Below are 72,089 nucleotides of genomic sequence, written 5' to 3' on the forward strand. Positions count from 1 at the left end.
GGAGACGATCTGAATGAAACCAACAATGCTTACTTCTAAGTAGGCATGCACTGAACCTAAAGCCAAGCAAGTCTTTAAACATTACAATATACAGCCTGGTAGGCAGGCAGTGATTTACATCAAAAGCAAACTATCCTCTCAACTGCAGGACAGAGATCCCCTGCTGATAAAAAAACATAGGCAATATTCCTCAGGGGATTACTGTACTTGTGAAAGTGAAACCCTCCCAGCCAGCATCCTGTTATACCTCTCTTAATCCAATTCCAGCATTTGAGCAGAATAGTGACTGCACATTTTGCTAGGGGTGTGCAATTCGGGATTTCGGGTGATTCGGCTCGGACCCGAACCGAATCACCCCTGTTCTGTTTTGTGCCTGAATCTGGGTCACCCGAATCACCCCTGATTCGGTTCGGATTCGGATTTAACCCGAATCCGAATCGATTCGGGGGGGTAAAAAGGGGCCCAGGGGCAAAATTTTGGGGTGGGGTGGTAGTGCCCAATGGGTAGAGTCTACCACCCCAATTTCAGGGGGATTGGGCAAAATCCTGATTTTTGGTGAATTTTTAAAGTTTTAGTGACTTTGGGGCAGTTCGGGGGCATAGCATGGGATCTGGGCAAAAGGAGTGGGGTGGAGTGGTAGTGCCTAATGGGTGCAGACTACCACCCCAATTTCAGGGGGATTGGGCAAAGGGCTGATTTTTGGTAAATTTCTGAAAATTTCATGTCTTTGGGGCAGATTGGGGCATATTGGGGCAGAAAGTGGGGCCTGGGGCAGAATAGTGGGGTGGGGTGGTAGTGCCTAATGGGTGGAGGCTACCACCCCGATTTCAGGGGGTTTGGACAAAGGGCTGATTTTTTGAGAATTTTTGAAGTTTTAGTGACTTTGGGGCAGTTTGGGGGCAGAAAGTGGATCTGCCCCAAAGGAGTGGGGTGGGGTGGTAGATAGTGCCTAATGGGTGGAGGCTACCACCCATCCCCAATTTAAGAGTGATTGGGCAGAGGGGTGAATTATGATGAATTTATTTGTATGAGGTTTGTCTTCATAAGGTGAAGTGTGCTAAACTGATTACTTCCTCATATTATTCATAGTAAAGGAAAGTGTGAAAAAGTGAAAGTCGGGTCATGAGAGTTGTTTAATTGAAAAAAATCTCATTTGCTATGATAGAATGAGAATTCACACCTCAGAAAAAACTGTAGTACCAACAGGTGGTTAGAAGGGTAGCGTAGCCTTCTGGTTTTAAAAAACAATTCTATATTTTTTCCCATTCCAAAGATATTTTTTTTGCATTTTTAAAAAACAGAAGCCTGTCCTCCAGCCCTCTGTGGCCATAATATATCAGTATTAATATTCTCTGCCAAGCAGCCTACAGGCTCTGAGTGGGCGGGAAGGCACAGACTCTAGCCTCCTCCCTGCACCCATTTACCCCCCACCCCCAACTGCAGCATTCTGAGGCCATGGCAAAAATTAACCCTAAACCCACTAACCCTTCCGCAGAGCACACACACACAGGTATACTATGCTTCCCCCATACATAATCTCAAGACTAGCAGTATATATATTATGCAGTTTAAATGCCTTGGATAACTTATTGTTGTGCCTGTATTTTGGGGACCTCATGGATGGACACAGGACAGGTTCTCTCTCTCTCTCTGGACTTCTTTGCAATGAAGATTGGGTCATATTGTGACTTCTAGCATCATTTTTATTCAGACTAGATTGCTTGCATCTACAATAGGTTGTGCTGGTGCCACAGGCTCCGATCTGTTGCAGAAAAGTTAAAAAATGCACCAAAAATTGTGTGCCATTGTTGTTACCATCACTCTTTTACTTGTGTAGGTGGGGGGGGGGGCAAACCTCGCTGTTCCACTGGCAGAATGTTGTTTTGCACCCTTCCTTACTTAACCCACTTTTATGGCCGGGTGCCACAGATGTTGCTGTGCCTGTTGCCTGTGGATGAAAAATGCTTGGGGGAGGAAGGACAGGGCACATTTGATGCTATTGTTGGCCCTAGTCTGCTGCATCTGTGATATCACATTCGCTTGCTTGCTTGCTTGCTTGTTGCTGGCTGCTGCTGTTACCCTGCATTGGGACAGGGTGCATGGGGCAGTGCATTTCATTGTTGTTGTTTCACCCTGTTGTGTGTAGATCAATTGCATTAGATGAATTGCATTTCAGGGGGGACACAACGGATGTGGTGAATGACACAGTGGATGTGTGTGACTTTTGGAAACCTTGTTCTTTGCAAAGCTCTGCTGTTGTTGATGATGTGTGCTACATCCACCCTATGGGACAATGGGGACAGATAGTGCCCATTTCTTCCTGTGGGCACCTCCTAGGAATGCCACAGTGGATTGGGTGGTAGTGCCCCAATGGGTACCTGCTACCATCCAGATTCCAAAGGAATTGGGCAAAGGGCTGATTTTTAAAATTTTTTGAAGTTTGTGCATCTTTGGGGCAGAAAAAGGGCTTTGGGGGCAAAGAGTGGATCAGGTGGTAGTGCCCCAATGGTTGCCTGCTACCACCCAGATTCCAAAGGAATTGGGTAAAGGGGTGAATTTAAAAGAATTTCTGAAGTTTGGGGCAGATTCGGGGCAGAAAAGTGGCTTTGGGGGCAGAAGAGTGGGTCAGGCGGTAGTGCCCCAATGAGAGTGGATTCATTGTTTGTCAGTGAAAATGAATCCACTCTCATTTGCTACCAGAGAAGATTCCACCCCCCCCCCCGCCACTGTGGAGCTATAACATTCTGGAATCCTCAAATCTTAAAAGACTCATCAATTCCAAAAATTCTTTAAAACTTCCCCACACTATTCCTCTGTGTGGACCTTTAAGCACCCAGAGGGCATCTAGATGCCCCTGTTCCCCCTCACCTTGGTGCGTGCGTGTTGTTGGAAGAGGGCTGGACACAGGCAAGGACCTTTCCATCCATTCAGAACTTCTGCTCCCCAGTCCACCCTCCTGCCATACGCAGATCTGCAGGTGTGAGGATGGATGGGAGATGCACACTCCCCCCTCCCCACTCTCCAGACAACGCCGGCACTCTAAAAAAAAGCAGGCGCATTGGGCTGCAGTGTTCCTGCTTGCAGCCCCAAGCAGTGTCGCTATGCTCATGGCCGACGTGCGTGTGCGTGGTTGGCTATGAGCCGACCATTTAACATTTAGAGTGTTGAAATATGTTGTATCACATTTATCTATGTTATGATATACTAGTAATACAAAGAGTGAAACAGGGTGGCTGCTTCGCCCGTTTGGGGCCACGGGTAGGGGTGCACATCTCCATATTGGTGGATGGGTTGGCAGGGGGCAGGGGATACAGTGGCTTGGCGGCAGTCGCTGAGACCAGGACTGCACTTGCCCAAGTGCCCATCCCTGCAGCTCTCCTGCATGGAGCATCCTCCTGTGCTCTCCCGAGTCTGCCACTCTTGTGACAGAGCTGACCATGGGGTAATGGGCAATTCTGTCATACTCCAAACCATCAGTGCTGCTGCAGGGGTTTCACCTGGGTACTGCCCTGCTCCTGAGTAAGATTTGTTTGTTTGTTTGTTGAATTTCTATACCTTCTACTACAGAAATCTCTAGGCAGTGTACAGATTAAAACATAATATAAAATATAAAACATTCAGGGAGCAAACATCCCCCCTCCTGGAGAATTGGCTGGGCCCCTCTTCCCCACCCTTTGTGTGTGAAGAATAGAACCGGGCTGCTCCAGCTTCCCTGCTTGAGTCTTCCTTTGGGCTCCCCCTTCCCAGCTCCGTGAAGGGGTGCCCTGCTTGTACTGCCATTTGGGGTGTTTGTGCTGCCCCCGAGAAGCTGAGTGGTTTGAGAGGCTGGCCAGTCCGGGATGGGGCATGGCAGCATCCCTGTAGCCTGGCAACTCCATAGTTAACAGGAGGGCTGTGGCTGAATTTCTGAGCGACTGCCAGCAAGAAGTGCAGAAAGCATGGAGCAGCCACGTCCTCAAGAGGGTCTGCACCACCGCCTCTATGACTGGAGTTTGGAAATTGGTGTTTAACTGCGGTTATGGGTGAGACTGCCTTCAGGCATAATAGTTAGGTGGCAAAACCGTGGTTGTTGGCAGCAAACCTTAGGGAAAACCTCAGGTTCCAATTGGAGCTTGTCGGGGCAAATTGGAGTTAACTTTAGACCCTTAACAGTGGTTCTGCGCACTTGGGCATACTACAGTTGCAAATTCTGGCAGCTTTAACTGCAGTTAAAGTGTATGTGTGAACTGGGCCAATCAATATCTGTGTGCTATACGGGTTTGGGAGCTGTGTGTGCTCCCAGTTTTTGATTGTGTGGAAGCAAGGTAAGAAAACCTGGGCAGAAGTGATTGTGTGGAAGCAAGGTATAGTAGGAGGAAAAGCTACAGGTTTTTCTCCTACCTTGCTTCCACAAGTAATTGTGTGAATGACCTCAATCTGTTATATCATGCTGGCTCTCACTAAACCACACTAGTTGATATCCAGATTAACTTTGTATATCCTGCATGGGGGGTGGGGGCAATTTTTCTTGCTCCCCATTTCCTTCTGTGGGCCTCTGTGCCCCCCCCATATATATATATATATATTCCTGAGAGACCCTCAGGGAAAGGCACAATTTATGTTTAAAGCAAGGTTGTACATTATTATTGTCTTACCTTGCGTTTTATGAGTTTGTATTTATGTATAAATTTGGTTGTATATCATACAAGCACATTTGTATGTTGCTAGTTGCTAACTGAGATTTCCTATACAGCTTTCAGGTGAAGCTTTTTATGATGTGGGATTGAAATTCATCACCATTTAATTGCTGCAGATAACTGCTCTTGAAGGCAGAGTTACACACCTTTTCAAAAGTTGGCAGCCCTAGTTAAATTGAGCATCTGATGAGAAGCTGTATGAAAAGTGTTTTTACCCTTTTCCCCGAAAGTAAGACCTACCCCGAAAGTAAGACCTAGCAGTAATTTCTGATGTACCGCTAATTGCCCTAGTGCATTTTTGGGGGCTAAAATTAATATAAGACACTGTCTTATTTTGGGGGAAACACGGTAGTTAAGAAATGAACCAATGCATAACTAAATACATGATTCTTCTGGGATCTTTTCTTAACCCAGAAGAATAATTCTGATATGGTAAATATTTATCATTTGAAACACACTGCCTTTTCCTTTCTCATCTGCCTGTGCTCTCTTTCTCTTGCTGCTGTTTTCCTAAAATGTTGCTTGAAGGCTCAGTCCATGTTTATTTACAGCCCTCACAACATGAAAAAGAGGAAAGCAGCACTTAAAACTGAATGTATGTTTTATTGTGTGGCCTAATTCACTCCTTCCTTGTTATTTTCTGTCCTTTCCTGTCTCTTTGAGTGCATTTGAAAATCATTAAAAAGGTACTACGTATTGCTTTAATTCATGCTGTAGGATTCTATTTAACCACCTTCCTCTTTCTTTCTCCTTTTCTCTTCCTTGAAACATTTTAGGAGGCTTGACAGAAGAAAACACTTTAAAAAGTGATGCTTTGGGGCGCAATTTGTACTCATTTTCCTCCTCTCTTTAGGCCATGTGCTCCCATCACTTGTACATCATATAAAGTGTCTTCTTGTAAATAAAGGCCGTGAGCCGTGAAAATTAGCTTCTTCACTTAAGCAGACGTGCTCTGCCTCCATAAAATACCTACATGAATGATTTGTAGGTATTAGGAAAGAGTGAGATGTCACATTTAGGGAACTCATATGGAGAATTTGCCTGAATATTTATATGCTAATATTCAGCATCAAAAGTATAGAAGTGAGCTTGGGGACTAGCAAATGTTTTCCTCTAGAAAGCAGCCCTACTTTTTAGTTTACATTACTTGCAATTCTGATATTGTATTTCAAAGGAACTTACTTCTAAATAAGTGGGTTTTGGATTGCAACTACAGTTTTCAACTGGGTGAGGTCAGGAGGTGGAATGCAGGCAGGTGGGCTTGTAAACATTTTTTGTGGACTTGTAACTTCTGTGAACTTATCCAGCCTAATAAATAATTCCAACTGATGCACTTCTATTAAGGTGACCTGTGATATTCATTTTTACTTATTTATTTTTAGATTTATATCCCACTCTTCCACCAAGGAGCCCAGAATGGTGTACATGGTTATGTGTATCCTTACAACAACCCTGTGAAGTAAGTTAGCCCGAGAAATAAGCGATTGCCCCAGAGTCACCCAGTGAGTTTCATGGCTGAATGGAGATTTGAACTCAGGTTTCCCCATTCCTAGTCCAACACTCTAACCACTGTTGAAGCTGCCATGCCAGGGGTTTATTCCATGGAATTTCTGTAGAATCCAAAGGCCTACAACCACATAAATGGGGCCAATCCCATAGATTTGTATGAGAGGGTTTTATATTCTAAATGGCTTACAATAAACTAAGCCAGCCAGATAAAACCACAGACAAAACCAACCCAAGCAGCCACCAGTTAGCAGAAATAGTCAAAGAACCAACTAAAATAAAGGCAGATAAAAGCAGCAGAACCATAAATAAGCTATTGAAAGCCTTAGCTTCTACACACACACCAACCTTTATTGAACTGTGGAGGCAGTCCAGATATAAGATGGGAAGTATATTTCTAAGAATTTAATTATTTCTCATTTTACTTATAAACTGAGAGAATCCAGCCACACATATTTTTCATTTTGGAACTGTAGACCCATGTGGGTCACTTTTGTCTTGAGCAATAGTCTATGTTTGTGTGTTTTCCATATGAGTATTTGTATTTACATTATCATGTCCACAAGTATGATAAATTATAGAAATGACTTATCAGGAAAACTCATCATATGTATGTTTTTAATGTATGATTGGATTATTGTTTCATTTACATATGTATGCATTTACAGTCAGTTGTAGCATTAACACAGATATATTTTCATATATTTGCTTTTTATCATTGTTCTTGATTGATGTTTGCTGTTACCTTTGGTCTTTTGTGGGACCTCCTCTTCTTTTTTGGTGAGTTACAAAAGATACAGAACATCACTGCTCCACTGCTTTCCTTACACATTTTCCAAATGAAAATAAGGAGCTTCATCTGACAAATAATATCCCAAAAGGACTGGGTCACATGTGCTTAGAGACCACTGACTCTTGCGTGTTGACTCCCAGTGCTTCAACATCTGCTATTTATGCTGTGCAATTTCTGTACAGTTAGTCTTCCAAACTGCCAGCCAAATCTTCAAAAAGATTGCACAGCCAATATTTCCACTTCTAAGACTTAGCACCTTCTTGGCATTTTTCACCTTCTATGAGCATTGCAAATGTTAATTAATGCTCACAGCATTCCAGTGAGTGAGTGCAAAATGTTGCACCTTGACGAAAATGAAAAATAGCTATGTAAAAGTTTAGAATGTGTTTTCCCCAAGAGAACATGCTCTGCAAACTATTCTGCCAAGTGCTTTGATAGGGATAAAGTTAAGCGCCTTCATTTTATGGGTTCTCAATAATCAGAAGAAAAATGACCCCAATGAAGACCAAATGGCCCAACATTTACATTCATAAACCTGAGCGAATATCAATTACATTATCAAATATTACACAAAACATTCCTCTGGTTCTCCGGCTGTCATTTACTGTACAAATTGGCCCATTATGGAGCTGCAGACTCTGAGATAGTATCATGGCCCTTCATTAAGGTGCCATGACTGAAATGTAGAAGCTGTCACTGGACATAAAATGATTGTCCGTGGGCACCATAAATCACAATTTAACCCATAATAGCCTTCAGCTGGGGCCCTAGATGTGCCATTTGTTTCATTTCTGAAGACATTTAGTGCCATTTATGCTAAAAAGTTTGCATGCTCAGTTTTATTAGGAAGGAGCTGCTGAAGGAGATGTTGAGAGAGACTGGGAAATCCCTGCTTCTACCTCACCCTGACAAGTTACAATCATTTTCATATTTAATCTCTGCGGCACTGTCTTTTTACTTGAAAGACAGAAAGCTAAGTTTCCAGAAAAAGAAAGCACACAGAGGGCCATTTACATGCTATGACAAAGGAAGAAGACCCACACTACAATAAAAACAATGAAGAAATATGACAAAACTCAAAGAAAGACACAAAGAAAAGCTTGTGGCTGCACGGTGGAACGTACCTGATCAGCATGGTGATCTTGCTTTTTTGAATGGCTAATCACTTGGGAGCAGTCACTATGTAACGTGATTCAAAGCACTGAAGCCATTTCCCAGCATCTTCACAGGTTCTCTGTTGTCTTCTAGGGTCTGGCTTCCTGAGAAAATTTGCAAGGAATCCTTAATACTCCAGCAAATGTTTCCATTCCCCGCCCCACTAGGTTGTTAGATGTAAAAAAATGCTTGGTTCTACTTCTCAAAGAGAGAGAGAGAGAGAGAGAGAGAGACCCACCTGTAGCAGGTATGCAAGGGGAATCTGGAATTCTCATAGCACACCTTAGCCATGCTGTCAAAAGCTCATTTCCAGTCAGGATAGAAGCCCCTAGACTTCATTTTCTAAGCACAAATGCTCAGTCACAAAATAAAGTGACAAAATAAAATAAAGTATTGTCTGCCTGGCTCGGCCACAAACCCAGCCAGCCAAAACCTTCTTGGGAAGTACTTCAGTTCAACAGTGGCCTTCCTCCTGTTGTGACATGAGTAGGCCTACCATATTTTCAACCTGAAGAATGAAGATACCATCCCTACCATCTTAAAAGAAAATAAGTACAGAGGCCAGTTCTAAAAATGGACTTGAATGGGACAGCTTCAGTGGTGGCAGTAGAACTGGCCACTGGCATGACAGAGGCCAGATCTACCAATCAGCTTCAGTGGGCCAACAGCAGTGGTAGACCTGGCTTTTGAGTGCTGGGCAGCCAGTCTACCTATTGTTTTGAGCGGGGAGGACCCCGCCCAGCTGTCCAGTAAACTTAGCTGCTGGAGTAATGAAGGCAAAGTCTACCCTGGGCCTCCTGCATGCAGTGTGGGTAGCCCTGGTCACTGGGACAAAGACAGCCAGGTGGCTTTATTTCTTGGACTGGTAGTCCTGATCTCTGAAAACTGGTAGACTTGGCTGCAGGCTCAAAGGGGGCCAGGTCTGCCAAGTGGCTCGCACTGGAGATTGGCAAATACTACAACTACTACTAATAAACTTGCTTTGTTAGCTGCCCCATAACAAATTGTTCTCTCAGTGTCATTCCTCTTTTTCTTCGAAATGAGGACATGCTCAGAGGAAATAAGTATGCATGATAACCCTAGATAAACTGAAGCTTTACAAGTCATAGCACTTATAGGTGGACAAACAAGGATAAGTATCCCTTGGAAATGGAGACTAAGTGGGAATGGATTTCATGCAAAATATTACTTATGGCTAAGTATAAGAATTTTAGGATATCAACAGAAGCAAGAAATCATACTTATCACTATGTTTTCAATTTTGTCAATTTTTTTAACTAATTCTAATTTCAGCCTGTTTTAATTACATACATTCAATTATATAACTGTAATCAATTATATAACTGTAATTTTTCTCTTCTGTTTTGGCTTGTGGCTGTAACATTAAAGAACTTGAACTACTTTGCACTTGGCTGGAAGATCACTGAATGAAAAGGAGTACCGATGGGGCCAAAATAATAGGTAGAACACTTAGCCAGTTGGTTCATCAACGTTTGAGGTAAAACAAATGTCCTTCTTCTAGGTAACAAAATGCTATTGTTTTAAATATGGTGTAGTGACCCGCCTTCCAGCTCTAATAGGGTCAAAGGAAGTGAACCCCTGTCCTTGATTGACAGGCTGGTGACTCCCAGGCTGACCAATCAATCCACCAGGTGGGTGGGACATGAGGGCTGCTGTGAAGAAGAAGAAGAAGAAGAAGAAGAAGAAGAAGAAGAAGAAGAAGAAGAAGAAGAAGAAGGGGGAAGTGGAACAGGAGAGTGCAGAGGGGTAGGGAATCCAGCATGGAGTTTGCTCTCACAGGGTGACTCTGCAGATCCTTGAAAGGCAGGATTACAGGAGGCTTGACCTCATCAGGATTTTTGGTGAGTTTTCAAGGAGGAATAAAGCCTAGGCTTTCGGGGCTTTGGAATCTAACGTAGAGAAAAGTATGTTTAGTTAGACTTTGGGGCTATTCTCACGATTAACAAAAATCGGGCTAGGAGAGCTTAGCCCGATTTTTGTTAATCGTAAGAACCATCAGGCTCACAAGCGAGCCCAGTGGTTCTTGAGCGGCTAACAAGCTCAAGTAGCCCACCCCTTAGCCCGGGTTTGCAGAGCGAGCGCTCCACAAACCCGGGCTATCTGTTCATGAGTAGCCGTGGTGCAGCTCCATGGCTACTCGTGAGTAGACCCCCGAGTGGGAGGCAAAAAGCCGCCTCCCAGCTCCGGGGGTCTTCCCAGTATGCCCTGCGCGCTTGCACAGGGCATACTGAGGCTTCCTGGGGCCGAGCGGCCCCCGCTCTCCCAAGCCCCTGCCGGCTCCGTCTCGGGGCTGGCAATTGTATGGGCAGCCGATCCAGCCACCCAGGGCTCCCTCTTCGCTCGTGAGCGGGGAGACCGGGCTTAGCCTGCTCTTCCCGCTCACTGCAACAAACCAGGTCTCACGGATTGTGAGACCTGGTCCTTTGTGTAAGGAATTTATTTCTTTCCTGTGTGCTTTGCATTCCTAAATATCTGTTCTTTGTAACGTGTAACTAAAATTTCAATGTTTGCCATCTAAGTAAGATCTGGGCGTATTGAAACATTCTTGTAACCAACCTAAGCATTTTAAAGTGCATCTACAAATACCCTTAAGCCTCAGATGAACCAGTCTCAGAATAAACTGTTTTTGTTTTTTCTTTCTACGAGCCTCCCAGAGTTGGTTATTAACTCAAGAGAAGGGAGGGAGGCAGATGGAGGGCATCCGAAAAGTGCAAAATACTTTCCACAGGGCTGTGCAGCCAAGCTACTCTCAGCTCTCATCATGTGCAGGCATTTGCATGGGAGTGCAGCTGTTTTATATACTCGCCTGTTAGCAAGGGGAGGCAAAGTGAAATGGGGATTTTTAGTCACTCAAACCCCATTGGCAGAAACTTTTAAAGAGTGACTTGGGGGTAGCAGTAAACTACCAGAACCTCTGTTTACCAGAATCTTTCCTTTTTGAATTTTTTTTTTAAGTTAAAAAATTTAAACATCTAGGCAGCTTCTCAGAGCAGTGACTCAGCTGATCAGAATCTCCCTAGTGAGCTAGCTGACTAAGAAGGCTAGTCTGAACTGGCCAGCCAGGTAATCTTCTACCTGGTTGAGTCAGATATTGCTACAGTTGTAAATGGCCTTGAGGTTATATTAGCAAAAGGAGGTATGAAAAAATAAAAATGACCCTCTAGGCAAAAAGTAAAACCCAGATATGAATAATGTTACAATTGATAATATTAAAAGAGGAAGCGTGGTTTGGATTATATGCCTGCCATTGGAGGGGAAGGAGTGTGTGTGTGTCTCCCCCCACCTACCCTATTTGGCACACGATCCAACCAACTGCAAAGAAAATATTCTCACCTATGGAGGGGAGCTATGTAGGCTGATGGGGGGGGGGAGGCTAGTGGACATACTATCTAAACCAGCCCTAAATGTATGCTATAAGATATATTTTAGAATATTTTTAAAAAGATATTTAATGGCCTTCCTCTTTAGGAAACCTTTTTAGTAATTTAACCTGTGCTGTCTGCACCAGTTTGATCTTTGGGTTGTAAACTTGTTTTTAATTGGGGTTCCAGTTTGAATTTTTTTATACTGTTTTTTGTTCTTATTTCATATTTTATTGAGATTTATTGCTGTTGTGAGCTGTATGATTGAGTTGGAACACCTTCCAGTAGCAGAGACCATACTGCATGCAGACGCTCTCAGATTCCATCCCCAGCATCTCCAGTTTAATGAAAGGGGGCGGGGCTGTTTCAGGTAACAAGGCTGGGAAACATCTGCTGGTCAGAGAGGACAGCATTGAGTTGGATGGCCCAGTGGTTGGATTCTGAATAAGCAGGTATATAGACACGCTCTACTGAGCAGAAGTTACTGCTACCACAAGTTATCCTCAAAATTAATTTTCTAGTTCTGAATTTATAATGCTCCAAGTATTTGAAATTACATCCAAAGCATCCAGATTTAGTATAAGAAAATAATATTGGGCATCACCTCACTCAAGTCCCCAAGTGACCTTTAATGATGCATCTCTCCCTCGTATATAAGGTATACTTAACGATGACCACTACTGGGTTCTCAAAGGAAAGCATCATTCTTAGTGGAAACACAGTCCTCTTGACGATTCCAGTCAGGTTTGCAACATCAATTTGACGTAGTTTTTCTTGGATTTTATAGTTAAGCAATCAGCACAGCAGTGATCAATAACCATGTACATTTGCTGCCTGTCTGGCAAAGCAGAATGCATCCCTGAGGGACTCCGAGGGAAGTATTTGAAAGTAAATTGCGTTCCTACAAGACCATTAACTGACAGGATGCATGCAGTTAATTGATGGCAAGGAGCTTCTTAGTTCCTGGAAGCTTCCCTTACAAGCTGTGTTTGGTGCAGCGAGCAAAGGAGGCTCCATAACTGCTGAACTCAGTGACACTGGCAATTTAAGAAACATCCATAGCAGGGTACATAAGAGCCAATTATTACCATATCCTCCAAATATTATTTGCTCGGATGCTGGCAACAATCTTTTTTTCGGTCTGAGTGGGAGAGAGTTGCGACTACTTTGCTAGGGCTTTATTGCAGGCGTTTCAGCATGATGTTTGGAAATATGTAGTTGGGTTTAGCAAAATGCATGTACTTTCAAGTGTTTGTGCATGCACGCTCACACACACACATTTCGCACTTTCACAGAAACTAAAGGTGTTCTCTGTGCTTGTTTATTCACAGGAACAAAATGTGTGTGTTTTTTTACTGCACTGTACTGTTGTTAGCTCTGTCTGGAGCAGAATCTTGAATACTGGAAAGTGAGCTGTTCCTGGCTTTAGTCATTTTCTCTTAAATGTTAAAAATGTTCATGTTACCTGTTTAGGTGTAAAATGCTAAAGATTTTTAAAAATGTAACTCAGAAGACATGTTGGTTTATGTCATGTTGCAATGGATAACCAAATTATCTCCAGAATTGAAATAAAAATCGAGATTTTCAAAGCCATATTTCTCACTCAGGTTTTAACTAGAAATTATAAGGAAAAACAGACTGTAAGTTAAGGAAATTAACTCTAGTGTTTACAAAAGCAAGACCAAAAAAGTAGTGGAGTTTCACACATAAGTCTGGGGACATGCCATCTCATGGTCAGAACTGTTGGAAATTCTCTGTGGTGAGAGAATCCCTTTCTCATTATAGCAGAGTGCACAGAGGCACAACACAGCGGATTTAGTTAGGCATGCGTGTGTGCTGAGAGTAAAGTAACTTGGAGCCAATTCATAGTTTCAAATCAATATAAAAGGCATTTATTAAGCAACTCCATTCTAGATAGGAAAGTGAGGGGTTCGGATCTCTAATCTATCTATCTAGCTGGATGCAGATGGATTCTGCATCTTCTCTGCACATATGGTGCAGGGAGAGAGGCTTGCCATGTTGCAAGGTAGAAGGGCAGGTAGGGAAGAGAGAGAGGAAGGAAGTTCAATCCCTAAGAGTAGCAATCTACATTTCAAAGGGATAGCATCAGAGCAGTGGAGAAGTGATGACCAATGTCTTGACCCTCTAGCCCTCTGACTTACTAGTCTGTCCTCCACTGTCTGAGACAAAGAGACAGCGCAAAGTCCTTTAACTTCCAACAAGAACTGCCTAGTGACTGTGGTGGCTATCAATTGTGGCTGCTCCTACAACCACCAATAGGCAGTCTCAATTTTCTGTTTGTTTTCTGGCAGTCCCTGATAGCTGCTGCTGGAAAGTATGTGAGTGGGCAGGTTGGAGCAGGGAGAGAGGACTATAAGAAACCCCCCTTGCCCTTTCTATTTTGTCAGGAAAAAGTTTGGCTTAACAGATTTTGGTACTAGACCTGGACAGTCCACACGTAAAGCGGTATCCTCTCTTGTGCTGAGCCAGGGCGTATATCAAGGCAGGGATCTAGGAGGGGCACAGCCCTCAGACCACTTCAAAGCAAAAAGGGGGTCAGGCTCCAAGCAGGGAATAGGAGCTTGAATGCAACAGTCATGAGATGTTGCTTCAAATGATACTTGGATATAACTGCTGTTTGTGTATAGTTGCTATGTAGTGGTTTGCCCCCCACTCCCTCCCTGGGGAAGACTCTCTTGTTTAAAGGAGCCTTGCCTGGTTTTCAAGTGCTGGCAGGTCCTCAAGGGACATCTTTGAGGCAGGAGATAATCCTAAGGTTGTGTATGGAGGGATTCTGGCTCTGTTCTCCTGCTGTGGGGCCCCCAGTGGCAAGGGATCCCCAGGGTCACAGGGTCTTTCCACACTGTCTCATCCCTTGAACTGTTTGTCTCAACTCCCAAACATTTGTTTTTGGGGGGCAGTCTTGGATCTGGAATCACTACAAGCCGAAAACTAATTGGAACTGGTTTACTTGCACCCATTGCTGGACTTGAGCAAGCAGTCTTGGTGACTGATGGTAGCCAAGATTTTTGTGAGGTAATTTTGCAACTTAAATTCAGACTTTTCTTTGAAGCTATTGCTCTTTAGGGGTCGCTATGCTGCTTTCTAGAGGAAATAGTCTAAAAAGATAACACACTCACACTATTTACACAGTATGTCACCAGTCAGTATGATTTTGTAATCATATGAAAGCAGGTCCTACACATGCTGATTTGCCCCCAGCCCCTCACCGCCCCCCTAGGGAAGGCTCTGCCCAGGTTCACTTTTAACATGAATGCAGGTACAATCGCAGCTCGTTTTAACTGTGGCTGGTTCAAGAGATGGGTTAAAGTGTGGCAAAGATACTGCTTGGATTAATTTTCTTTCTAACATGATCTAACTGTAAAATGGAGGAAGATAGCCATATAAACTTGTATTTTCATGTAATTGCTTTTGTGGAAAAGAGCAGGCGGCATGGAAATATGATGGATGGATGGCTGAATAAGTTATGCACAACAAATGCCCCCCTCCCACCAGTGAGGAAGACGGGATCCTGAATCTCTCACTAAAACCTTCCCACAAATAAACAGCAGCCTGGCAGTCCAGGTAATCCACCAAAAGCTGATATAAAACCTCTAACCTAATTGGGCTGGGCCCCTTTTCCTGGAGACCAGGGGGTTGTACCTCTTTTCTGGTTGGGCTGGCGGTTCCTAAATCCCGCGTTCCAGCCCTTTGCTCTGTTGCAGGAAGAGCTGGGGTGCTTGGCGCGACAGAAGCCACACACATGGCAAAACCTACATGGAGACCGGGTACAATGTCCCCCACTATTGAATTCCCAGCATACCAAGTGGGGTTCAAACAACTGCTAGCTGGCATTCGAGGGGTTGGAGCAGCCAGACGTTTTGGAAAGCAAGTGGCCATTGTCTACTCTATCACCCTCCACAGGGCATGAGGGGGACATGATGAGAAGCCACAGATCATTCGGGGGGCATTCCATGGGATGACAGGGTCTAATGCTTCCCTCAACCTAAAATCTTCATCGTAATGATGGCCCATGAAGTCCATGACGGCCCGATGAATAACTTCCATATATTTAAGCAAAGCTGGGCCCCTGGTTAGCTGGGCCCAGAGTTATATAAATTCTGGAACCTGAAACACTTATATAAATTCTGAAACCCGAAAGCCAGATGTTCCAGGTCTGTTCCACGGGCTTACGCTTGGGAACCTTCTGTTCCTTACTGGCATCACCTTCCTTCTATTTCACTTTGTGTTCACGGAAGATAGAACTGAATATATCTATGTATTCCCCCTTTAGGATTTTGTCTGTGGCCGGCAGTAGGTGGTCCCCAAACAGAAGGCCCAAGGCCCGATAAGATGAATGCTGAGGGAATGGGGACCACCCCCATGGGATAGCCACCCTCAGTTCCCGCCGCTGCCCCTGTGGTACCGAGGTATCGATCCCCGCCAAACTTGCTACACGGTCCCCTGGGTAGCCTTCTGGTATGCCCGGCAATGTCACAGAAGCCCAGGGCTGTGTAAATGTGGCCCAAAAATGGTTTTAGCCCCAACTACCAAAAGACAGCATGGGCCACTGACCAGCTCCATCCTTCCCTGGGTTCCCATCTGCCTCACCTGACGAGTTTAGTCTAATTGGTTCCACCAGAGAGGGGTCCAGTAGTTCAGGCATGTTGGTGTCGGGACAGGAGGCTCGCTGGGTAAAGGTGCTGTTGGAGGCTGTCAGTCAGGGTCAGTGGGCTCCGCCAGGACAGATGCAGGCTTGTCTTTATCCAATCTGGTCAATCTGGATGCCAATCTGTCAGGCAAAGATTTCAATAATTCTGCCCTGCTAGCTGCACACCTTGTACATAAGAACAGCCCTGCTGGATCAGGCCCAAGGCCCATCTAGTCCAGCATCCTGTTTCACACAGTGGCCCACCAGATGCCACTGGAAGCCACAGGTAGGAGTTGAGGGTGTGCCCTCTCTCCTGCCATTACTCCCCTGCAACTGGTACTCAGAGGCATCCTGCCAGAGGCATCCTGTATGCTTCCTGCTCCTAGCAGGGACACCCGAAGGGCTGGCCCCTTTTTGTGGTGGGCCCTTCTCAGCATGCTGTAGCACCTCCATCCTGTGAATCAGGCTCTCTGGCTGTTGCCAGCCTGCTAGTGATTGGGCCTCTTCTCTATGTATTAGGAGTTGCCTTTCAGGCCTGCAGTAGCAGCAGCGAAGGGTCGGGAAGTCAGCTTGAAAGATGTGGAAAAGCATGTTTACAAGTTGGTGGGACATGAACAAGATTTGCTACACTAAAGTTTACCAAGAATTGTACATTGGTATTGTGTTAACAGGCTATATCTACTACAAACTCTCTTTTGGACGTATTTGTGCCATATCCCCCTCATCCTCCAATGATGACGACGACTGAGGGAGTGGTCATCTAAGATTTTTGATGGGGTGCCCCCTTCCCCCCCGAAAGCTTTTCTAGGCAGCAGAACACTGGTTCAATGTAAAGTAGCACTGTAAGCAATGAACCCAAAAGCACTGTGCAGCCAACACAACCTGCCCAACAAGCTCTCAACAAGGCACCCCCAGTGAATATAGGTAAACCAAAATAGGACAGATCAACCAATATTGCCCTGGCAAATGGGAAAGAGGGTCTTGAAGAAGAGACTCTATCCACTGCCAGAAACTCCAACCCACACCCTCTAGATTCCCAGGAGTCAGAGAGACCTGTCAGCTACAGCCAAACCATGTTCCCCAACTGCTATCCAGGCCAGCTAGCCTGCCAAAGATATCCCCCCACTCTAGGTCCAACACCCTAGGCACCCTCTTGACCGCAGCTAGGGCCGTTGCGCACCCGGCTGCCCCAGCCCAAAATGCTTTCCCCCCCCCCGCAAGGGGCAGCAGCCCCACTCAAACCCGAGTGGCAAGAGCAGCTGCTGATCTGGCCGTCCAGGGCTGCTCCGCTATGCCGCAGCTCTGGCCACTCCTGAGAAGGCCCCAAACTGACAAGATGGCAGGAGACACTGTTGATTCAGGCCTGCTCACCAGCACCTGCGCCGCACCACCACAGCTCCGTGCCGGTCTGCAGGAGGCCTGCAAGGCTGCATGGCTGGGAAAGAGTCGTCGAATTGGTTCCTTTTCCTAAGCCAAAATGCAGCAGACTGGAGAGAGGGAGCTGCCCGAACAGCATGCAGGCCCCCCACCTCCACTCAAGCCCTGACCAAACAGGGCACTCCCCGAGGCTTACTGCTGAGGGGGTAGGACAAAGACCCAGCATGAGGCTGTAGGATGGGGCAATCTTGCAGAAAATGAAACAATGGCAGGGGGCTTCAGCAAAATCACATATTTCCTTAGCTAATATGGAGAAGGCTTCAAGTTTGATATTGTGAGATTGTAAGAATTGCAAGATTGTGAGATCACAGAATTACAAATCAAACCTGATACAGACTTTTCTTTAAAGATTTTAGGGATTGTCAATTAATGGCAAGAAAATGGGGGTGGGGAGATAGACAAAAGTAGTGGTGCATGTAAAGTAATAAGAGTCACCAGCCACAAGGCATTATTAATTTTAAAATAATACTAAAGAGATCCAGCAAGGCTCAAGTCTGTCCAGAAGGCATGCCTTCTGACTTGGAGACTCTTATGTACTGCCTCTTTAAGAGGCAAGCTAACTAGGCAAATAGGCACCTTTTGAAATTGCCCTCATTCAAACAAGCACTATATCCCTCCCAAGGGCTGTTTGCTGCTGTCTCCCTTGTGTCTTTATTCTTTATTGTTGTTGTTGTAGCTATTGTTACTTCCTAAAAAGGCTCACCATCTATCTTCTCATTGTGAACTTGTGCGGGGTTGAAAAGAATGGTAATAATAACGTAAGCTCAGGGGCCTCAGAACGAGAAAGGCAATATCAGTGAACTGGAGGGAAAGTTTCACTTTTGCAGTAGAGGTCCCAGTGAGTGGTTGGGTGATCTTCTCAGGGACCTGAGCAGTCCTTGTGAGAGGTTGTTGATTTTTACCCACAATAGGTAAAACAGCACAGCACTAAGGAATGAGCACACACTCCAGTTACAGAGAAGGTAGCAGAGGATGGTTTGGATATTGCAGCTATTTAGAGAAAACACACGGAGATCCTTGTATGACTAAACACTAAATATGTATTGGTTAAATACACTTAGATAGGAAAGAGCTATATCTAATCTAAAGGACAACATAACAGATAGGTAAGGAGAGAGAGAGAGAGATGTTTCCATCTGCTCTCTAGGAGGAAAGGAAGGATTGTGACTCAGCACAGGAAGTGCTGCAGAGTCAGTTCAGGGGTCATAGAGCAGGGACAGATAGGGAGACCCTGACTCACTGTCTGTACTCCCAATGCCCCTACTGGTCATTAGGACAGTTGGTGCAAAAGGTCGATGCACTGGAAATTCATCTCCAACAGTCCTAGGCACAGCCACAGTCTAAACTAGCCTGTTTGTTCATTCTAAATTTTATTTCTGCCCTAGGCCTTTCTAGTAAGTAGTAAATTGTAGGTCTGGGATGCAGGACCATCCCTAGGATATATAGTGCTGTGGGCAAGGAGGAGTGGCTTCACTTCTACTCCCACAAGTTTGTTTATCACTGTTTTGAGATTGTGTATGCTGTGCAGGGTTGCAAGTCCAAGTAGTGCAACAGGCCCTGCTATTGTTCCCAGAGGACTCAAACCAGGGAAGGCTCCTCACTTAGGGCAGATGGACGGTGCTCCCCCGTAAAAATCAGCCCCCCATTTTATCTTTTTTATTATGTATTTATTTTTATTTTATACATTTCTATACCACCCCAAACCAAAGTCTCAGGGTGGTTCACAATATTAAAACAATACAAAACACAAAACATTAAAATCAATTAAAATGCCAAAAAACTGCCTAAAAACACAAACAATTTACAGTATTTAAAATTACAAAAGTTAAAAGGCCTGGTTAAAAAGATGAGTTTTCAAAGCTCTTTCAACTTACAGTGGTTCTGCTGCCCTTTACCACCCCCCCCACAGCCCCCCACCATTTTAACTTACTGTGATTCTGCTGCTCTTTCTGCCCTTCCCTGCAGCTTGCCTCACCAACCAAGCTGCAAAGTTTTCACAGAGTGGGCATTGGTACTAGCTCCTATTGGAAATACTGAGATTTGTCAATCGTAGTTTAAATATTGAGTCAAAAAGTAATGCAAAGGCTTGGTTTTGTTTTCAAAAGGTCAGCCGAGCTGGGAATGACCTGCTCACCAATTAGAAGTCTCCATTTTGATTGACAGCTCTGGAAGCCAATCAGTTGCCAGAGTAGGAGCCAAGGAGGGTCTTCTGTGTTGAGAGGAAAGGTGAACAAAGAAGGAATCACCATTTTGATTGACCACTGAGTGTAGCAATAGCTGCTTGTTTGTTTGTATTTACCCTGCTGTGCTAGGGTAACAACCTCATTCTGCAGGATTATTTTTTAAAAATCTTTTGTGTGCAACTGTAGTTCTTCCACCCCTAGGAATTGTGTTGACTGGCTACATCTTCCTTTCTTTGTTTTAATTTCAGAGAGAAAAGAGTATATGTATAGAGAGAATGTATTCTAAAATAACTTTAAAAAGCTTTGTTGGTGAAATGTTTTAATGGGGGGTGGGTATGAAAACCACTTCCATGTGGGGGATATCTCCCATGCTGATTTCCAAAATGAAATATGTTCCTCTGATTTCCTTAGAGGGCTTTTTCTTAATTGCTGGTTAGAACCATTTTTGTAGAGTGTGTCTATTCTGTAATTTATATCATGCCATTTTGTTATATTTTGATATCGGGTACCTTTAGCCTGCATTTGAAATGAAAGTCATGTAATACTGTGGACAAATACACTGGTGGGTGGTTAGGGGATACTTATAAAAATTTGTGTAAAGAACCTGTTTTTAAAGCATCAAACAAACCAGGACGTCTTAATTTTGTTATCATATTGTTCTTGTGGTTTGAGACTGTGGAGAGAGCATATCCCTATTTGAGTTCCTGTTGTCATTAGTGAAGTCAGGACTTGGAAGCTGAGCTGCTAATGTTGGTATCTGGGTCATGCAAGTAGAAGCAAAGTTCCCTGTAGCTTGGAATTTTGGCTGCTTGGTATCCAGTGGTCTTTGGAAGGTGCAGTAAGCTGTTGTGGCTTCAGGAGTGTGGCAGATTTTGTTTTTACCAGTAGGGGTGGCATTTGTGTCCCTTTTTAAAAAAAAAAAGGTATAGGGTTTTGTTTCTTCATATCAAGATCCAAACATAACTGGAAAAATGTGGCATTTTATCATAGTTGTTGGTGTTCATGTCTCAATGTGAGGTTCTGCAGATAACTAGAATTATCTTCATCATGTTGCTTGCAGATTTTTGTACCCTTTGAGGCCAATAAGGTCAGCAGACACATTTTGCTTTTGATATCCCTGCCTTGTGGATCTTTAGGAAGTATGAGCAATGTTAGCTGCTTTTGTTTTGCCTTACATGTTTGTTTTTTTCTAAATTGGGAGGGATTTTTGAGTTGAGACTGTTGCGGGGAAAAGATCCCTCTAGAATCCAGCCTTCCTGTTTGATTCAGCCACTTTGCTTTCATCCGTCTATCACTTGGATAGAGAATGGGGCGTCTTGCCAGAACCAAAGAGGATTAGACTCAATTCTCGCCAATATACTTCTTGTCTTAACTGAATGAAGTCAAACAACAAGGGTACGTGCTCAAAGAAAGCGCTTTATTTCATGTCATGAAAGGCACGAGTATCATCAGAGCGCATCTGGATGATACTGCGTGCCGAGTTATACAGCAGGTAAGTTCTTATAGGTTTCAAACATACATGCATATCAATAAAGCGATTAATACACGTCATTAGTTATCAAACTTACATATTCCAGAGGTGTCATCTAGAGCCTGAGAAGATGATTAACTACCTGGCTTCTGACAACTTTAATCCCTATGGTCTCTTTTCATACCAGTCAAACCCTCTTTCAGCTGGTGAAGGAATTCAACTAATGGCCTGTGCTCGACCACTCCTGGTACCTGTTGCCTCGGTGGGCCCCTCAACCCACATTCTTGGGAGGGGGCCTCTTGCTCTTACCTCTGGCCTTCAGTTAGCTTCATATTCCATTAGGGATGTGAACCAAACTTTTGAGTTACACTTTAATACATACTTTTATATATTTTTATATACTTATTTGTAGGCCTGGATTAAACATTTCATTATCAGTCCCCCCTTTGACCCTGTCCCGCATAGGGAGCAAAGGGTCACTCATTCGCATATGCTTCATTCACATATACCGTGCGCAGCCTAGCTTTCTGCTGCTCAGTCAGCGTTCTCATGGGGATTTGGGGAAACTGCCCATTCAGGGTTTGAGGCCACATTTTCCACAAGTTACATACGCATTGAAAGCAGCAGCATACACTTAATATAGCTATAGCTAAAGCAGTAAGCGTTACAATGAGTCCTTTGAGCCAATTCAGGTTTGGTAGCCATCTGGTTAACCAATTCCACAATCCAGGAGCATCTCCCTTTTGTACCTGAGACAGCTCATTACTGATGGACTCCATGTGTTTAATAGAACCTGTGATATTGACTTTATAATCAGAAATGTAGGAACAGTACTCTTGTTTTAAAAGGCCACATTCTCTTTGCTTCTGAGACTAGCTCTTTCCAGGCAGCTTAGTCCAGTTTGGTTGTCCTCTGCTTCTGGGACTAGCTCTTTCCAGGCAGCTAGTCCTGCGTTGCTCCCACGATGTCTGAATCGATTTCCCACTCGTCCTCTGTGGTTCTCCGGAGTCTCAGGACTGGAACTTGACCACCTGGTGGTATTTCATCTGCTTCTGGGGAGGGCACCCTGCGTCGCTCCCTCGAGGCTGGAGTTTGGTCTCCAGGTACTGCTGCACTTGCTTCTGGGGAGGGCACCTTGCGTGGCTCTTCCTCGTCCCCGGGAACGTGATGTCTCAGATGGGTATAGTGGACCCAGGACGCTCGACCGGCTACTTTAACTGCAGAATGTGTGGTTAGCAACACGGTTACAGGCCCTTGCCACCTTGGTTCCAAACAGGTTTTCCTGGACACCTTCTTTACCCACACTTGGTCTCCAGGCAAGAAGTCATGCAGTACAGTATCTACTGGTACTGGCTGAGAGACTGCAGCATATCTGTGAAGAGAGGTTAACTGTCTCTGTAACAAAATAACATAGTCCATTAGTTCTTCATCCCCCCCCCAGCAAACTGGTGTGGGCTGGAGAGAATGGTCGATAGACAATGGGAGGATGCCCAAACAGGAGCTCATAGGGGGATAACTTCAGCCTGGACCTGGGGCGGGTACGAATATGAAACAAAGCTAAAGGTAGGGCATCTATCCAGGTGAGGCAAGTCTCTGAGCATATTTTGGCAATCTGAGTCTTTAGCGTTCTGTTCATACGTTCAACCTGCCCAGAGGAACTCGGGTGCCAAGGGGTGTGGAGAGCTTGTTGAATTCCCAAGGCTTTATACAGTTCTGACAACACTTTGGCAGTAAAGTGCCCCCCCTGATCCGAATCGATTACCTCAGGGATTGAATACCTGGGTACAATTTCCTTCAGCAAGCTTTTGACAACAGCAGCCGTGTCTGCACGCTTACATGCAAACGCCTCGGGCCATCCTGTTAGCTGGTCCATGATGACAAGTAAGTGTTTAAAACCCTGACGTGGGGGCATGTCTGCAAAGTCAATTTGTAAATGCTGGAAGGGTGCATAAGTCCATTGTCTGGCTCCAGGTATTTTCTGCTTGCAGCCTGTCGGATTGAAGGCCTGACAGGTTGGGCACATGGAGGCCACCCTTTTAGCCTCTACATGTATCCCTGGAGCAAACCATGTCCGGAGAATTTGGTCAGCCAGCCCGGTCTTGCAGGCATGGCCATTTCGATGGGTTAACTGGGCTAAGGTTCTCAGCAATAGTTTTGGGGCAATCGGTCTCCCATCCGGGACTCTCCAAACCCCATCAAGATCAGTCTTAGCCTCATACTTTTTCCAGGACTCTAATTCCTCTTGGGGCACTGTTCCATAGATTCTCTGCACGGCTCCTTTAAGTGAGGTGTCTTTATCTAAGGACTGCTGCACGGCCTGCAACCTGAGAGGTTGTAGAGCAGCGGCTCGGGCAGCGTTGTCTGCTAGCCTGTTTCCTACACTTACCGGGTCTGTGTTTCGCGTGTGGGCTGCACAGTGCATCACTGCAATACTAGAGAGTAGTTGTATTGCTTCTAAGAACTCTCGAACCTGCTGCCCATTAGCTACCTTACTCCCTGAGGAGGTAATAAAACCTCTCTGTTTCCACAGCTGGCCAGTAGCATGACAGATCCCAAATGCATAGCGAGAATCTGTGTATACATTTACACTTTGGTCTTTGGCCCACTTGCAAGCTTGGGTAAGTGCCACAAGTTCCGCTGCTTGTGCACTCAATCTAGGGGGTAGGGGTTCAGCCTCTATCACCCAATGGTCAGTTACTACTGCATACCCAGTCTTTCGGGTCCCTTCTGTCATATAGGAGGACCCGTCCACATACAAAATCCAGTCTGGGTTCTGTAATGGAACATCTGTTAGATCCATTCGGGGTTTCTCAGTCATTTCAACCAACTGGCAACAGTCATGATGGGCTTCCCCTTCAGTTGGCCCTGGCAACAGAGTTGCCGGATTCAGAGTGCTACATCTCTCAATTTTCAGATTTTCAGCAGTCAGTAACAGTATCGATTCAGTCTCTGGTTAGAAAAATGCTGAGTGTTGTGTTGCAGCAAGAGAGCCTCCACAGCATGGGGGACCATTACAGTGCGGGGGTGTCCCAAGACTAGATCCTGGGCCTTGCTAACTAGCAGGGCAGTGGCTGCCAAAGCTCTTAGGCATCCCACTGTCCCTTGGGCTACTGGGTCCAATTGTGCAGAATAATAGGCCACTGGACGCTTCCTGGGGCCCAAAGGTTGAACCAAGACCCCTGATGCTACTCCTTTTCTCTCATGAACGTATAATACAAAGGGCTTGTTGTAATCGGGTAAACCTAGAGCTGGAGCTTGCATCAAAGCATGCTTTAGTGAATGGAAAGCACGCTCTCTTTCCTTGTCCCAGAACACAGGATCTTCTGCCTCCTTGGAGGTCATTTCCACTAATGGTTTCACTAGTTCCCCATACCCAGGTATCCATGGGCGACAGAATCCTGCAGCCCCGAGTAGGGCTCGAACTTGTCGTTTGGATATGGGTTTTGGGAGGTTTTGAATGGCCTGCTTTCTTTTGTCAGTCAGCTTCCGTGTCCCATAAGAAATTAGATGGCCCAGGTATTCCACCTCTTCCTTACACCATTGGAGTTTACTGGGAGAAATTTTATGTCCTCTCAGTGCCAGTCCTTTCAATAATTCTTCAGAGTCTATTTGGCAGTCAGTTTTGGTCTTACTGCAAATCATCAAGTCATCTACATAAACAACCAAAACCGATCCTGCAGGTAGTACCAGGTCAGCAAGGTCCTGGTGCAGGATTTGGCTGAAGATCCCAGGACTTTCTATGTACCCCATTGGCAATCTCTGCCATGTTAGCTGATTGGTGGGGTGTCCATCCTTCCCCCAGGTAAAAGCAAACAAGGGTTGGGACTGGGGGGCCACAGGTATGCTTAGAAAGGCAGCACATAAGTCTACAACAGAGAAAAATGTCACCCAGGGAGGGATTCCAGTGAATATAGTAGCTGGATTTGGGACCACAGGATGTCTAGCTACAACATGTTGGTTTACTGCCCTTAGGTCCTGCACAAACCGGTACACGGGTTTCCCATCTGGCCCTGGTTTGGGTTTTCTTACAGGTAGAATTGGGCTATTGTAGGAGCTTTGACATCTCACAAGAATCTTTTGTTGCATATATGAATCTATCAAGGGCTGTATGCCTTCTCTTGCTTCTTTGGTTAGTGGATATTGCTTAACATGGGGTGGAGGCGAGTTGGGCTTGACAGTAATCACGACAGGGACAGCTGATAGCAAGAGTCCTACATCATTAGAGTCTTTTGCCCATAGGGTAGTGGGTAGGTGCCTCAATTCTTCAGGTATTCCTTCGGGTAGTTCACTTTGTCCCTCCAGGAGGGCAGCCTGAAGGGCTGGAACTCGATGTACAGATAGTACAACTCGAATACCAGATGGTGAGCACTCAAGAGTGGCGTGCAGTTTACATAATAAATCTCGTCCCAGCAAGTTAACAGGTCCCACAGAGGATAGCAGGAAAGCATGTTCCTCTGAGAGAGGACCGATAGAAACCTTGGTGGGGTGTGAAAGAGGAAGTTTGAAAGGTGTTCCCTCTATACCCATCACCCGCACACCCCTCCCTGAAGGTTGTAAGTCAGATCCAGGAGCCACCTGAATTGTCGAATAAGCGGCACCTGTATCCACCAGACAATCATACACTTGTTCCCCCACCCTCATAGACAAAGTTGGATCATTTACAGCACAACAAAAAGACATTGCATCAGCATTATCCCAATTCCTAACCACCCACAAACCCTCTGCCTCCACCTCCCGTCAATTTATAATATCTTGAGTAAAATCTTCATTGCTGTATGGATGTTGATCTGACCTGCCTCCCTGTGGCTGAGGGTTCCCAGGGAACCTTGGCCCAGGGGGGCCCCGGGGCCTGGAGGGGCACTCTCGCTTCCAGTGACCATATTCCTTGCAATAGTGGCAGAGGCCCCCCCTTTGTTCCCCACTCCCTTGGGGTCCGCCGCTCTCTCTCGGTTCTCGCCCCCCTTGGGGTCCCCCACCCCTCCTTTGTCCATAGCGCAACTGGTTCCTTCCTCTTTCCCCTTGCTCTCGGGGCTGTAGCATTGTAGCCAGCAGCTTGAGTTCTTGTGTCTTTGAATTCTGTTTTTCCTTCTTTTTCTGTTCCTCCCTCCCGTTGAATACAAAGGTGGCTATGCTCAGTACTTCGGGGAGTGGCTTTCCTTGTCAGCCTGGGGCACGCTTGGTAAAATACTTGTTAATATCTGGGGCAGCTTGCTCTACAAACAGGGAAGCCATCATGGCTTGATTGGCTTGGGCTTCAGGATCTATTCCCCCATGGGTCCGTGCAGCCTTCATGAGGCGATGGTAGTATTCAGAGGGGTGTTCATCAGGACCCTGAACCACTATCTTCACCTTTGCCCAATTGACGCTCTTCTGTCCTGCCACTTTAATTCCTTCCAATATGGTTTTCCGTCCGGACTGGAGGCGAGCCATGTCAACTTCGTCATTTGGGTCCCGCTTTGGGTCCTCCTGTGGCCATGGATTAAGTGCTGGGTTTTGCCCTACTGCATATTGCTGAGCTTTCTGCAGTACTAATGCCTTTTCTTCTGTGGTTAACAGGGATGACATTAGTTGCTCTACATCTTGCCAATTGGGCTGGTGTGTATTGAAGATTGTTTGAAATCTTCGGTGCACCAGCTCTGCATCATCTCGCAGGCGCGGGGTGTTTTGCTGCCACAGAACCAGGTCTGCTGCAGCAAAAGGGACATGACTATAGGGATGTGCTATCCTGTCATTAGTGGGAACAGGGTAAGTTCTGAGAGGGGCTATCACTTGGGGACTTCCCTCCCCAAAAGATGCCATTCGAGAGGGCTGGTTTCCTAATGCTTGTTCAAGGACAGTGGAAATTGCCTTAGTTGCTGTTTCCAGGAGAGAGAGAGACTGCTGCTCCTGCATGAGTTTGCTCTGACAGGCAGTTTCAGTGAGATCTTTTCCAGCTGCTCCAAAGGGGAGCCCAGACCTGGTGTGAGGGGGAGAGACCGGAGGCTGAACGTTTTGACTTGCCCCAGCTAACATAGGACTGGCTCCGGGAAGGAGAAGAGGAGCCAGGGGCATAGTGCTTGGTCTCCACCCATCCTCCTGTGTAGAAAGGTAGGGAGGAGGAAGGGGAGCTGTGGTGGCCACCATTTGATTATTGACAGGGCTGGGAACCCCCCCTGCTTTCTTCTCAGCAGCGTTTGCCCAGACAAACCAATAATCCATTTGCCCAGGCTGTGGGACCTCCAGGAACCCTCGCAAATAGCTGAGACGATCATGCTCAAATGACCCAGTCGCTGGCCATTGTCTTGCAGGAGTCTCAAAGGTATATCCTGGCCAAACGGAGGTACAAAGAGTGACCATCCGAACCCGTGACAGTCCCACAGTCCCTGTCAAATCCCTCCAGTTTTCATACATGTATGCTAGGGGGGTTCCTGGAACTAGTCCTTTGCTCTGTCCAGTCCCCATCCTTTCCAAGGATCCCTCCCAAGGAATCCTTCCCCAAGGTACCTTAAAACCCATAGAGCACGCACCTGATTCTCAATGTGGAATCTTGGAAACTGTCCTTTTCGCCTTACCCAACCCAGGGGGTCCCACCGAGTCCCAGCAATGGTGAACTCACCGTTTGGCACCGGCTGGTTGTCACTGGATCCTCCCGGGTTCAGGCAGACAGGGTGGACAGTCCCATCTGATCGGGGTGCCAGGAAATTGTTGCGGGGAAAAGATCCCTCTAGAATCCAGCCTTCCTGTTTGATTCAGCCACTTTGCTTTCATCCGTCTATCACTTGGATAGAGAATGGGGCGTCTTGCCAGAACCAAAGAGGATTAGACTCAATTCTCGCCAATATACTTCTTGTCTTAACTGAATGAAGTCAAACAGCAAGGGTACGTGCTCAAAGAAAGCGCTTTATTTCATGTCATGAAAGGCACGAGTATCATCAGAGCGCATCTGGATGATACTGCGCGCCGAGTTATACAGCAGGTAAGTTCTTATAGGTTTCAAACATACATGCATATCAATAAAGCGATTAATACACGTCATTAGTTATCAAACTTACATATTCCAGAGGTGTCATCTAGAGCCTGAGAAGACGATTAACTACCTGGCTTCTGACAACTTTAATCCCTATGGTCTCTTTTCATACCAGTCAGACGCTCTTTCAGCTGGTGAAGGAATTCAACTAATGGCCTGTGCTTAACCACTCCTGGTACCTGTTGCCTCGGTGGGCCCCTCAACCCACATTCTTGGGAGGGGGCCTCTCTCTTAACTCTGGCCTCCAGTTAGCTTCATATTCCATTAGGGATGTGAACCAAACTTTTGAGTTACACTTTAATACATACTTTTATATATTTTTATATACTTATTTGTAGGCCTGGATTAAACATTTCATTATCAAGACCATAAACCCCTGCTTTGGAACTGTGGAACTATAGGAAGAACTTCTGAGTTCTGTGAATGTGGGTGATTAGATATGATGGACCTAGAATCAACATTCCTGTGTTCTGTTCCTTCCTGGTGACAGTGTAGGTAGAAAAAATTACTCTTAAATCAGATATGAAATACTGTGATAGCATATACTAAGCACTTCAAACACTACTGGCATTTACAGTGTTTGAAGTGCTTAGCATATGCTATCACAGTAATTCATATCCTGTTGAGGGTAGTAATAATTATCCCTATTTTAAAGATGGGGAAGGGTGCTGCTGTGAGAAATTAGCTTTCCAGTAGACTCGCATTGAGTTCATGACTCAATTTGAACCAAGCACATAAGAGATTTTAACCAGGCACATACGAACAGCCCTGCTTGATCAAGCCCAAGGCATATCCAGTCCAACATTCTCTTTCACATAGTGGCCCACCAGATGAGAAGCCCAGAGGCAAGAACTGAGAGCATTCCTCTTCTCTTGCTGTTGCTCCCCTGCAACTGGCAGTTAGAGTCATCTTGTCACTGAGGCTGCAGGTGGCCTATAGTCACCAGACTTGTAGCCATTGACAGACCGTGTCTAAGCCCCTTTTAAAGCCATTCAAGCTGGTGGCCACCACCACATCCTGTGGCAGAGAATTCCATACAGTAGCTTAATTATGAACTGTGTGGAAAAGTACTTCCTTTTGTTGGTCTTAAAATTCCCAGCCTTTGGTCTCATGGGATGAACCCTGGTTCTAGTGTTGTGGAGGAGGGAGAACGATTTATCTCTGTCCACTCTTTCTACTCCAATTTTATAGGCCTCTATAATGTCTCCCCATAGTCTCCTTGTTTTCAAACTAAAAAGCCACAGATGCTGTAACCTTGCCTCATAAGGAAGGTTCTCCAGGCTCCTGATCATCTTTGTTGCCCTCTTTTCCAGTTCTGCAATATCCTTCGTGAGATATGGTGACCAGAACTGCACACAGTACTCCAAATGTGGCCTCATTATAGATATGTATAAGGGCATAATAATATTATTATTTTTATTTTCAATCCCCTTCCTAATGATCCCTAGCATGGAATGTGCCTTCTTTTACATCTGCCATGCATTGAGTCGACACTTTCAATGACCTGTCCACCACGATCCCAAGATCTCTCTTCTGATCACTGACAGCTCAGACCCAGCATCAGTGTATATGTGGTTGGAGGTTTTGCCCCAATATGCATCACTTTACACTTGTCAACATTTAACCGCATTTGCTATTTTGTCACCTACTCACCCAGTTTGAAGGGATCCTTTTGGAGCTCCTCAGAATCTTTTGTGGATTTCACTACCCTGAATAATTTAGTGTCATTTGCAAATTTGACCACTTTGCTGGTTACCCCAAATTCCAGATCATTTATGAACACGTTAAAGAGCACAGGTCCCAGTAGAGATCCCTGGGGGACCTCACTTCTTAATTCCCTCCATTGTGAAAACTGTCCATCTGTTCCAGGGCTGCTCAGCTTTGGCCCACCTGCAGTTGTTCTACAATTTCCATAATTCCTGGCTATTGGCCACCTTGGCTGGGGATTGTGGGAGTTGTAGTTCAAAAAGAGCTGGGGGGGGGGGCCTAAGTTGAGCAGGCCTGATTCCTAACCTCTGTTTCCTGTCCTTTAACCAGCTACCAATCCACACATGAACTTGTCCCATTATCCTGTGACTGCTAAGTTTTACTCAAAAGCCTTTGATGGGGAACTTTGTCAAAAGCTTTTTGGAAGTCCAGGTATACTATATCAACCAGATAACCTTTATCCTAATACCTATTGATTGATTATGGAAGCTCACGACTGATGCTCTTGTTTTCCTATGCTACAGCAGCTCTCGTTCATGTTGGTACCTTTATTTTAAAAGCAGGAAGGTAGTTTGAGTGCCAGTTTAGGGAGGAAGGGTTTTAGCAATGCCCCACTTACAGCTCCACCCACCATCATTGGCTCTGCCCCTTTGCCACCCACTTTTCATGCATCCTTTTCCTGACCTAGCCCTCTTTCTCTTACCAGGCACAGGAAGCTCTTTCCCACTGAAGCCTTTTTCTCCAGCAAGACATCAAACTCAGCTCAGTGTCCCCTTCAGGCAGGTGCCCTGGTAACAGCCCAGATGATGACCCCTAAAGCTGGCCCTGCTGGTATGTGCTGCTGTCCTTGCATATCTAATAGAAGCTTGAGGGCTGATTCTGACTGACATTATGATGGTTTTGATATCACCAGTATTCTTGATATGGAATTCTGAAGAAATACAATTTATTTATAGTTATTTTTCAGATTTATATCCCACCTTTCCTTTTCAAAAGAAAACAGGTGGCCAACAGAAGAAGCATAAGACATGCTTCACTGCAGCAGGTCAACAGAATGCTATGAAAGAGCTGGTTCTTTCCTCCTGGAAAGCACATGTAATTGCCCTCCTGCGATGTCGTCTTGTGTTTCTACTGTGTTGAGATGGACTAGATTGCTGATGCTCTCTAGGGAAGGTATGTGGCAACTGGCTGTGACTTTTTCCCCCCTTTTTTTCTTTTTCAGAAATGGTAAATGAGAACAAGTTATCTTCAGAATTCTCCCATTGTCAAGCTACATCAGGTCTTCACTTCTATGCTAGCCATAGAGGCAACCCTGCCTGGGTTTGGCTGCTCGTGTGCAGTGCCAGAATCGCAGGTGAATTTACCAGGAATTTACCCCAAATTCAGGGTCGTGAGTATGCGTGGTCTACATGCAGCCCGAACATATACATAGTTGGGCATCTAGAGGGCCCAAATCCCCGGGAGAGTCCCCCAAGGGGGGATTTAAAACAGCGCACCAAAGTGGACATTCTTGATCATCTGGGGGAAAGGTAGGTCCATCCTTGCCTCCCCACCCACCCTGCTGCCCCTATTATGGTCATGAGAATGCTCTTATAATGTACACAGTTAAAACTAGAGAAGCAAATCCTATAAGAACAACAGAGTTGTTCTCACATCTTTCAGAAGTACTAAAGTGAATATTTAGCATTTTATTGAGATTTCAGTTTTCGTCACCTTGCAAATCTGAGGGAGTCTGAACATATGGGTGTGCAATAAATGAACTTAAGAAGCTATATATTTCATGTGAGTACAGAAGGAACAGCCCTTTCTGTATCTTCCAGTTTCTTTCATGTAATGAGTGTTTCATTGACTATCCTTAGGAAGTGGCTATTAGGACTTCTGTTTATACCATCTGTTTCAGAGTGGGGCAGAGTTTGATTCCCCAATTTCCTCAGAATGCTCAGAATAGACAATCTGCTTTAAAAAAAACCACACACACAGTGATAATCTTGAGGAAATGTCATGACATTCCCTTAACTAGATTAAATTTATCTCGGAGTATTGCCTAAAACCTCCTTAATGGGATAAACTATACCTTTCATCATCACAGACTAACTAAATTGTGTACCATTAGGCTTAGTGTCTGATTAAGAAGCACATGTCTATGTAGCACACTACTTTGTAGCACACTGCAAAATTCTCAGCACTACAAACATATAAAAACAATTTCATATCTTGGAAGATATTATCTGTCTTTACCCCCCTCTGCTTCCCTGAGATAGACCTCATAAATCATGTAGCAACCCAAGTAAATTATTGGCCTGTTTAATCAAAGATTAGAAGGGAAATTAATTCCATCTACCTCCCCTTGAAGATAACTCCAGGTCAACAATTTATGAAACTAAAGCTATTAACTAGATGGTGAGGGAACTCTGCCAGAAACAGTGCATGACCACTCCAGTGGGATCTCTAAATACCATTAATACTTTTTTCAATAAAAGTAATCTCTTTTCATTAATGCAAAACATTTCAGGGGGGGAAATGCCTTGGAAGTCTGACACTAGAAGTGCAGTAGAGATAGCTATAGGCCTCTAGCAAAGGAGCACAATGGATGTATAAGTTCAAATTCAGACTTTTACAAACCATTAGTGTCCCCTGGTGTACATGTCACCATTTCCAGAGTGTCAAAAGGAGTAAAACTTTAATTTTCTTGAGAATAAATAATGAACAAAAGATCAAAATACACCACACAGATATGTGGGCTGACTGATGTAGTACCTCAGAGACTTATGCAGAGGGTCTTTTTCAAGTTTGTATGAACCTGGGGTGGAATGGGGTTGCTGTATATCTTCTTCCCCTGCAGTAGCAGCAGCACTTCATATCACAATAGGAGCAGATTGTGCGACCAGAGGGTATCCTTCTCTCTGTTTGTCTGGGTCAATTGCTATCTGCTTCCCTCAGAGGATGGCAGCTAAAAAGATGAGTTGGAAGTGGAGGTGTTTGCAAATGAATAGAGAAGGGGGGATCCTGTACTCTTTTAAGTTAGGTTGGGTAGAAAGAATGGCATGTATGCAGCCTGAGGTGAGAAATAGCTGAGGAATATGGCAGCTGTGTTCCTTCAAGGCACTTGCTTGGTCTGAAATGGTACCACAGAGAGAGAGAGATGTGGAGATACAAGAGCAGGCTATGGCTGGAATTATTCTTCCCTCCCTCCATATGAGGGTTGTGCTCAAAATTAAAGAGTTGCCTGCCACTATTTCCCTGTACTTCTAAACATTTTGCAGAAGAGAGCATTTCCACAGATGCAGCTTGTCAGGGAAGGTGAATCTGAGAGAAACGGCATATACCGTTTATCTCTGCTTCTACATGAAGACACATTCTCCTTTACCTCTGGTGCCTCTCTTTCTCTCTCCCACCAAATTTGATTGATTGTATTTCTATACTGCCCTATATAAAATCTCAGGACAGTTTACAATTTAACCGAACAGCAATTAAAATCTACAAATATGTAAAAACACGTTAAAATGACCATAAATAAAACTTTAAAATATCATAAACTAAACGCCTGATCAAACAGGTGTGTTCTCAAAAGCTGTTTAAAAACAGCTAGAGATGGGAAGATTCTGATTTCCTCTGGAAGTGTATTCCAGAGCCCCGTGGCAACCTTGCAGAAGGCCCAGTTATGGGTTGCCACCAAAAGAGTTGGTAATAGAAACAGAAAATATTTCTAGTTAAAAATAGAAATTAAACAATGGTAACACAAATAGAAATCTTTGCTTCAGGTACAGTGGCCCAAGTTAGTAATGCACTGCATTTTCATGATGACTGGGATTTTTGCTGCAAACATAGATCAGAACATAAAAAACCACCTTCTACTGAGTCAGACCATTGGTCCATCTAGCTCATTATATCTACACTGACTGGCATTAGCTGTCCAGGATTCCTAAGAGGGGGCTCATCCAGCACAACTTGGGTATGCGAGGAATTGAATCTTGGGGCCCATTTGGACATGGCGTGAAGCCTCAGATAAACGAACCTGTGGTTAAATTGTAAACCCAGGAATAATCCCACAGACAATCATCCAGCCACAGTTTTGCAACTTTTCGGGATCTCTTGTATGTTAATTGCAAGCAAAGGCCTTGAATGCTGGGCATCGCGCCAAGATGTGCATTGCCAGTTTCTCAAGAAATCCAGTCACATGGATGGAGACTGGCACCAGATTTGTGGGGCTATGTGTTGCCTCTTTATATGACTGGACAACAGGAAGGTTTCTTTGGCTGGGGTTTCCATGAGTTTATGCATGGGGTGGGCACATTGGTATTTCTGGCAAGCAACATGATACTGCTCCTTTAGCATGTGTGCCATTTGTTGGGAAACAACCAGTTTCTGGTGTTACCGGGGCTTCATGGGTTTGTGCACATATCTCTGCAGTACTGAATTGCTGGAGACCTCTCTTGCTGTGCCCATTTTATCATCCCATGCTCTTTGTGCAGATGGAACCGGGGCGGGGGGGGAGCATAAGATGCAGTGGAAAGCGGGCTTTCTCCAAATTCAGGTTTGGGGTAAAAAACCGACACATGGTTGGGTGATGAAACTGCAATTTAACGCATCTGAACAACCACAAGCTCTAATTTCTGGCACGCTTGCCTCTGGTTTGGCATTATATCTGAAGGTGGCCTTGGATCTTCATGCAACATATGTGCTCTATCACTCAGCTACAGCCCCATCTCAAAAACAAAATAAAACTCCATCCCTCTTCATGGGTGTTGTATTCTGGTCTTTTATGAACGGGAAGACACCATTTGGTCTTGAGTAACAACAGCAAACCTTTCTTCAATCCTCCAGTGCAGATTTCTGGTAATAAAGAGTGAAGAGGGTTTGAGGGTGCACTCTATTGCCCCGTGAAAGCCTGAGATAATGCAGTGCTAGCTCATACTATCTATACATTACAGTGGGGAAGAAGGAACACATCCCTGTTGCCCAGACAACAAAGTCTATGCCCCTTACTTGGCCTTACATGTTGCTTTGGCAGTTTCATTACCTGCCAGCACTGCAAGGCAGGACTTTAGTCCCAATCCTGCTCTCCTTGTGCATAATTACATCTTGAGATGGAGAAGCACATTTGAAAGTAATGTCTGCATCCAAATGCATATTTCACTGAAAGTGAAATTGATAGATTCAGATGTGCAGCCAGATGACGATGTCATCCATCTACACTATTACTGTCAGTATGATATGCATTTGAATGTTTTCCGGAAGTCGTGTGCTTGGATCCAACTTGTTGTGAAGACTGCCTGAGGGTTTCCTGCCACAAGCTTAGAATGACTCAGGTCAACTATGTATTTTTTGGCAGTTGGAGCAAATGGGAAAACAGCAAACAACTGTTTCACCATTTCCTAATACAGGACTAAAGCAGCTTTGTGAACCAGCCGAGAGAGCTTTGTTCATCACCCATGTAACCTCAAAATATGTTTTCTATGTGAGAATGAACCATCACTGATGAATCATTGCAGTGACTGTGTATATCCCTCCATGTACACTTGCACATAATACAGACAGAAGCACATCTAGCTGAGCATCACACAGTGTTGGGTAAATCAAGTGACAAGACAGCAAGTGATGTACATATAAGTATGAACCAGGCCTGAACCTCTCTTCGTGGAAAGAATATCCAACTCTTCTGTGATCCTGTGGCATCCTCCCATTTACACTTCTCCCTCCATAATCCCCATGACCTGAAATAACAGAGGGAAATAATTTCAATGCTAATTTTACAGAAGAGTTTAATTGGAGATTTTTAAGAGCACTAGAGGAACCTGAGCAGCTCTTGAGAAGAACATTTATCTGAAGTGGCAAATTGAGTTACAAGAGTGACACAGCATCAACATCTGTTTAGAATCAGAATGAGGATCTCTAGAGCAAGGCAAATTTTTAATTTCTTCATATTTTCCATTGATGCACCACTGGGAATATAATTCCCCTGCCCTAAAATTATACCTATTGGAATGTGACAGTAGACAATCTGTCACTGTTAACTATGTTATCTAACAGCTCTACTCCAAAAGGTTTTCAAAAGGCCACCTATTCTCTCTAACCCTAGACACAAAACACCTTTCAATAGAAGCCTATGGAGCTGCAGCTTTGGCTTATGTAAGTTAGTGAGATTTGGAGTACTGCATAAACAATGCTGGGGTATATAAATTCACATAGGCATTCTATTTGCAATATTAAATGCGTTTTCTCTGCAAAGTCACATCCACATTTAAACTCTACGCTCTCAAATGATGCTTTTGGCTTAACTCCTGAGCTGCCAGAGGTTAGTGGCTAGAGTGCTGGACTAGGATCGGGGAGACCCGAGTTCAAATCCCCATTCAGCCATGATACTAGCTGGGCGACTCTGGGCCAGTCACTTCTCTCTCTCAACCTAACCTACTTCACAGGGTTGTTGTGAGGAGAAACCTAAGTATGTAGTACACCGCTCTGGGCTCCCTGGAGGAAGAGTGGGATATAAAATGTAAAAATAAAAATAATTAACTCCAGGCAGTTTTGGATGAGGCAGATTATCTAGACCCATTTCAAACTGGCTTTCATGTGGGCTATGGGATTGAGATTGCCTTGGTCAGTCTAATGCATGATTTCCAACTGGGTATTGACAGAGAGTGGGGCGATTCTCACGATCAACAAAAATCGGGCTAGCAGAGGCTAGCCCAATTTTTGTTGACCGTAAGAACCACCGGGCTCGCAGCCGAGCCCGGTGGTTCTTGAGCGGGTAACCCGCTCTAGAACCCCTGCTAAAAAGCAGGTTTGCGGAGCGAGCGCTCCAGCAAACCTACTTTTTAGGATCGTGAGTAGGTGTGGTGCGCCTTCGCGCAGTGCCTACTCATGAGTAGACCCCCGACCGGGAGGCAAAAAGCCACCTCCCGGCTCCGGGGATCTCCCCAGTATGCCCTATGCACGGCCCCCACTCCCCCCCCCACCGGCTCCGTCACGGTGCCGGCCATCGTGTGGGCGGCCGATCTGGCCACCCAGGGCTCCCTGCCCGCTCATGAGCGGGGAGAGCAGGCTTAGCCCGCTCTTCCTGCTCACTGCCCCAAACCAGGTCTCACTGATCATGAGACCCAGTCCGGAGTGTGACTCTGCTCATCCTTTTGGATCTCTTTGCATCTTTTGATACCATCAACCATGGTATCCTTCTGGACTGTCTGAGGGAGGTGGGATTGACTAGCACTGTTTTACAGTGGTTCCACTCCCACCTCTGGTAGATTCCAGATGGTGTCACTAGTTGTTCTGCTAAGCGAGAGCTGAAGTGTGAAGTTCCACAAGTCTCCATACTGTCTCCAGTGCTCTTTAACATCTACATGAAACCGGCTGGGACAGATCATCAGGAGATTTGGTGCTGGGTGTTATCAATATGCTGATGACACCCAGATCTACTTCTCCATGTCTACCTCATCAGGAAAAAGCATATCTTCTCTAAATACCTGCCTGGAAGCAGTAATGGGCTGGATGAGGGATAACAAACTGAGGTTGAATCCACATAAGATGGAGGTACTGACTGTGGGGGAATGGGACCCAAGAGATGGTTTAGATCTGCCGGTTCTGGATGGGATCCCCCCCCCCCACCTGCAGCTGTGCCCAGTGGTTCTTGAGCGGCTAACCCACTCCTGTAGCCCGCCCCTTAGCCCGGACCGAGCTTGCGGACTGAGCACTCCACAAACCCGGGCTATCTGCTCGTGAGTAGCCGCGTTGTGGATACTCATGAGTAGACCCCCGGCCGGGAAGCTTAAAAGCAGCCTCCCGGCTTGGGGGTCTCCCCAGTATGTTCTGCGTGCTCATGCAGGGCATACTGGGGCTTCCGGAGGCTGCGTAGCCCCCACTCCCCCCAGCCCCTGCCGCCTCCGTCTTGGGGCCGGCCATCGTGTGGGCGGCCAATCTGGATGCCCAGGGCTCCCTCCCCGCTCGTGAGCAGGGAGAGCGGGCTTAGCCCGCTCTTCCCACTCACTTCCCAAAACCGGGTCTCATGGATCGTGAGACCCGGTCCAAAGTGTTGGTTATCACCTATAAAGCCCTTAATGGCTCGGGACCAGAGTTTTTAAGAGAGCACCTTTTATTTTCTTATTTATTTATTTAATTTGTATACTGCCCTTCCAAAAATGGTTCAGGGCAGTTATGAACTTCTTTGTCATGAACTCTGCTGCATGTTAAGATCTGGAGAGGTCTGGTTACGGTTGTCACTGGCCAGTCTGGTGGTGACCCAAGACTGGGCTCTTTCTGTAGCTGCCCCAGGGCTTTTGGAATATGCTCCCCACTGAAATAAGAGCATCATTTTCTCTGTTTGTTTTCAGGAAGACCCTCAAGACTCACCTGTTTTTTTCAGGCTTTTAATTAGAATTTTAATAATTTGTTTTAATAACTTTTATGCTATTGTTCTGTTTTTTGGATTTTAATCTGTGATGTTTATATTGTGTTTAAATTTTGTACACCGCCTAAAGATGTATATATCAGGCAGTATAAAAATATGATAGATAAATAAATAAATAAAATCCCAGGTGTGCCTTGTTCAAAGTGAAGTACAATAGATGGTAATCCAATGGAAAGATAAATTTGTTGGAAGGAATAGTGAATCTATTCTCCTGTGCATTCTATCCCAGGCTAGGGAACCACCGGGATTGGGCCCAATCCTCGTGGGGCAGCACTGCCTACCCCACTTTCAAACCTGGCTGTTAGCCAAGGTTAACGGAGCAAGCACTCCCTTAGCCCAAGATAACTGCTCATGTGATCACTGGGGCTATGTTCAGCCCCAGCGACACAAAGATGGGCACCTAGAGCGCCTGTCTTATGGGGGAATCCCCAATGCATTGCGCATGTCACGTGGTGCATTGTGGGATCTCCAAATTCCCCCCAACTAGAATATCTACCAATTTGTCCCTCAGTTTCCATCAGGGAGATCACTAGTTTATTGACCGAACTCAAACAGGGTAAGGCCCCAGATACCTTCTGAATTGTTAAAATTGAATGGTGGGCCCCTGTTCTTGAAAGACTCTATACTTACATTGATCATACCACCTGTATCCCAGAGGAGTGGGCTACAAAGGTGATTGTTCCCATCTATAGGAAAGGCCAACTCTCTGACCCTTCAAATTACTGACCAATCAGTCTGTTTTACATTATTAGTAAATTATGTTCTAGACACCTATGTATATGTTAAACTCACAGACTGGTTGGAACAGGAGAACATACTAAGGGAGGCAGGGTTTAGGTCCGGTTGGTCAACTCTTGATCAGGCCTGAGTTCTACAACATCTGACTGAAAAGTACTCACCACTTTATGCAGCTTTTATTGATTTTAAGGCAGCGTTTGACTCCATTTCTAGGGAGCACTTGTGGTGTAAACTTGCCAGTTCCTCCATTGATTGTCGGCCGCTTTTCCTTATCCAAATGTTGCATGAGAACACCTCACTGAAGGTGAGATGCAGTGTCCAAGAACATCTGATATAGTCTGTACCCACACTGAAGGGAGTAAAACAGGGATGCATTTTGGCCTCACTTCTTTTCAATCTTTATATAAACTCTCTCATTGAATGCATGGATAAACCGGATTTCCACCCTCCTAAATTAGCCAGTAAATCTATTGCAGTGTGCTTTATGCTGACAATGTTGTTATTCTATCTAGAACATCTGTTGGCATGAGATGAGCTTTACTTAGGTTAGCACAATATTGTGAAGAGGAGTATTTATCTATAAATGTCCAAAACTTTAAGATCATGGTTTTTGCTTAACAAACAAACAAACAAAACCCCCTAAGAAATATGTCTGGTGGATTAATGGGGAAGTAATTGATCAAGTATGGACTGATAAATACCTGGGAGTGGTTTTCAGTGAAAATGGCTCTTGGAGGGCCCACTGTGAGCATGTTGCAACTAACGCTCAGAAGACCGCCTCTGCTATCTTAAAGTTCTTCTTCCACAGAAAAGAACTTTACCTGCTGCAATTAAGGTTTATGAGGCTAAAGTGCTCTTACAATTGATGTTTGGTGCTGCTATTTGTGATCCGCATACCCTTAAACAAATGGAGGTGGTCCAATCAAAATCTTTGTGTGTTCTATTCTCTGCCCCCGGATGCATGGCCAATGTCATTCTACAGCTGGAGGCCAGCCTAACGAGTGGAGGCCAAGGTTTGGATGCGTGTATTTAACCTTTGGATTAAAATCATTTTCTGTCTCAAAGGACTACCCCCCCCTTGTTTTGGAAGACAGCTTCCAATCTAGCTGGTGTAAATGACTCTATGGTCATGGATAAGCATGGCCAAGCATAGATTTCCCCCTCAATTTCTAATGCCTCTGGGTCTTGATGCTGCTAAAGGGCTTATAAAACAACATATAGCAGACATTGGAAAGCAGAGCATGATTCTCTGCAAGAAACTTTCTTGGTAGTTTCACAAATTACCCTAAACCAGCCCACTATTTTATGAATTTAACTACCTTGTCCCAGAGAAGGGCCTTCTCCCTTACATGATTTAACGCACTTCCATCCGCTGTACTGGAGGGTAGGTACCATAAAATCCCTATTACCAGTCAAATCTGTCCTTGTGGGCAGGGAACTGTGACTCGAAACTGTGACTCACGTTTTTCTATACTGCTCATTTTACAGAGATATTCATATTTCTCTTATCTCCCTCTTTTATCAGACATGCCTGTTAGAATGAATGATGGGTATACAACTTTTTAATTAGCTGATTGCTGTGTATTTACAACACTGTGTGGCCACAATTTGTGCAGCCACATGTAAGATCAGGTCTAAGCTGATTTGAGTTATCTTTTTTTCCCCTATTACTGTATTATTTTCATTGTGTTTTGTATGCTTTCTGTGATGTTGGGTCAATGACCATAATAAAACATTCATTCATTCATTGTGGGATCTCCAGAGCCTGGGTGTGTCATACCAGCCTCCAGAGCTCCATGCTATGGCATTCAGCACAGATCATCCAGGAGCATGGTCCACACTCCCAGCACAAGTCCATCACTCATCTGGAGAGAAGGTGAGTTTACCCAGCCTTTCCACCACCCACCCAGTTGTGTGAATGATCTCAATGCATAGAAACCAACTAGAAGTATATAGAATAGGAATGTGCATGAATTGATTTTTTCAATTCGATTTGTACCTGAATTGAATCACTCCCGATTTGTTTTGGGTCCAAATCTAGCCAGGTAGATCTAACAGGTGATTTGTTTTGTACACAATTTTCCTGAAACAGGTAGATTCAGGTACAAATCGTTTTGTACCCAAATCGGTTTGCACAGATAGCAGGTGCAGGCAGTGATTCTCTCAGCAGCAGGAAGAGAGTGGAAAAAATGCTCTTCTCTTTTCCTCAATCAGGAAAGTGTGTGTGTGTGGTGGGGGGACACACACCAGAGAATCCACTCCAGGAAGCACGCAGGCAAAGCAAAGCTCCTCTGGTGCGCTCTCTCTCTCTCTCCTCCCATGAGGCAGAATGTTGGCTGGCTGCCTCTTTAAGTACATTTGAAAATTCCTCCTTCAAACTCCCCCCACCCTTGTCTCTTCTTTGACCCTTCCCCTAGCCAATGCAGGGTCAGTCACCCCTGGCAACACAAGATTTGAATGGAAACGAGCCAATTTGGAACCAGGGGGGAATCACCAGCCAGATGTTGCACGCTGTAAGTCACCAATCTGAAGCTTGGGAGGGCAGGATTTATTTATTTTTTAAATTCCTGACACAAAATGGAGACAGCAAGAGAGATTGCCACAAAATGGAAATCTGAATCTACAAATTTTTCAGGTCCAAACTCTGGGTGATTTGTTTTGGATCTGAATCTGGCCAGCTAGAACGGGGCGATTTGTACACAAAACGCCCCAAACAGGTAAATTTGAGTACAAATCATTTTGTATCCGAAGCGATACACACATCCCTATATAGAACACTTCTGTTCATGATTCCTTGTTCTTGGTACAGCAGGCAGGCTGACAATATACAAAGGACCTAAAGTACCAGTTTGGGAACTATGAAAAGCTCTGGTAAACATAATGAGCCAAGAGGAAGACAGAATGAGAGAGCATCAGAAGAGCTTTTTAGTTCTGGCTGAGGTGTGGATGCCAGGGCCTGTGCATCTAGCTTTTGGAGAAATAACTGCTGATGGAGAACAAGGGTAAGTGCAAGAGCACCACTCAAGGACAGTCCCGCCCCTTGTGTGACCAGATGTGATTATTCCTTGGTAGATGTATATTTCTGGTTATCATGAGGTGTTCAAATTGATGTTAAAGTTCACTTCTTTGAAATATGATCTTGAATCTATTTAAAAGTTGGCTTTTGAACTTTGCAATGAATCTTGCCTCTCAGTGGAATCTCTTCCCCGCCCCCCACTCAAAATGACTTGGGTATTGCAGAATGTCTCTTTAACTTTAACGCAGCCTAACTTGTGCCAGTGTTGCTAAGAGTCTTTATAAGTTAAGTTTCCAAATCTAACATAATAGCTACGGTCTCTTTGTTTCTCCTTGCCTGGAAGCAACAGCAGTTCTTTATAAACACAATCACCATGGCATCTACTTCCCATCAAGGCTAATTATTCTGATTTTGTACCAGTGACTAACAGCTGATTTTTGACATCAGCTCTACTTCCTGTCATTCCACTGACAAATTCATTTAATAAGAGATCTTTTTCCACAGCACATTGTTCTGTTGTATGTGGGTTTCACAGCAGCTGCAAGAATTATGAAAGGGCTGAGACCTTTCTCCTCTTTTCTGGTGCTTGCAAGCGATCCAGCAACAGTTCAAAATTAAATCCTGCCACTTGAGGTTCTCTCACCTGCTACTGGAAGTATTACAAGCTCTAATTTATCATATAGTCTTCAGCTAAGCTAGAGAAAATCAGATGGCCAGAGGTGGAGGGCAATTTATTTATTTATTTATTTGATTTATACCACCTTTCCAAAATGGCTCAGGGTGGTTTCACAGCATGATAAAAACAATTAAAACAAATTAACAATTAAAATCAAACTATTAAAACACAATAAAACCGATAAAACATCTAAAAGCCCTGAAAATCAAGGAAACAATTTAAAACAATTTAAAACAGTTAATCATTTAAAACCCTGGAAGGCCAGGCCAAATAGGTAGGTTTTAAGGGCTCTCCTGAAGGACGGCAATGATCTCAAATTACACATTTCTGCTGGGAGTGCATTCCACAGCCCAGGAGCAGCTACAGAGAAGGCCCACCTCTGCGTCGCCACCTGACGAACCGGTGGCAGCTGGAGACGGACCTCCTCAGATGATCTTAAGGTGCGGTGGGGATCATGTAAAAGAGGGCGCTCTCTTAGATAACTTGGACCTAAGCCGTTCAGGGCTTTAAAGGTAATAACCAGCACTTTGTATTTTGCCTGGAAACATATTGGCAGCCAGTGTAGCTGTTTCAAAACAGACATAATATGGACTCTCCAGGTTGCCCCAGAGACCAGCTGTCGCATTCTGAACTAATTGAAATTTCCGGACTACGTGCAAAGGCAGCCCCACGTAGAGCGCATTGCAGTAGTCTGTCACGCCCTCGAGCTCCGACAGCGAGGAAGAAGGGGAAGCTGTCAACTTACCAGCCAATTCAAGAGTGTCTGAGGGGCAGAGCCCGGCTGTCAGCATTCATGAAATGGCTGTGGTAGATCCAACTAATGATTTAGAGCAGGCATGGCAACCTGAGTCAGCGGAAGGCGTGGGGGACCAATGCGAAGAAGAGCTAAGCAATGAAACACCACTGACTCCACAACAGCGCAGGCTCATGAGACGTAGAATGCAATTAGAGGCTGTTAGGAGGAGCAAACGCCTGTTGCTGAGGGCTGACAAGCCTTGAATTCCTACCAGCTGGGAGCTCTCAGCTTGCTCTATAAATCACATCTCCAGCCTCCTACTCATTGCTGAGAATCAACGTTCGTCAACATTCTTGTCGACAGCATTCAGCCAAGCCGTATCCGATTTCAGCAGCTCCGCTTGCTTCGTGAACTTCCCTAGCAGCTGGCCAGACCTTGACATAGTCGAGCCGGGAGGTTACCAGCTGATGCACCACTGTTTTGAGGTCATCCTCTCTGAGGAATGGACGCAGCTGTCGAATCAGCCGAGGCTGATAGAAAGCACTCCTGGCCATGGCCTCCACCTGAGATACCAGGGTGAGGCCTGGGTCCAGGAATACTCCCAAGCTGCGCACCTGTTCCTTTTGGGGGAGTGTAACCCCATCCAGCACAGGGAGATCTAACTCATTCCTCAGATTCTGAGCCCGCACAATGAGCACCTCCATCTTGCTTGGATTCAGCTTCAGTTTGTTCTCCCTCATCCAGCCCATTACTGCCTGTAGGCAGGCATTTAGAGAATGAGTGCCATTTCCTGGGGATGAAAAGGAGAAGTAGATTTGGGTGTCATCAGCATACTGATAACACCTTTATCTGAAGCTCCACAGGAGGCAAAGGGACCAGTTGGTAAGTCCCTGCAGGCAGATAGAATAGCCTTGCAGCTCCTTGTTACCTCCCAGTTGTTGCAAGACAGGCTTCCCTGCTTTTAAGCCAACAAGCCCTGAAAGCCACACCTCTCGCGTGTAGCTCCCAGAACGAGCAGCAGATGGTTCTCCTCAGCAGTCTGGGGGCTGGCAACCAGCCAGCTAGAACTTGGCAGCAGACAGGCAGGCTGCTCCCCGTCTGGGCTGGAAGCTCCTGATAAAGGAGCAACAACATAAGCCACCTAATGACTTGCCAAGCAAGCAAGAGGTTGCTGGTTTGAATTCCCACTGGTATGTTTATGGGAAACACCTATATCAGGCAGTAGTGATATAGGAAGGTGCTGAAAGGCATCATCTCACACTGCACAGGAGGAGGCAATGGTAAACCCCTCTTGTATTCTATCAAAGAAAACCTCATGGCTTTGTGGAGTCGACACCAACTTGAGGGCACAACTTTACTTGACAACAACATACAATTTCTAATTATGGCACTAGTCAATTTTATCAAGTTCTATTTATTGCATTTTGTATCCTTCCCTTCCTCGAAGGAGCTCAGGGCAATATAAATGGCTCTTCCCCCCCCCTCCAATTTTATCTTATCAACAGCCCTGTGAGTTATTATTTATCATTCACATAATATACCAGACTTGCACAAAGGAAACACAGGAAAGACTGGCAAACATGCAGAGCAAGGACGCACTGGTGTAGTAAGAGAGCAGCCCAGCAGAACTTCCCAACTCACTGCAGTGAAGAAGTGGCAGTTTTTTATGCCCTCCCCTTCCCCAGGAAGCCCTTTTTGCCACCCAGAATTATGCCTTCAAGGGCTGTGTAACCCTCCATCATTATGCAAACTCAGCTAACATTTCCACGCTGTAAAACCTATTCCTATTGGGCCAGGGTAGCAGGGTGGGTTCATAGAGGCATCATATGACCCCATTCTGGGCATGTTCCAGTATGTACGGGGCAGGACTTCTGGTGACATAGGGGACACATGGATGGAAGTCGTGGTTTGATCGAATTTTAACATAAGGTCTCCCCATTATACTACAACTATGATTACTTAAATGATCCTTAGAAACAACACCCTATGAAGTATCAGGGCCATTAAAGAGTTAAATATTAGAACTTATATCAGGGCCAGTGGCACATTTAACGTCACAAAGAGTTGGGCCTTCAGATGTAGGTTTGTGTTCGTATATGCAGATTATCCCATTGTGTGGCTCATGCGGTGCCACAGGTAACTGGCTTTAACATTTTGCATCTGACTCTAGTAGGTGGGATCCAGAGCTTGAGTTAAAAACAACAACAACAACAAAGTAGACCCTCCCAATATGAAGCTTGTTCACTCAGCCCAAGCTTACCTGGCCTGGGTGGAAGGCAGGAGCCATCCTGCCTTCTCCCACATGATATAAGTCACTTTTTGGCTTACCAGCATTGCATACCCACACAACTGGCACACGGCGGGGCGGGGGGGGGGGGTGGAGTTTAAGCCTGCTGCAGTCTCTCATATTCCACAATGCAGCACACAAGAAGCACAGTGCATTGGGGGATTTCCCCACAAGCCAGGCAGGCACTCTAGGTGCCCAGCTCTGTGGCTTTTCAGGCTGTAGGCAGCCCGAGCAGACATATGACCAGGTAACGAGGTGGAAGGGCATGCTTGAGCCCCAATACATTGGTAATAGCCTGGAGGGAACCTCGGGCTACCCAGCGTGGCAGCACCAGGATCAGGGGCTGTGCAAGTCTGGGTAGGGCTGCGTATGTGAACAGCCTCATGAACTCTGTTCACCCCTAGTTTGTCATATGTTGATGTATTGCTAGAGGAATCACATGAATTGAACCCTTTATGTTATATAGGCACTGGCAGATGTGGGAGCAGTATTGACGGTCCTAACAACCATGTTGGATGTTTGTAAAGAAAGTTGTTTGGGAATAAAGATAAAACCGTTTGCAGGTGATGACAATATGAGGGCATGCCGGTGCATGTGGTGTGTGTGTGTGTGTATGCGGTTTGTTCTTGAATATCTCTCTGCCCATCTCTGAGCCTGTGCGCAAATGTAAAAGTAGGGATCAGGTCCGACCTGATCTTCTCTGTGTCAGTTCCACAGCTCTAAGCCTCTCCAGTTCACATAGGTGATAGAGCACATCTCAGTGACTGGACCAGATGACAAAAGTATTGGCAACAAGGGAGGAAAGAGATGAAGCACAGGATTGGTGGCACACACCACCTAAAGAGACAGCTCTGCTTCTGTAGCAAATTACAAAGGAGCTACAGGTAATAAGTGCCGTGGCATGACTTGGCAAACATTAGTGTAATTATTTTACTACATCTCAAACCTAATTCATGTGAAAGGTTCTCATGGCCAAGATTTAAAAGGTATAATGACACCAACATTAACCAAAAGTGTTGTTCATAAATACTTATACAAATCCTTGCTCTTTGTGTATAAATTTGTCAACCCTGAACTGACAATGGAGGTTATTGAAATTCATTTCCCTGAAGCAGACCACTAAATCGGTTAATTTTTCTTCCACTAGACAAAATCTAATACTGGAAGTGTCTAATTGGGTTATTTTTTTCCTTTCAACTTCTGACATACTAATCTCTCCTAATGAACTTGGTAGCTTAAAAGTGCAGCATCTGCATGCTAAAAAGGAACTTCTTGCAGTTCATGTGATCACAGTGGACTGTGTATTGTGGTACTGCCACTATCAGTATCATCTAGCAAGGGAGATTTGCACGTTAGGTCATTTGGTATAGTAGTTAGAGTATTGGAGTAGGAGTGGGATTGACTTGGATGTGCAGCCAGACGGCAGTGCTCATCTGAGTCCTGCTGAACTAGGCAGAGGCATCTGTTGATGTGGATGTACTGTAGATGCTCCTAGACTCAGCCAGGGCCACAAGAACTGAGATGCATTATTTTATTTACAATAGTTATATACTGTTTTTCAAATATTTTATAAAGCAGTTTGCAATAAAAATTTATACAACCATTAATACAAACAGTTGCTAGGAGTTGACACCAACTTGACGGCATTTAATCATCAATCAATACAGACAGCAAGGTTACCTTTCCAAATAATACAAAACTAGCAGCAGCAGTCTATCAAGCATCCCCAAAGGCAAGGTGAAACTAGTGAGTTTATGCAGGCTTCTGATGAGGCTGACTGCGCTTCCCATGAGAGGACATTGTTTGGATGACCACTTGGAAAACCCTTCCATTAGTGGAAGCCAACCTGACATCATTAAATTATGGAACTCTGGCAGATCTCAGAGTACAGGCAAGGCTCATATGGAGCAAGCATTCCCTGAGACACTCCAGACTCAGACCATATAGGTCTTTAGTTTCCACTAAGGGTTCCTCTGTCATCAGCTGCTGTTTCTGAGATATCTGGCTTTTGCTACCTGAGAGGGAGGATGGAGAAAGTTTCCGGCTGATCTGAAAACTAGGGATGTTTTAAAAGTTGTCTGAGCCAGACTTGGAGGAGAATTCTTGAGCTTTGGACAAGCCCCTACCCAACCAAGAAGGAAGTTCCCGAGCCCTGAGAGTTCATCTGAGGTTGGAGTGCTCCGATAAATTATCCACCCCTCCCTGCTAGCCTTTCCAGCACCTCTTGCCCCTCCCTGCCATTCTTAGCAGCAGCAGTAGCAGGCCCTTTCAAGGAAAGGGGAGGGCTTTCTTTTCTTCTGTCCATATCACCAGATGAAAAGTGGTAGTGGGCCTAACCCTCACAGGCTAGGAAGATTGTTTTCCTTCTATGCTCTTGATTCAGTGACTCTTGAGATCTGGAGATTTCCCAAGGGCTAGTGTGTCTTCCCAAGGCCCACTGGGAATTGTGCCATAGCTCAGCGGTAGAGAATCTGCTTATGTATGCAGAAGATCCCAGTTTCAATCCCTGGCATTTCCAGGTAGGGTTGAGAGATTTTGCCTGAAACCTTGGAGAACCTTTGGCAGTCAGTGTAGACAGTACTGAGCTAGATGGGCCAAAGGACTGACACTGTATAATGCAGCTTCCTATGTTCCTATGTCTTTGCTCTGGTGTGCTCAAAGAGACAAAGATGGGGAGTTAAAATAAATGTACTTCCCAGCCCCCATGAGACATCCCTGCCACCACTTTTCTAATCTCTTCTCCCCAAGTGGCACTAATGCTGTTTCTCCCCCTAAGAACAATAAGAAGAGGGGTGACTAGTGGAAAGGCAAGCAGAGAGGAAATGGAGAACTTCTCCAAATGGCTCAGATTGGCTTGGCTATTTAACAGAATACTTCCCAATTTGGGGGGATAAGAACTTGAATCATTTACAGGCTAGTCCAAGGCAAGCTCGAAGCTCTTTAATTCAATTTCAACATATCCAGTTATTTATTTATTAAAATATGTATGTATATGGTTTTCCTAGAAGTAACCTAAATATATTCTACAGCATTCAGAACTGGCCCAGGGATGCAGTGGATGATCTGAGAATGCCATCCCAAAATTCCTTGTGATATCACAGATGATGCTGAAGCATGAATCCTAGACTGCACGCAACTGCACATGCTCTGAGTATCCTATCTTAGCATCCTCCATGACATTGCAAGAGATTCTGGAGACCATTTATTGGATTACATGCTGCTGCATTTGTGTCATAAAAAATATTGCTGCCCAAAGTAAATTATATTGCTCTTCTGGCCTTGGCAGTGCCATCTCTATCATTCCCATTGCCCAGTATTTTTTGTACTACATTTTGATTAATTTCCATGTAACAATTTACAAATATAATTTAAAGTAATAATAAAAAATTAAGAGAAAAAATTAAAGTAACCCATTTTGATATTTAAATTCAGCCGAAATATGTTTAGTTTTTTCAGTCCTATCTCTATAGTAGATATACTGTTTAGGATAAGCCCTGATGTGATAACCATCTTTTCTGTAGATTCAAAAGGAGGGTTCAACACAGAACTGAAAAACAGAGGTTTGCTAGCAAGTGCTTCTTTGGCTTCTGTATGAACTAGAACAGAATTCCATGTTAGAACAAAATAATACTTAGCATTGGGCAATGCTTACAAGTGTCCAAAGCACATCACATGAATTAACTTATTGTTATGGGGATCAATCTTTTTAATTTATTATTTCTCGGTATAAACCACTTTGGAAACTTTTGTTGAAAAGTAGTATATATAAATATTTGTTGTAGTACTTATTACAACTCTGCAAGGTAAGTTGCTATTATTATCCCCATGTTGCAACTGGGGAGCTGAGACTGAGAGAGCATGACTTTCCTAAGGCCACCTTGTGAGTTAGAAGCAGAGGCAAGATTCAAGCCAGAGAAGTCCTGCTACATAGTTCAGCTTCTTAGCTACTACACTAGACTAGCTCTCTAGGCTTATTGTTTCTGATTTGATGTTCGCTTAGGATCATTTGTTTGTTGAGAGAGCCAGGAAAACCACAAAATGTCACCATTTCTTAGGCATGTGAAATGCTGCCTCATTTTTTTTTTCATTTGTGAGCATTTCTGACAAACGAATGTAGTTGGGGTTTTTTTGTGCATTGACCAATGCATCAAGAGAGGGTATAAAATTCTTAACTTCTGATGCACATAAAAGGAGCCTAAGTCATGAGAAAGGAACAATTGAAGATCATGCTCCATTGCTCATGATTCAAAAAACACCAAATAATTTAACATTGGGATGGAGAATTATGCAAATGAGTAATATCATGCATACAGTTACTTAGAAAGTTGAAGATAATCTTGGTAATTCATATGCAAGCTATAATTTAGCGAACAAAAGATTCTGAAATTTACAGTATTTATTTTAAGCTACTGGATACTTAAAGCTAAAGAACAGCAAGGGCATAATCCAGCAGGAAGTTATCCTGTGCACGCCCCATTGAAACGAAAGGAACTGCTAGTGTCAGGCTGCCATTCATTTCAATGGAGCTTTCACAGGAGACATTTTCACTGAATGGTGACTCAGCCCTTACATTCGTTTATGTCCTTTATGCAAAAATACATTTTGGAGGAATGAAGAGTCTTCACAGCTTGTCAGTTGGCATCTCTCAAAATCTGACAACACCAGGAGTTGCTTGCATTATTATAAAACACGTGGCACATAAATTCCTCATCTTGCAACCAATATGAGCTGTGAAGCTGATACTTCAAAAATGAGATGTGTTGTCCTAAGGGACTGCAGTCCACTTTCCCATGTAACGTGGAGAGTTTTTTTGCAAATGACATTAGCAAACCAAGCGGTGAATCTGCAGCAAAGAGCCCATGGTCAGTCCAAATATGTTTGAATCTACCATGAAGATGTAACACCCTCCTTTCAGCATATGAAATCTGTATTTTTTAAAACCAATATTACAATGGATAAGAGAAGAGACAAAGTGGTACACTGGGTGGGGGGTGGGGAGATAAAAGATGGCAATAATTGGGTTTGGGTTTTTTTCTCATAAAGGGAAGGCACCATGCTGTAGAAGCACTTCAGAATGGATCTTTCATTTAAAATACTATGCTGCTGTATCAAGCATTGATGCTGCATTCTGCTTCCCGCAGAGAGATGGAAATTGAACAGTTAACAGAGTGGGGACATTTTTCCTTTAGCTCTGTACACTTTAGGTGTTGACACAGGCCATGTGCAGATGTTTATTTCTATGGATCAATAGGAATGACTTCCTCTACAATAGAACTCACCCCAACCTTGCTAACTGTACACATTTTGATTGGTAACTGTACAAATTTAATGAAGAAGGAAGAAGAGTTGACTTTCCTAGGTGGGGGAAAGCCTGTTCACTGCTTAAACAAAAGAAAAGAAAAGAGAGAGAGAATTTTGTTCTGGTGCTGGCAAAGAGATGTTGACATATGAGAAAATGTTCTTGAAATGGTGGAACATTGCAGTGTAACAAGGCATGAAAATATCTCATATAAACATCTCATGTAAACATCTATTTCCAGCTGGAACATGCAATGGAAAATAACACTCACGAAACTGGGTGAATCTTCATAGTGGGTGAATCGTTTTCCTCAGGGAGTAGATACATTTCCTAACATCCAGTCCTCGCTAGTGATGTGAATTCTGATGAAAAAACCCAAGAGGTTTGTGACACCTTCAACATGAACAGATTTATTATGGCATGAGCTTTCAAAGACCAGAATCCACTTCATCAAATGCATCCAGTGTTTCCCCCAGTTTGCAGGTGTGTATGTGTGTAGAACACAAAATGCAAAAGGTATGTGTGAATGATAGGGATTTATACAGCAGCTACAGCTATAATGCACAGCCTGCTGTCACCCTAAAGCTCTGCCCCAGGACTACTGCAGATTCATGAGCATCCTCAACACGGTTTAGAATGAGCGGTTGCACAAGCAGCCCTACTGCCGTTCTCCCATTTCCCACGATGCTGCGATAGTGCTGCTGGCCAACTGCACGACTGGAAAACTGCAGAGTGCTGCTGGCACAACTCCTCATTCTGAACAGTGTCGTGACTGCTTGTGAGTCTGTAGAAGTCCCAAGGTGGAGTGTTCTACTGATCTTAGGCTGCCGGTACTACTAAAAGCTATAACCACTGATGGATTTTGTGCAAAGGATAAAAACACCTGAACACTGTTTAAAAGCCCATGTTTAAAAACACCTCAAAGATCAGGACAGACTTTGCAAGGCACCAAAAAGATAACAATGAAGGTGCCAGCTGTCGTACCCAAGTAGAGAATTTCTCCATTTGGGTGACTCTGCTGAAATGTGGTCACCACCTACATTTTATTTAATTTTTATAAATACATCCATTGTTTTACATTTTAGATTGTTGTAATGTTTTAACCTTTTTATTTGTTGTTTTTATTGTATTGCTGTAAACCACCGAGAGACTTGCATTTTGGGCGGTATACAGATATGTTAAATAAATAAAAATAAATAAATCTTTGAAAGCAGGAATGCCTAGAGGAAGGCCTCAGTGGATGGCCTCGATATACAGTCTATGACATTTGCATGGAAACCTTAAATGTATCCAAGAGAATTACAATGATAAATCACAACAGCAGTAATCAATGACATCAGTAAATTCTTCATAAGTAAATTCAGCAGTTTTCCACTGGGGAAACCCTTTTGAGATTTCTTTCCTGAAGAGCAACTTTCAGGTCAGCAGCAGAGTGTCCTGAGAGATTGCATGGCCGCCCATTGGTTTCTGAATACTTCCATTTCTTATATCAAGTTTGCATCCTTTTGAGTAATGATGTCAGCTCATGCTGGCGTCCCACCTGTCTGCATGACAGAAGGAGAAACAGTGATTGTGTTATTTATGCAGCTGATTTGAAAGGTAAACACAGGATTTCCAGAGACCTCTTCTGACTTTCTGAGTTGGTGGTAAAGTACCAAACTGAGTTAGGAGCATTCCCATTCTAACGATGCATCCTAAGATTTCTCTAGCCCTGTTCAGGTGTTATTGTAACCATGAACAGTGTTGGCATGCCAGCATTTCTAATCACAGGGAGACTCTCTCCCCAAGTACTGCATTTTCTCTTTGGACTAATGCTGTATTGGGATCAGTGGGTGGCAGGGTTACATAGTGTGCCAGTGTGGGCAGCAGGGCTTGCTACCATACACAGTGACAATAACACCTGAATAATGGACTGAAGTGCTTTCAGTTTTCAGTTGGCATGTTTGACATTACAGGTAAAGAGACTAAGCAAGACTTCTGTCAAAATTTGGAAAGAACTTCCTTTTCTTTCTTTCTTTCTTTCTTTCTTTCTTTCTTTCTTTCTTTCTTTCTTTCTTTCTTTCAAAAAAGACCAAAGCCCAATTTTGTCATTACAACATCTATGAAAATTTTGTAAGTAAGTAAATCATTTATTACCGTCTTTGACCAGATGAATGAAATTTTTGTTTTTCACCTCATAGATTTAATGTGTCTGTGTGATTCTGGCAAATTGTAGACCTTGAGGTGAGTCTCACGATCAGTGAGACCACTGGAGGGGGTTCTGAGACGATCAAGGCAGCAGCCCGGGTGGCCAGATTAGCCACCCACACGACTGCCGGCTCCGTCACGGAGCCAGCAGGGGCTGTGGGGATCGGGGGCTGTGTGGCCCTCGGAAGTTCCAGGATGCCCTACGTGAGCGTGCAGGGCATCCTGGAGAGACCCCCGAGTCCGGGAGGCTGCTTGCAGCCTCCCAGCCAGGGGTCTCCTCATGTGTTGCCATGGCGCGGAGCTGTGCTGAGGCAATACACGGCCAGGAAGCTCAGGTTAGTGGAGCACTTGCTCCGCTAACTGTGGCTAAGGGGAGGGCCCCTTTGGCTGACCAGCCGCCAGGTAACCACCGGGCTCACCTGTGAGCCCGCTGGTTCTCACAATGACTGGAAAGTGGGCTAAGCTCCCTTAGCCCACTTTCCAGTGATCGCGACAATACCCTCCTTGCCTAGGGCTGAGATAACATGATGTCCAACACTCTTGGTTGTGGATTGTTTTAATGTGGGGATTGTGGGTTCAAATAATAAACCTACAGAAAGGAATGCCCTAATAATTTACAAAGAAAGCAAGAAACTGAAAGGGAAGAAGGGAAAAGGTAGGGCAGATATTCTAGTATTTACATTAATTTTCATATTCCTAAAAACAACAACAACAACAACAAAAAGGTGATTTATATTGCCATGCTTTAGGGGTGAATAAAGGGTTTACATTCTCTTTCCTCTGCTTTCTAAATTCTGACCAAGGCATCTAGCTCTGCTTGTGAGACCTAAAATCTGAGCTGTCATATACCTCAGATTCACCAACATGAAATTTAATTTGAAACAGCTCTGATTTGATTGAGCAGCTCACATCCTGCAAGGTTTCAGGGCCAAGAACTGAACTTCCTAGATTAAAGCAAAGCCCTGGCAACACAGCAGTAGTCTCTTCAAGCTCAGTATTTTATAAAGAAGCTGCACTTTATTGTCAAGTACTAATGTGCTAGCAGAGGAGCTGAGCTGTGTTGCAAAGTGATTTGACTTGATCGAAGAGCCTCAGCTTTTGGACCATTCAATTCACTGTGCCAGAAAATTTCACTGAAGGGTAAACTGACCAGAACAAAATCAAAATCAAGATACATCAATATTTAAACTGGAGACCTCTCACTCAAAATAGAAGAACAGTCAGCTCTGAGACAGGATGATTGAAGATGCCAAATCAACTGCTTGAAATGAAAATATTCTCCGTTACTCTGGAGTTACGCTAAAGGACTACTTAATTTCAGTAGGACTTCTGTTGAGTTACTTAGGATGCCAGCCAATGTTTTCATATGCTTAAACACAACAAATTCCATGTTGCCATGAGACTTGGATGTAGAAAATACACATGTGCATATGTCAATATACATCCACTAAGTTTTATATGGATAGAAATCATGGGAAATGCTACAGGGAGATTTGAAGTAGCTCTAATAAGTACATGTTGCTGCTGTCAGCAAGTCATTTGTCTAGATTTGTTACAGAGCAAGTTCGGCTAGATGCTCAGCAGGCACTTCAAAGAGAAGCCCTCTAAATCCTGTGGACTCACATCATCCAGTGATCTATGGCTGGCTGTGCTGCGAAACTCTCTCTCAAGGGAGCAACATGCAGAGTTGCTCCCTTTTCTACTGTGATGTCTGGAAGGGCTATGTCGGGCTGCTTCTCTTGCAAGTGTCAAGATACAGTTCTCTGTATTTTACCTGGAATGCTTTCATAATGAGGCTTCATCTTTTTTATCTGCAGGCAAAAGTATTTTACATCCTCAGGATGAAAGGTAGGGAATGACAGTACAAGCCTTACTTACTCTGAAGTAAGTCTCACTGTGTCCATTGGAGTTTACTTCCTAGTAGGTGTTTATAAAATTGTGCCTAACAGTGTGTATAAAATTGTGCCTAATCCACTGCCTGTTTACTTGGAAGTAAGTCTCACATATTTCACTGGGGCTTATTCCCTAAAGATCATATACCGGACTGAAACCTAATCACTCTAGTGGTCTGCGTGTCATTATAACTGAGGGAATTTCAACCATTCTCTTTCTGTTTTTGGCATTTCAGATGATCCCATCTTGCCTCTAAAATGTTATTTAAGGAATTCTTCACTGTCCCTTTAAAAAAAAAATCCAAATTTTTACAGCATGTTGTGCTTGCTCAGTCTGTCACAGTGTTTGGTTCCTTCAGTTTATTTGTTTACTTCCCCTCTCTTTTCCTGGCCAGCATACTTGTGATTGATGGAACTCCATCATGGTATCAGTGCATGTACAATTGTACAAACGTTCCTTTTGTGTGGTGTATTAATGCTCAGTGGCAAATGTGTGCATCTGTATAACACTGCATAATAATGGCTCTTGATGCGAGCTTACAATTCAGCACATCCAGGTTACTATTTTGTAGTGTCTTATCAGTGCACACTAGTAATGTGGGGGGAGGGAGATGTAGGTGAACCAAAGAAACTGCAACCTGCAACTGGAGCATGCTAATGGCAAATGCTCCAATTCCAAATTCAACTGGAGAAATATCCCTAATTAAACCAAAATTCAAGAGGAGTGGAACACCCAGCAGAGCAAAGCCACAGAACAATGAAGGGCCAGAGGAACCAGTCCCATTAGATTTAAATAATGATCCACTTCCTGAATGGCCACAGTCTCAGTAGCCAAAGTCAAGAAGCTTATTAATTCTTTATAATTTGGCAAGGCCTCGGGCTGTGATCACATCTCTCTTGAAATGATTAAGTTTAACACGGATTGGTGGGCTCCTATCCTGGCAGCTCTCTTTACATGTATATATCAAACTGGGTGCATACCTTAAGATTGGGGTATAGCCATAATAGCCCCCATATTTTAAACATGGGATAGACGTGATCCTGCTAACTATCGCCCAATTAGCCTGTTGAGTGTTGTGAGTAAACTTTACTCAAGGGATTTAGATTGGAAGTTGCAAGATTGGATAGAGTATGAAGGTTTTTTGGGTGACAAACAGGCTGGTTTTAGAATGGGCCATTCAACCATGGGCCACACCCTGGTATTACACCATCTGATTGAGAAATACTGTAACAAACCTAAGTCCTCTTTGTATGTGGCCTATGTAGATTTTAAAGCAGCCTTTGATTCAATCTTGAGAATAAGCCTCTGGGGGAAATGCAGGGGCACTAATTTCAATAGGCGGTTACTTTTTCTCATCCAGAAACTTTACGAGAACACCAGTGTAAGAGTGAGATGTAATCCTCAAGGTTCTCTTTCACATCTCATTCCTTAAAAGCAAAGGAGTTAAACAAGGACGCATTTGGCACCATCCCTGTTCAATCTTTACATAACTACCTTAGCCAATAATCACTCCGATCCAGCATTACATTCCCCAAATATTGCGGGTGCAGTTATCCCAATCCTGCTGTATGCAGATGACACTGCCATCATCTCATGAACTCCACTGAGCCTTAAGAGGCCTACAAGATTTAATTGCAACTCATATAGAAGGTCATCGTACAGAGCAGGTCAATAGTTTTAAATATTTGGGTGTGGTTTTTCATGCCACTGGGTCATGGAAGGCCCATGTGGACTAAGTTGCCCAACAGGCACAAAGGAGTGCATTCGCAACATTAAGATTCTTTCACTCCAAAGGTGGAGAGGTTACAGCTATTTGCTGCTAAATCATTGGCCTAACTTTTATATGGTCCACAATTGGGCCCTTACCCAAATTATAGGCCATTGGAGATTATCCAATCAAAGTTTTTTAGAGCAGTATTTACGGCCCCTCAATGTATTTCCAAGGCAGCTCTGAGGTTGGAAATGGGCCTACAAAGGGTGGAAATAAAAGCATGGATTTCAATCCTTAGTTATTGGCTCAAGATCCATTTCTCTTCTGGGGCTGATCCCTCTTATGCTGGCCGATAGGTTCCAATCCACCTGGATGCAAGCGCTATTGGGCAAATTGTCATCACTTGGCTTTTCTAACCAGAATGATTTAAGCTCCATTCTGGAGACCATATGAAGGTGCTTTGGTGACTTTAACTGGGAACCTGCTAGCTAGACTTTCCCTACCAAGCCATCATAGGGTGTTTCTCAGAGCAAGATATGATGCCTTACCATCAGCAGTTCTATCTGGGAGGTTTTTGAAAATTCCTTTGGCCAATCAGATTTTCCCTTGTGGCTTAGGTGAGGTTGAATCTGTCTACTGTGTGCTGCTGTTCTGTTCTTTTTATAATGATAGTTGGCGCAGTTTCATTTCTCCTCGGCTATCACACTTTCCCAGCCAAACTGCTGACTTTTATGCCACACTCCTTCTTGCAGAGAATAAACCTTTTATCACCTACAATGCTGCCCAGTTTTGTGCAGCTGCTGTTAAGATACGCCAGCAGCTAACCTCTAGCCCTACTCTCTAGATCGGGGTGGGGAACCTTGGCCCTCCAGCTGTTGTTGAACTACAACTCCCATCATCCCCAGCCATGGCTGGGGATGGTGGGAGTTGTAGTTCAACAATAGCTGGAGGGCCAAGGTTCCCCACCCCTGCTCTAGATGCTGCTACAAAAGGCTTCTATGTTGATGTAATTTGTATGATTGAATTCTTATCAGAATGTAGTATTATTAGTTTGTATGTACATCTGATCAATGATCGCAATAAATCTATTCATTCATTCATGAAGGGTCAGAATGGAGAAAATCTGCTCATCCCTAATAGAACCATTAATGTAAATAAGTACTTCTGAGAGTCAGGGATGGCTGTTGATAAACTGCAAGCTTTTACCAGTTTAATAAACTAAAGCTGTAGTGGATCATCTGGGAGCAATGTTCATCAGTGAGTTGTTTTAATAACAAATTATCTGTGATATGGTACTCCTTGGTATTCATTGCTGTTGAATTTCTTAAGAGCGGCATTATGTTTGAGGAAGAGACTACACAACATGTTGACAGTATTGAGAAGTATGTTTGAGTCTTCATCATTACCTAGCTTATTTACCTTCTGCTGTACTTCAGTTATTTTTCAAAAGATAATAGAATGGGACTTCTATGATATGGTAATGATCTTCACAATGATTAAAAGAGAGAGAGAGAGAGATCTGAAAAGGTATGACTAAAGGTGCCGGCTAGGACTCTTTGAAGATCCACCAATAAAATATACAGAAGCATGGAAGACTTTGGGCAATGTAATTCCTTTTTATGTAATGTGTAGATTCCACCCTTTAAAGTTAAACATGTAGATCAGACTTACATAACCAATTTGAGATGGAAGTGTACCATGAGGTGACTGTTCCCCTTAATTTTCATATACTGGAGAGGTTTTTTGAGCTAGATGTGATGGTGACAGATTCATACCTGTCATACTTTAAATATGGAATCACCTAAATCACATCAGATGCCCCCCATTGTGTCTATGTGATTGGGGAAGTTCTGTGTTTTTAAACCCACAGAATGCCGCCATCACTGACTAGTTCTCACTAGAGCAATAAACCTAAGGCTGTACCATTTAAGACTGCACATGACCGAATGTTCCTCCATACAAAAGAGAACATCCTGGCACATAGAAAACTAGCATGCCAGAGAGCATCTATCCTTTGTGTGGAGGAGCATTCAGTGATATGAGCACCGCCTACCAGCAGTCTGATCCTGTACATCATAGTCCTGGTGTGAACAGCAGCAGAGACTCAGAGCCAACGTATGGAGTTTGACTTAAAGAGAGTCAGACCATTGCTTAATCTAGCTACATGGACTGGCAGCAACTTTCCAAGGTTTCAGGCAGGAGCCTTTCCCAACCCTACCTGGAGATGCCAGAGATTGAAACTAGGAACTTCTGCATGCAAAGTTGATGCCCTACCACTCAGCTACAGCCGCATTCCCCTAATGGAAATAACTTACAGCAGACAGTGCTCACACACAGTCACCCATCCAAATGCAAACCAAAGTGAACCCTGCTTAGCAAAGGGGATAATTCATGCTCGCTACTACAAGCCTCGTCTCCACCCCATATGCACCTCAGCTCCTGTCTGTGAGCCAAGTCACAGGCAAATAGAAGTGAGCAGCTCAGCTGAGTTGCATAAAAGGAAGATTATGACTGAGCTAGTCACATGGGCAGGGGCAGAAGAGTCATTGGACAGAGTCGAAGTTAAGCAGGAGTATATCAGTGGGTGATGGAGCCATTGTTGCTGGGCCTTTAGCTCTTTCTTAGTTCCAAAGGTGACTCCTGTTTATCACTTCTTGCTGACAAGCTTGCTAATGATATTTAGATTTCATTACTTAATGTTGGTTTGTCTCAAATTGCACAGTGGATAAGCTAAACAGGAGAAAATGTTGTTATGCAATGTAATTGATGGATTAACATCAAACGTATAAAGGAAAATGCCTCCTATTATAATAACCCATGCATAAATAATGTTTCTTTATCTTTACCAAATTGATGATTGTCGACAAATGACAGAGATATTTGGCAAACATTCCGGTGGATAAATTAATCTGCTTATGATGATGTGTGCATCATTTTACAAATGTATTTTCATATCTGCCTTGAGGAAAATGAGATTAATTAAATGTGAATGTTTTAAATTAGGGTGTGTTTTCCCCTGGCATTCCCATAATTTGAACAACTGGTTAATATGCTGCTAACAGTTCCATATGCTTCAGGTGGCACAGAACATGGCAGTCCACATTCTCACAGGGCTAAGTCGCATTTCATGCCAGTGCTTCAGTATCTCCACTAACTCTTTATTGTCTTCCAGGTAGCATTCAGGATGCTTTTTAAAAAATTATGTATATGACATGAGCTCTTCAATAAAATCACATTGTCTTTTTTTTGTTCTAACTTAACTTTACTGATCAACCAAAAGTAACTTATTTGCAGTGCCATCCATGCAGAACATTCAGACAGCAGGGGTACATTCAAAGGCATTTTCAGAATCTATAAAAGAACCTACCACAATATTGTGGCTTGAAATATTAGGATTTAAAAGTATGCATGGATCTTAAAAGACAATAAAGCCTGTAAATGGCCAGAGCATAAAACGCCTCTAAGCAACAATAGAAGTTCATATAAAGAAAACATTTAATAAAGAATCTCAGTTAAAATATCAGTATAAACAGTGTATGTATAAGAGATAATAAATATCCATATCAAACTCAGAAGTTAATTTTATGAACATTCAATATCCACCTCATTACTGAAGTCACCAAAGTGAGTACATAGGAAATACTGCAACTTGCAATTTAGTCGGTTTTGGGATGTCTCATATGGATAGATGAAAAGTCCGGTCAACTTTAAATGATGTAAAGATGCAAGCTTTAAATCTTGTAGAAGACTGAAATCAACTATAGGACAGGTCATACAAGAAAAATATGCTTCTATATCCAAAACAGCCATATGTGCTTTGGCCTCCAGAGGGCTTTCATCAGTGGCATAAACAATATAGAGAAAAGGTTGTAGTTCCCAAAATGGTGCCTATCATATGAAGCCAGTTGTTCTATTCCTAGTTAACATGATTTTAGAAAACTCTCCACAAGGAATGATAATGATAAATAATCTAAATTAGTAAGTATACATGACATATCCCACTATTATATACAAAAAATGCTTCTAATAATACAGTACACATAAATTTCCAATATCATCCCTTAACACAAAATTGTAGAAGACATGCATATTAATAACCTATAAAATTTAATGCAACTTCATTCAGGAGTGCCCACTTCTCCTTGATGTACAGGCTAATAGTATAATACATATAATGCTAAAGAAAACATATCCACCAATCTGTCCATGCATACCATGTAATTGTGCTCTTAAAACAGCAAAGATATATCAATGTGCTAGCTATTCCATGCTTGTATAGATACAACACATACCCCTATAATAAATCCCTCAGATCCCAGTGCTGATATACAGTAATTTTTTTAAAAAGATCTAGTCACACAAGTAGTCTGTTGATGTGTGTAGTGTGATGTAGGCAGCAGGTGAGCGAGCGACATCAATTGTGACCTCTCTTCTTGGGAGCACTCAGAGCAGCCAGCATTCTTCGAATATATCCACCTAATTAAAAGTTACGCCCCGACACTCCTGGAGAAGAGACATCAGTCTGGAATCTCGTACGTTATTTATATGGGTATTCCATTGACAAATATAATGCAAGTAATTGGAAAGTTCTGCAGTGAGGCCATTGTCTACTTGCAGACAGTGACTCAAAGTGTTTGCATTAGTACATAACATTACTCTCTATAGAGTAGTAACTTTAGCTACTTTTGCAGTCTGGCTTACAAAGAGTGTTCTGCATTTGACAACCAGCAGACTCTTTCTGTAGTACTACTTGGTCCAGCGTGACATATATATTGCCTTCACTACCTTGTATTTCTTGCCTAAGAGCGATAGTTTTTAAGAGACCACCTTGCCTGTTGAAAAAAACATAACTGATGGTTGTAATACTGCAAAGCATAGGAGACAAAAAGATGAAAAGGCTCCTCACCTTTCTTTGGCTCTTTGTCACATAACATTATACTGACTCTTTTGAACTCTTGGATATTCCATATGGAACAGATGAAAGTTAAGGTCCTCTTTCCTTACTTCCTTAATATTTAATACAGCCTCTGTATCATATCCTTTGCCAGCTTTCAAATACCTAACAGAGAGAATTAGTGTTTGTGTGAATGGACTGTCTTGACATTCAAGTTACAAAAATCAAGCAGCTAATCATAACAAATAGTAGCTGTGGATAAGGGTGTACTCAAAAGATACACCTAGCCAGTTTAATATGGCCCTGATGAGATACAGCTTTAACAGGTGCATTCAACCTTTCACTTGCACAGAGAAGGGCTTCATCTTTTCCTCACAAAATACTCACAAAACCTTTTCCTCACAAAACCCTCCACACATTCAGTAAATGTGAGGAGAGAAAGCAAGAGTGTGCCTCTTGGCTCCTGATGCCAATGCAGCCATGTGTTTGGCTTCTGTGAGGAAGGGGCTTACTTCATAGTACATAGTCCTAGCAGGAACTCTGATACTCCAGGGTTTCCCTAGTTTGGTGTATGAAGGTGTGGCCCCTTTCTCATGAAAACTGAATGCATGGCAACCAGAGGGTGTGGCCAGTGGGCAAGTCAGTGTCAGGCTTTGAAATGAATGAATGAATGAATGTTTTTAGGGCATATTTACTTATTTATTTTTACATTTATATCCCACTCTTCCTCCAAGGAGCCCACAGCAGTGTACATTGTTATGTTTCTCCTCACAGCAATCCTATGAGGTAGGTTAGGCTGAAAGATAAGTGACTGGTTCAAAATCGTCCAGTAGGAAGACTTTTGTGAAAAGAGGATTTCCTCCTGTAAGCCGGAAAATAGATGACCTACAAGGCCCCTTCCAACTCCATGATTCTACAATCATATAGTTGTCAAGACTGTTCTGAAATATTTTGATAGCATTTTATTTTAACATTGGGCTCCATTTTTGTCTCCAATATTTTTTAATATCTACATGAAACCATTAGGAGAGATCATCAGAGGATTTGGTGCAGGGTGCTATCAGGACGCTGATAACATCAGTCTATTTATCCATGTGAGCTTCATCAGGTAATAGCATTACTTCCCAAATGCCTGTGGTTATCACTACGCTGATAACATCCGAGTTTATTTATCCATGTCAGCTGCAGCAGGTAATGGCATAACTTCCCTAAATGCCTGTGGTAATGAGGCTGAATCCAAACAAGACGGAGGTACTCACTGTAGCAAGCAGCAATTCAGGATATGGGATAGATCTACCGGGTCTAGATGGGATAACACTCCCGCAGGAGGAACAGGATCGCAGTTTGGGAGTACTTATGGACCCAACTCTATCTCTGATATCTCAGGTGTAGATGCTAGCCAGGAGTGCTTTTTATCAGCTTTGGCTGATATGCCAGCTGAACCCTTTCCTGGAAGAGTGTAATCTTAAAACAGTGGGGCACATGCTGGTCACCTCCAGGCTTGACTACTGCAATGCACTCTATGTGGGGCTGCCTTTGTACATAGTCCGGAAACTGCAATTGGTGTAGAATGTTGCTGCCAGGTTGGTCTCCTAGTTGTCCTGAAGAAAGAACTACATTGGCTGCCAATAGGTTTCCTGGCAAAATACAAAGTGCTGATTATTACCTATAAAGCCCTTAACACCTTGGGCCCAAGGTATTTAAGAGAATACCTCCTTCATTATGAACCCTTCCACCTAATAAGATAATCGGGAGGTTCATCTGAGGGTGCCACCAGCTCGTTTGGTGGCAACCCAAAGGCAAGCTTTCTCTGTAGTTGCCCCAGGGCTGTGGATGCACTTCCTGCTGAGATTAGAACTGCTCTAATCCTGATGTCTTTTAGGAAACAACTGAAGACACATCTCTTCAGCCAAGCTTTTTAGTTGAAGTTTTTAGTTGATGTTTTATTTGAATTTTATTGATTGTTTTAACTGTTGAATTTATATGTTTTAATGTGTTAAAAGAATTATTATTGTAAACTACCTAGAGACTTTGGTAGAGGGTTAGGGTATAAAATATATTGAATAAATAAAATTTATTTGCAGTACAGGTAGCCCTTGTTATTCATGTGCATTCAATTCTCACCTATAGGCACAAATATGGAAACCAGGAATAATGAAATCTAACCCCTTTGACAATCCAGGGGTTAGGTTCCTAAGCTTTAAAAAGGGCCCCCAAAGCAAAAATAAAGGCAATAAAGCACAGCATCTTGGTTTCCAGCTCTCCAGTAATGCCCCACCCCCACTCCAACACACAAATTCTCCAAATCTTTGTGAATTTTTGCCCAAAATCTCAGCCACAAAATGGCTCCATGCTGCAAAATGGCAGCCAGAAATAACACTGGAAGTCATTTCCAGCCACTCAGGAACTGCGGATAGGCAAATTTTGCCTATTTTTAAAAACCCATGAATAAAGAAACTTAATCTCTTAGACCCAACCGTAGATATGCAAAATCACGATCCACGAGACCACAGAAAGCAAGGACAACCCATATTAATTTTATTTTGTGTGTGTGTGCTGAAATCACATTGAGATGAGAAGATGGTTTTGCTCTGTAAAGGTTTCAGTGTGAAATATTAAATTTACTGAACTAAGAATGGCCTTTATACAAATCTGTGGTGCAACCACACTTGGAACAGTTTTACAGATCTGGATGCACCATCCTAAAAATGATATTGCAGAGATCGAAAAGATGTAGAAAAAGGCAGTCAAAATTAACAGGGTGCAGGAGTAACTTTTCTACAAGGAAATGCAAAATTGGGGACTTTTTAGTTTAGGGGGGGAAAGACAACTGGAAGCATGGTATATAAAATTATGCATGTTTTGGAGAAAGTGGATTAAGAGTAGTGATTCTCTTCAGAAGATTAACTGTAATTGAGTGTAGAGATGTGCACGATCCTGTTTGGAGGCCCTTTTACAGGCCTCCGAACAGGTTCGAACACCGGGCGGTTAGAAGTGTTTGGTGGCGGGGGGATAACTTTAAGGGCAAGAGAGGGCGCACTTCCCCCCCTCTGCCACCATGTTTTCCCCACTGGCACTCACTGAAAAACAGCAAACCTTCCTGCTGCCCCATCTACTACTTGGACGGGAAGTGACAAGAAGTAGTGTGTGCACGTGTGCACATCGGTGTATGCATGTCACACTCGCTCACATGCATGTCAGGTGTGCACCCGATTGGCTCACACACACACTCTACTTCCTGTCATTTCTAGTCCAAGCAGCGGACGGGGTGGCAGGGAGGTACATTGCTGTTCTAGTTTTTCAGTGAGCGTCTGTGGGGAAAATGCGGTAGGTGGTGGTGGTAAGTTCACTCTCCCCTGCCCTTAAAGTTGCCCACCCACCCCCACTTTTGAACCAGCCCCTACCGGTTCCGTGCAGATCCCTAATTGGGTAGGCATGTTCCAAGAACACACACACCTCAGGGAACACCCCAAAATTAGGACTGCCAAGGCTCCTGGCAGCTGGCCAACCCCCCTGCCTTGCCACCACCTCCTCCTCCCTTCTCCTCACAATTCTGCCTCCCCACCACTGTAGACTTCATTTCCCTATGACACTCACAGTGGGGAATAGATAGATGCACTGTTTCCTCTCCCATATAAGAAAGGAAACAGCCTATTGACTCTCCTCTGCCATGAGTACTGGTGGAGAAATGGCAACTGCCACACATGTGCCCTCAGGCCATTTCTCCACCAGTACTTGGAGTGTGAAAGAGTCAATAGGTAGGGATGTGCACGAACCAGTCCAGAGGCCATGTTAGAGGCCTCCGAACTGGTTCGGAATTGGGCCAGTCCGGGGGGGTGTCTAGCTTTAAGGGCGGGAGGCAATACTTACCCCTCCCGCCGCTTTTCCTCCTCCGGCGCTCCACTCTGGAGCAAAGTTTTAGGGGCGGCAGTGTTCCTCCCTGCTGCCCCTGCCCCGTCGTTGCCCGGAAAAAGAGGAAGTTGCCAGCACACATGCACTCGTTGCGATGCGCGCATGCCCGTCACCGCCTCTGCGCACTCACGCCACACACATCACACATTGCGTGCACATGCGTGCGGCGCACGTGGCGGCGGCAATGGGTGCACGCACGCCACAGTGGGCTCATGCATGCCTGCAACTTCCTCTTTTTCTGGGCAACAATGGGGCCAGGGGCAGCAGGGAAGAACGCTGCCGCCTCTAAAACTTTGCTCCAGAGTGGAGCGCCGGAGGGGGGAAAGTGGCGGGAGGGGTAAGTACTACCCCCCGCCCTTAAAGCTAGACACCCCCAGTGCTGGACCACGCCTCCATGGTTCCGTGCACATCCCTATCAATAGGCCCTCTCCCATGGCCAAGCTACAGCCAATCTACCCACTTCCTACCATGAGTGTCACAGGGAAATTAAGGTGGTAGTGGCACGGAGGTGGCATTCTGAGGCCAAAGGAGGTAGGGGATAATGCTATGGGGCTAGTGCTACCCCCCAATCCCTCAGACACACACACAAATATTGAGAAGTGAGGAGCTTGGCAGAGTGATAGAGGGTCTCTCCCCCCACCCCGCCAAACACAGGCCACCATAGGGCTAATTACACCAGTTTCCTCCTCATCCCATAATGTCAATATCCCTGTTCTGCTAGTGAACCTGATCAGCAGGAGCTTTACAAGGGACAATAGGAAGTAGAAAGCATATAATTATTTATGGAATTTGCTACCCAAGGTGTAGTAATAGCCACTAGCTTCGATGGCTTTAATAGGTGATTAGATAAATTTGTAGGTGACAAGTATATAAATTATTCCCAGTCATGATGGCTATTATTATTATTGAAGTCATTTTGTTCCACCAGGCTTTTGCCCTTTGATTTTTTTGGCAGGGGTATTTATTCCCCCCTGCTTAAATCTTGGATGCTGCTCTTGTTTGTATACCTCCCTGAGTCTGTGGATTGGGCGGTATATTAAATCTCTAAACAAACAAACAAACAAACAAACAAACAAACAAACAAACAAACAGGGGCATAACTATAATAGGGCAAAGGGAGACAGTTGTCTAAGGGCCCACTGCCTTGCGGGGCCCGCCAGAGGCAAATCACATGACTGACTTCCCCAGCCATGCACCTGCCCGGGCTTCCTTCAGTTGTACTCATCCTCCAAAACTGATGTGAGTGTTAAGACCTGGAGCTACCAGAACAGCATGTCTTTCTCCAGTACCATTAAATGACTTGCATCGTCCACAATTCACAAACCCTTTAAAAAAAAATTTAGGATGATGTTCTATTGTGGTACATAGCCTCTCTCTCTCTCTCTCTCTCTCTCTCTCTCTCTCTCTCTCTCTCTCTCTCTCTCTCTATATATATATATATAAATTTTACTATGCTTTTTGTTACCACTATTCAGCCTCATTTAAGATTTCTTTACTTCATGAGCTGAGATTCGGCGGGGGGGGGGGGCATTTTAAAATCTTGTCTCTGGGCCCACTCCAACCTTGCTATGTCCCTGCAAACAAACAAACATACATTATATGCTATCTCCAGGTTCAATCTGTCTTTGGATACCAGTTGAGGGGGGACATTGGTGGGAGACAATTATCCAGATGTCCAGTTTATGGGAAGGGCTATTTGCCTATTCTGCTTCTGATGCCCTAACTTTCCCATGCTCAACAAGTGCTACACACAAACAGGATCTCAAAGTTTCCTATGACACTTTAAAGCAGGGGCAGACAACCTTGGCTTTCCAGCTTTTGATGAATGACAACTCCCATCATACCCATTATGGTAGTACTGAAGGAGAGATACATTGTAGCTGGGGATGATGAGGGTTTTAGTTCAACAACCATTGGAGAGTCACGGTTACCTACCCTTGCCATAAAGAGTAACATTTATTTCAGCAGGAATTTCTGCTAATCAAATGAAGTAGGTTCTCTGCTATGACTGTTCATGCCTCAATACATGTGTTAGTCTTTATGTTGCTACAGGAATCATTGCTGAGACTTAAGAGTGCATTCCCATTGTATTCAACATTTTTTTAAAAAAAACACATTTTATATCCTGCTTTTCCTCCAAGGAGCCCAGAGCGGTTCCTAAGTAAGTACTACATACTTAGGTTTCTCCTCACAACAACCCTGTGAAGTAGGTTAGGCTGAGAGAGAAGTGACTGGCCCAGAAACACCCAGAAAGTATAATGGCTGAATGGGGATTTGAACTCTGTGCTCCCCGGTCCTAGTCCGGCACTCTAACCACCTTTGTTTAGCAATGCAGTGTAGAAAAAAATCACTTCATAAAGTATTTTCTTTTTCAAAATTGCATCAAAATAGAAATAACATCCTTACCAGTGTCTGCTTCTATACTACCATTGTCTTTTGGGTAGTAAACTAGAATAGGTTTTGACCACCCATAGTTTGTGAATGTTCAGAAAAAACACGAGAAAATATTAGATTACCCCTAAAGTCTGACTTTCAGAATTTAGAACTACAGTTTGTATCCATTAGATTCAGATATTTTAAATCCATCTGATTCAGATATTTGAAGTATGCCAGAACTTTAGCATTGCTTCAAATAACATCAGACAAGTAATCTACACAGTTTCAAATACTGTTAAATATGATCAGGCAAATATCAGTTTAGACTACCGGTGAATTCAGCCGCAGTAGAAATGCAGACTGTATTTTGGGACAGAAGACCCCATGGATTGAGGGGGGAAAGCTCAAAAGTTGCTGTGAAATTTGACCTAGTTCTTAATCTTATTTACACATTTTGGTCAATACATTTATAATCTGTGTACAGTGTATGCATGTATGGTTCTGTACACATGTATAATTCTTCACACATTATGCAGAACGCACATACAACAGTACACTTTTAATCTGTATCATGCATTTGAAGGAGCCTGTATCCAGGTTTGGTTTTTGAATTAACGCATGCACTCATTCACACAAAAACATGTACAGACACCTGAACGCACATACAGACTAATGTCTTAATAGAGCTCCAGAGTCCCCCACTTTATGCTAAATCTAGTCAGAAGCCTTTAGACACTGGCACGGGTTGACAATACCAGAACCTGGCATCATCCAAAAAAATTGACTGACTATAAATTGACGGCCAAAAAAGTACTTCTTCTCATAATGCCAAATTTATTTATAGAACTCACTACCACAGGCTGTAATGATGGTGTAATTTTTAGACAAATTCAAGGAGAATAGGTCTAATGGATATTAGATAGGATAGCTTTTCCAAATCTCCGTCTTCAGATGTGGGTGATCTGAAGAAGCTCAGAGAGTCAAAGAGCTATGTGGATGCAACCTTCAGGAACCTGTTAGAGGTATCCCACTCCTAGGCTGATGGCTTCTCTGCTGTCAGGGAGAAAGAAGGTCTCGGGTAAGGAGGGATTCATTCTGAGGAAGAGGAAAACGCTCCCTTAGAAGGGACCCATTCCGTGAATGATGACCCATATCTTCTTGCACAGGAGATACTCGGGGGGGGGGGGGCGCTAGTAGTGGGAGATTCATTAGGGAGATAGAGATATGGGTCGGTGACTCTCGTGTAGACCACATGATGACTTGTCTGCCTGGTTTGAAGGTTGTGGACATCACGCGAGATCTAGATAGGCTGTTAGACACTGTTGCTGAGGAGTCAATTGTCGTGGTGCACGTTGGCACCAGTGATAGTGGGAAATGTAGTTGAGATGTCCTGGAAGCCAAATTTAGGCTGCTAAATAGAATATTGAAGTCCAGGATCCCCAAGGTAGCATTCTCAGAAGTGCTAGCTGTTCCATGCACAGAGTCAGTGAGACAGACAGGGCTGAGGGGGTCTCAATGCATGGATGAGACAGTCGTACTGGGAAGAGGGTTTTTGATTTGTTAGGCACTGGGATACGTTTTGGGGCAAGACAAGGCTGTACAAAAGGGACGGGCTCCACGTGAAACAAGATGAAACCAGACTACTGGCACTTAAAATCAAAAGGTTGCAGGGCAGCTTTTGAAATGATGCCTGGGGAATAGCTGACAGGAACTGGGCAGTAAACAGTTTGGCAAATGTCATCCCTTAAGGTGAGGGGTGTAAATGATTCAGATAAAGTTGAAGGGATCAGAGTAGAACCAGATAGGTCCTTATATGCCAATGCCAGAAGCCTCCCAGCCAAGATGGGTGAGCTGGAGTGCTTGCTAATGAAAACATAGATGTAGTGGGCATCATGGAAACCTGGTGGAACAGTGAGAACAAGTGGGACACGGTTATTCTTGGATATAAACTCTATAGACAGGACAGGGAGGGGCAAATTGGGGTGAAGTAGCACTGTATATTAAATAAGGGATTGAATCTAATATGCTAGAAAACCTAGGAAGACAAGAGTCCTCCCCAGAAAAACTGTGTGTGTGACAATAAAAGGCCTGGAAGGAAATGTGTTACTAGGAACGTGCTATCGCCCTCCAGAACAAAAGGCTGAAAGTGACTGAGAGCTGCAGAAGGAAATCAGGGTTGTGTCAAAGAGGGACATAGCTATAATAATGAGTGACTTTAATTACCCATTAGACTGGGTAAATTCACAATCAGGTAATGACAAAGAGGCCAAATTTCTAGAAACACTGAATGACTTTGCCCTAGGACAGCTGGTCATGGAACCAACCAGAGAAAGGCAACCTTGGAAGGACAACCTTAACCTTGAGTGGTGCCCAGGACCTAATGCAAGATGTCAGTGTCATGGAACCTTTAGGGACCCATTTGACCATAGTGTGATCTAATTCAGTATATATGTGAGGAGATAATTGCCAAGGAAGTCTAACACAGACACTTTGAATTTCAGAAGAAGAAATTTCTCTAAAATGAGAATGTTGGTGAAAAGAAAACTGAAAGTGGCCCCTATGGTGTATTATTATTATTATTATATTTATTTATTTATACATTTATAATTCACCTTTCTACATCACTGCGGGGGTGCAGAGCATGATTGATGGTCAATATTTTCCTGGTCTTACTATCTAGCGTCTCTAGCTCTGCCTGGATGCAGTCTATTATTCCTGCAGTGTATCTGATAACAGGTACAGTATAGCCCAGGTCTTTATGGCTTGTATGGTGTTCCCGCCATTGAGTTTAGACTTTAGGATTTTTCTAATTCTCCTGATGCATTCACTTCCAATTTTTCTTTTAACTTCAGTGTGTGCGATGTTATCAGCCTGGAGAATGCCCAAGTATTTGTAAGGTTCTTTCTCTTCCAGGTTCTTGATGTTGCTTCCATTGGGCAGTTCTATTCCTTCTGTTTTTCTTATTTTTCCTCTGTTCATTATTAATGCAGCACACTTGTCTAGTCCAAACTCCATTGCTATATCGCTACTGAATATATGGACAATGTTCAGCAGTGATTCAATTTCTGACTTGGACTTTCCATACAACTTCAGATCATCCATGTACAGCAGATGATTTATTTGACTTGATGTTTTAGATGTTTGGTATCTGAGGCCTGTTTTGTTTAGTATTTGTGAAAGTGGGGTCATGGCGATTACAAACAACAGAGGGGATAGTGAGTCCCCTTGGAAAATGCCTCTTCTAATGCTAACCTGTCCAAGTGTCTCGCCATTGATTGTTAACTGTGTACACCACATGCTCATTGCTTTTTAAAATAAATATCTGAATGTTTTTGCTGACACCAGTTGTTTCTAAACATTTTAGTATCCATGTGTGAGGCAATGAATCGAAGGCTTTCTTGTATTATTTTTTTACATTTATATCCTGCTCTTCCTCCAAGGAGCCCAGAGTGGTGTACTACATACTTGAGTTTCTCTTTCACAACAACCCTGTGAAGTTGAAGAAAATGAAGATGTAAAAATATTATGGGACTTCCGACTACAAACAGACAAACATCTTCCACACAATAGACCAGATATAACTGTAGTCAAGAAGAAAGAAAAACAAGTCAAAATAATCGATATAGCAATACCACGTGATAGCAGAATAGAAGAAAAAGAAATAGAAAAAATCACAAAATACAAAGATCTACAAATTGAAATTGAAAGACTGTGGCAGAAAAAGACCAAAACAATCCCAGTAGTAATTGGCGCCCTGGGTGCAGTTCCAAAAGACCTTGAAGAGCACCTCAGCACCATAGGGGCCACAGAAATCACCATCAGCCAATTACAAAAAGTAGCTTTACTGGGAGCAGCCTATATTCTGCGACGATATCTATAACAACAGCAACAACATTGACAATAAAATTCTGGCATCCCAGGTCCTTGGGAAGGACTCGATGTCTGGATAAAACAAACCAGTCAATAACACCTGTCTGACTGTGTAAACAAGAAAT

At 43.9% G+C, this 72,089-nt stretch overlaps 1 protein-coding gene and 1 long non-coding RNA gene across 3 annotated transcripts in view; both read right to left on the reverse strand.

Annotated features, from left to right (window-relative positions):
- Positions 1-6,817: 6,817 nt before the first annotated feature.
- Positions 6,818-19,738, reverse strand: LOC128351685 (uncharacterized). The gene is made up of 3 exons (XR_008319975.1): positions 19,532-19,738; positions 16,125-16,305; positions 6,818-8,234 (listed from the first exon to the last, which is right to left on the reverse strand). It is a non-coding gene; the product is annotated as an uncharacterized LOC128351685 (long non-coding RNA).
- A 50,919-nt stretch (positions 19,739-70,657) lies between these two features.
- The window catches only part of LOC128351132 (interleukin-1 receptor-like 1), an 11,187-nt gene continuing 9,755 nt past the window's right edge, over positions 70,658-72,089 (reverse strand). For both annotated transcript variants that reach the window (XM_053310318.1, XM_053310317.1), the window contains one exon: positions 70,658-71,583. In XM_053310318.1, the coding sequence (XP_053166293.1) occupies positions 71,512-71,583 (72 nt within the window). In that variant the 3' untranslated portion in view covers positions 70,658-71,511. The remainder of the gene's footprint in view (positions 71,584-72,089) is intronic.

This window comes from Hemicordylus capensis, chromosome 3, assembly GCF_027244095.1.
Source record: "Hemicordylus capensis ecotype Gifberg chromosome 3, rHemCap1.1.pri, whole genome shotgun sequence".
NCBI lineage: Eukaryota > Metazoa > Chordata > Lepidosauria > Squamata > Cordylidae > Hemicordylus > Hemicordylus capensis.